We start from the raw sequence: 72,089 nt of genomic DNA on the forward strand, positions 1-72,089 counted from the left end.
GGATGCATCAATGAGTGTCTCAATGCAGATGGAAAAATTTGCTGCGAACTTGGAGTCCTTTTCTCAGAATGTTGCTTCCTTCATTACGGATGAGAAGCAAACGACCTTAATGGAGGATATGAAGACTTTCACGGGTGCTGTGAAGGTCCAGTTGCAGGCCATGGAAGAAGAATTTGCTGTGTTTCGTAGATCTGCACACAGCACACCTTCTTCTTCATCGGTTAAGACCATCCCCTCAAAGGTTAAAGTTCCTGATCTAAAGCCTTTTAATAGGGCTAGCGATGCGTAGGAACTAGAGAACTTTTTGTGGGACATGGAGCAATATTTCAATGCTGCCCATTGCCCAGACCACGAGAGAGTGATGGTGACTAGTATGTATTTGATAGAAGATGCTAAACTTTAGTGGAGGACACGTTTGCAAGATGATGACAATGCAAACAGACCAAAGATACAGACTTGGGAGGTCTTGAAGAAGGAATTGAAGGATCAATTTCTGCCTTACAACATGGCTTGGGTTGCTAGGGAATCCTTGAAGAAACTCAAACATACTGGCAGTATTCGGGACTATGTGAAGGAATTCAGTTCATTGATGTTGGACATCAGGAACATGTCGGAGGAAGACAAACTCTTTAATTTCTTCTCTGGCTTACAAGGATGGGCACAAGCGGAGTTGAGAAGGCAAGGGGTAAAAACTTTACCCGCTGCCTTTGCTGCCGTAGATGATTTGTTGGATTTCAAATACATGGGTTCATCATCATCTTCTAATGACAATAACAAAAAGAAGAATGGTCATGGTAAGAAATCCAAGGAAGGCAAAAATGGGAATCGGTGGAGGAAGCAGAAGGATGATGAGTTGTCCAAGCCCAAGAAAACGGATCAATTTGTGGGTAAATCAAAGAACAACACCAAGAATAATGGTGGTTGTTTCATATGCAATGGACCCCATAGAGCACATGATTGTCCGAAGAAGGAGAAGATCAATGCTTTGGTCACTGAGGATGGAAATGGCGATGCTAGTGAATCTGCTTCTTTGAGAGTTGCCCCTCTTCAATTAATGAACGTGGTGACCGTTGAGGAATCGAAGTTGTAACATGGACTTTTCTATGTTGTAGTAAATATTAATGGAAATGAGGTGATGGCGTTGTTGGATATGGGTGCTACACATAATTTTGTAGCACAGAGGAGATTCAAAGATCTAGTTTTGAGTGTTGCCCACCACTTAAGTCAGATCAAGGCCTTTAACTCGGCTGCACAACCTGTGTGTGGCATGACGGTAGCAAATTTGAAGATTGGTAGTTGGGGTAGCGAGTGTAGTTTCATGGTGGTTCCCCTGGATGATTTTGATGTGACATTGGGCATTGATTTCTTCATCAATGCAGAGGTGACCCTGATGCCTTATAAGAAAGGAATTGTTATTTCTGGTGGTATGTGTCCATGCTTTGTGGAATGCACTTTGGCTGGGAAAGTGCATGGGAAGAAGCAGCAGAAGATGATTTCTGCCCTACAGTTGAAGAATGGTTTGAAGAAAGGTGTGGATACCTTTGTGGCAGCGTTAGTGGAGGTCAAACTTGACCAGAATGTGGAAGTGCCAAATGCAGTGGCTGGCATATTGGAGGAATTTGCTGATGTGATGCCTCCTCAATTGCCAAAGACACTTCCACCACGCCGAGCATTTGATCATAATATCGATTTGGAACTTGGTATGAGACCCCCTGCTTGTGCTCCTTATCGAATGGCCCCATCGGAGTTGGTTGAGCTACGGAGTAATTGGATGAGTTGATTGATGCAGGTTGTATTCAACCATCCAAGGCCTCTTATGGTGCTCCTGTTTTATTCCAAAAGAAACAGGATGGTTTGTTGAGGATGTGTGTAGATTACAGGGTTTGGAATAAGATAACTGTGAAGAACAAGTACCTGGTACCTAATGTCCAAAGCTTTTGTTCAATCGGTTGTCCAAAGCTTTTGTTTTACAAAATTAGACTTGCGGTCGGGTTATTGGCAGGTGCGGATTGTGGAAGGTGATGAACAAAAGACAGCGTGTGTGAAAAGGTATGGCTTATATGAGTTCCTTGTGATGCCCTTTGGTCTCACCAATGCCCCTGCTACATTCTGTAACTTAATGAATGATGTGCTGTATGAGTTCCTGGATCAATTTGTGGTGGTTTATTTGAACGATATTGTCATATATAGTGAGAGCCTTGATGCTCACATTGAGCATTTGAGGATGGTGTTTGCTAGGCTGAGGCAACATCAACTATCTGTGAAGAAGGAGAAATGTGAGTTCTGTCACTTAGAAGTAATGTTCCTTGGTCACTGGATTGGCCAAGGATAGATTCGAATGGATAGCAGGAAGGTGCAAGCAATCATGGAGTGGGTTTCTCCAACAAAAGTTGCTGATTTGCGGTCTTTCTTGGGTCTAACCAACTATTACCGTCGGTTTATTGAAGGTTATTCCAAGAAAGTAAGCCCTCTTACAGATCTACTGAAGAAGGATGCTAAATGGGTGTGGGATGAGAGGTACTAGAAGTGCTTTGAGAAGATCAAACAGGCTATCTATACAGAACCTATTTTGAAGTTGCCTGATTTTAGCATACCGTTTGAAGTACATACAGATGCTTCTGAAAGGGCAATTGGTGGAGTGCTGGTGTACCGTGATCACCCAATTGCATTTGAGAGTCGAAAGCTTAAAGAGGCAGAGCAGCGGTATTCAGCACATGAGAAAGAAATGACAGCGGTGATTCATTGTCTTGATGTTTGGAGGCACTACCTACTGGGTACCAAGTTTACTGTGGTGACTGATAATGTGGCCAACACATATTTCAAAACATAGAAGAAGTTGACCCCAAAATAGGCACGATGGCAGGAATATCTTGGTGAATTTGATTTTGATTGGGTACATCGTCCCGGAAGGCAAAATCAGGTTGCAGATGCCCTGAGTAGGAAGGAAGTGCATGCATATGTTGCTGCATTTTCCCATGTCGAATCAGATTTTCTGGAACGGATTAAGGAGCAAAGCTTGAAGGATGCTGCATATATCAAGCTTGCTAAGGAAATCCAAAGGGGCTTGGTATGGAGATATTGGCTTGAGAGGGATCTTATTTATGCTAAGGGTGGTAGATTGTTTGTCCCTGCTGGTGGTAGTATAAGGCGAGAGTTGCTGCGTGAGACTCACGACTCTCTTTGGGTTGGCCATCCAGGTGTGGAACGCATGGTGGCGTTGCTGGCCAGGTCTTATTATTGGCCTAAGATGGAGCAGGATGTGGAAGCATATGTGCGAACTTGTCTTGTGTGTCAACAAGACAAGTTGGAGAAGAAGAAGGCGACTGGTTTGTTACAACCATTGCCCATTCCTGAGAAACCTTTTCAATCTATCTCTATGGACTTCATTGTGGGATTGCCAAAGGTTGATAACATGAGATTAATACTGGTGGTGGTGGACAGGTTCTCTAAATATGCCCTGTTCATTGCTGCACCACATGCATGCCCTGCGGATGTTGCTGCTGAATTGTTTCACAAGCATTTTGTGAAATACTTTGGTATACCGGAGGATATAATCAGTGATCGGGATGCCCGTTTTATTGGAAAGTTTTGGACTGTGTTGTTCAAGTTATTGGGGTCGGAATTGAAGTTCTCTACTGTAAACCATCCCTAAACCGATGGATAGACGGAACGTGTGAATGCTTTGCTAGAAGACTACTTGAGGCACTTTGTGACTGCAAGCTAGAAGAACTGGGTAGGTTTACTTGATGTTGCCTAATTCGGCTATAATGTACAAAGATCATCTTCTACAGGTTTAAGCCTTGCAGAGTTGATATTTGGAAGACAGCCAATGACGCCTCAAGAAGTGGTGAGGCAGAAGCGTAACAATGCATGTCTAGCAGCCTATCGGTTTATATATGAGAAGCAGGATTTGTTGGAACAAGCTCGGGATAGCTTGGCAAAGGCTTCTAGGTGGATGAAAAAGTATGCAGACTCCAAGAGAAGACCTGTTGACTTTCAGGTGGGGGAGAAAGTGTTGTTGAAATTGACCCCACAAATTCAAAAGCAACTTATTGGTACTAGGGTGCATCGGGCATTGGTGCACAAATATGAAGGGCCATTTAAGATAATGAAGAAGGTTGGGAATGTGGCTTATTAGTTGTTGCTGCTGGATAGGATGAAGATTCATCCAACTTTTCATGTGAGTTTTCTGAAGCCATTTCATGAGGATGTTGATCACCCAGATAGAGTGCAAGCAAACAAAGCTCCTCCTATGGTGAGGAAACAGTTTGATAAGGATGTGGAGAAGATCCTAGCTCATAGAATTATGGGGTATAACAAGAAAACACGGAGAACATATTTTCTTGTACATTGGAAGGGGGAGCCAGAGGCTGATGCTAGTTGGGAGAGAGATGCAACATTGTGGCAGTTTGAGAAGCAGATTGGGGAGTACCTGAAGCTAAACTCGACTAGGACGTCGTCTGTTTCAGGTGGGGCAAGTTTGTCAGGCCCTTAGCCCCTCGGCTTGGCTAAGGCATGGTTGGTTTTGCACCATGCCAAGGCGAGAATGGGTGTGTCTGTGATGGACACAACCTTGGCAACCAAGGCACGGTGATGTGTTGTGTTGGTGCACAGCAAGGCACGGTATGGGTTGATGCTCAGCTTGCCTTAATGGATGGCATGTTGGCGGTGCATGGCAGATGTGTGGGTTGGCTAAGTGCTGGCACGGAGTGGTGCCAGGGTACAACGTTGCCCACGCACACAATAAGGGCTAACATGCATGTGTGCATGTGCAAGGGATCGTGCAGCTGCGTGGCTTCCGGCAGGTGTGCGGAGCATGTCGGGCGCGCCCGCGAACGTGGGTTGCAGGCGCAAGGGTAGCGCCTGACACATGCGCAGGCTAGTGTTGGCGCGCCTGCACGGGGGCACGAAGTGTTGGCGCGAAGTGGTGGCGTGCAGCCTTGCTTGGGCGCGGGCTGGTGGCAGCGTGGCGTGCATGCAGGTAGGCTACGGGACGATTGTGTGTGTGTGTCTTGGCTGACTTGGATGAGCGATTTCCAGCAGTTATGGGCGGTTAGACTTGATGAGTGTCTTGGTGGCATACATCCAAAGGTGTTGGAGATCCTGTCCCTAGAGGTGGCACATGGTGGCATGTGACAGCATGCCATGGGCAGTTGAGGGAGGCAACTGCAAGGCCAGGTGGCTTAATTTGGCTGGTCTAGCATACCCAAGGCAGTTAGGGTTGTTAACTGCAAGTTTTGGTGTTTGTATTGCTGGAGCCATGCTTGAGACACCAGGAGAGGAATGTGATGATCCTTGCATGGTTCTTGGCCGGTTTCCTTGTTCTTATTGAGTAAAGAAAAAGGTTGGGGGTGACCTTGTAAATATTGTGTATGCATTGTATTGCTATTGCTTTGTGATTGCTTTGAGATTCTTATGCGTGTGTGTGAGAACCTCAATCGTGAGTGAGTGTTCGAGTAGGCTGACTAAGGAAGAGACCCTTAGGCCGCACAGTGGTTGAAAATTTAACATTGAATTTTAGCCCTGTGACACCATATCCGATATGGTACCTATCAAATAGACATCCGATGCTTAAGTCATATAATATTCACAAAGTTGATGTTCTATGTAAATTTAGTATCTCTATATCTTGATCAGGTTGTGTAATGAGTCATTTATAGAGTACTTTTGAATTAGATCTCCTAATCTAATGGGCTAAACCATAGAAATATATATTTTTTTTACTTAAGGAAAATATTATTAATTTCATATCGTTCTTTTTTCTTACCATTCTTCCTTGATTTGCAATATTTATTGTTATTAAGAAAGAAAAAATCTCTTTAATTTGATTACTTGACACAGATTTGTATCCTATCTCAAGATATAATAATGTTTACTTATGTTGATGGTTTAGTGTACAAAGAAATAATCTATTTTGCTTACCTTTATGGAGTGTAAGTTTGGATTAGATTTGTAGGTAAGATTAAGAATAGGTTGGACTAGATAGGATGGAATACTTTATTTAATAAGGTTTAATTAGCATAAAACTATTCATCCATTCATACATCTCTTCATAGGATTAATATAACATAAATTGGAATAGAATATGGGTTGGAATAAGATAAGATTGGAATAGGATGAAGGTTGAATTACGATATATTTACATTTGTCACTTTCCATATCAAAAGTTATCTCATGGAATTAATATGCTCTCGTAAAAGTTAAAATGGTTATCTTTTTAGTTCTAAAGTAAAATGTAAAGTGGTTAATGTTATAGCTTTTCTCCTACCAGAAAACATATTAGTTCTTATAACTAATTAAAGCTTAACAATAATAGTACAATATAAAATATATAAACCATAAAACACAAAAGATAAGGAAATATGGGAAGAATCCTTTCTTATTATGTGTTTAATTCTTTTGATCTTATGTTTCTATATATAAGCTAATACAATGTTATAGATTATAAATTTTGCTATTTGTCACCTGATAACGATCACCATCTTATATGATAAATTTTAATTACATCATTTAATATATTAAAACTATAAAGTGAACATTTTAATACCAATTATTAACATATAACATGTATCCCATTGATGATAATTTACAAGTAATAATAAATAGCATTTTTATACAGTTATAAAATAATGATGAATACCGTTAATAGCAAAATATGGATTATATAGGTTACAAAGATTCATTTCATATGTAATACAGCAGCAGTAGGAAAAAAAAAAAAAAAATTAGTGGTTGCCCTATCCACTAGACAACTAACAACAGCCTGCGTACAGTGTTGACCCGTAATCTGGCCCATGGAAGAAAAACCAATTGTCCAGCAAAGCCTGTGGGCTTCGTTAAAACTAAAAGCCCACAAAAGCGAGATTTTAAAGAAAAGCTCGTCAATAATATTTTATCCCTTTACTCATAAGGGTCACAAAAAATAAACTAATACAACAAAATCCTTTAAAAAAATTTCTATAAAAAAAGTCTCTCATTTTCCTTTTTCACTGTTATTTATAATTGTTACTTTCTTTACGTGCTATATGTCTTTTTTCCCATGATTTAGTAACAGGAAGTTTCTCTAATTCTAAAGTATGAAAAAAGAAATTTTATTTTATTTTATTTTTTTAAAAAAGAGAGGAGATTAAAGCTCTATTTGATTTGACTGTCGTTTAATTCAATTAAATGATGAAAGAGCGTGGATAATATCGGTAAACGGCAACTTGACTTGAACAATTCAAAGTCGTACGTCAATTGAGTGCTTGCTCTGCCTAACTTGGACCACAAAAAATAGAAAAAATCCAAACCAATTAACAACGATTAAAATAAAGATAACATGTGCTGGCGATGGGAAAATAATTGGATTCAAAAGATATTGCACATGAACTATTTTCCCACTGAACCATGTGTGTCAGGGTCCAGCTGACCATCAAAAAAATGCTCGGATTAATTAATTGTATCATGGTTTTATTCAAAGTTCATTATCACTGTAATTTCCTATTAAATTATAAGTTTGTTATTAAAAAAAAATTATGAGCTTTATATTGTCTCTAATGGACATTGTTTAGTTCTTGTTATCCTTCTTTCCTTGGTTAATTAATCACTTAAAATTGTCTTATAGTAATTCATATGCAACATTTAAATTTTTTTTTTTTACTATAAATACGTCTTTTCGTATTTTATTTTTATTTCTTTTTCTCTTGTTCACCAATCAAGAATTTATGTAATCTAGCCCAACCTACTAGTATTGTGGTCAAGTAGTGTTTCTTGTTACTTCAATAAAAATAAAAATAAAAATGGTGATTATAATCATTTGGCTTGTGACTGATAATACACATTATTAATAATAAGCAATCAAAGCAAAAACAATAATAATAATAATAATAATAAGCAAATTTTATTATTAATAATATTTAGCTTTATATTCACACACACACACACACAAAAAATAATAATAAATAATAATAATAATAATAATACACCAGCTGCTCCTCAATTTACACTGCTAATTTTGGTTTTCCAAGAAAATACAGCACTATATATATAAAATTGCTACAATCACAACAAATACGCAACTAAGATCAACAACGAAATTATTTTCTCAACTATTTTGCTTTCTTTGTATGTATAGACTAGTTAATTGGGAAAAGTAGTTGAAGTTAAATTTCATTTACCGGGACATGCCTTCTTCCACCACTGGGGCCATGGCCACCTCTCGATTTTTTTCCTCCACATTTCCATGCCATCCTGCACGGCAATTTTATAAGTCAACATCTATTATAAGTCAAACTACGGTGGGCGCAATATCCACGTTAAAGCGAGAGTCCGGCAATTTATAATTGCTAATAAGTGTCTACTAGCATTTGTATATGGCCATTATTTATCATATAAAAAAATTATGTATATAATTTTATCGTAATCAATATATATAGATACAGAATTATAATTGATAATGGTTTGAGCGCTCTAAATAACATCTCAATTAATAATTCAAATTTAAAAATTAAAGTGATATACATATGTGTGTGTGTGTCTATAGATATACATATATTATGAACATAAGGTGAGAAATATGTTAATAAGGAAATTTGAAAGGGAATGAATTACCAATAGACATGTTGTAGCCGCGGTTTTGGAGCTCACGATGCTCTTGGCAAAGAGCGCAGGACTCGCAGAAGCAGTGAACCAAACAATCACCACAGGGGCTTTCAGCGAGCGAATATTGTTGCCTCATCTTTGTTCTGTAGAAGCATGAATAGCAACACGGGAAACCAGTCACACAAGCAATCAATGTGTACAGCGCTCCATTTGCTCCACAAGCTGCCCAAAAAAAAAAAAAAAAAAAAATCCCAAATCTCACAAAATCATTCGTACAAAAAAGAAAATAGAAAGAAAAAGAAACTTACTAAAATGTCTAAGTATGGCAGATTACTTTTCAAAATGTTTTCATAAACAGTTTCTGACAATGTTTGGATAGTTTTTTAACTTGAAAAAAAAAAAAAAGGCTTTAGTTTTTCATAAAAATTTATAACCAAAGTAAAGTAATAAAGTGTAGCTCTTTTTATTCTTATTTTTATTTATTCTGAAATATTATCCATGAAAAGAGAAGTTATCGATAAAACATAATTTGATTACTACTTACATGATGATCCTTTGTCAACAATCTCAGCAATCCGGCCAAAAGTTACACAGGGACACCAACATGTTATGCAACCTGCAGTTCAATTTCACCAAAAAATAAAAATAAAAAAAGCATGAGTTTCAATCATTTTAACACTATTGGATAAAAAACAAAAAAAAGGAAAAGTACCAAAGCATCAGAAAAATTAGAACATATATATATATATATATAAATATAAATTAACTAACAGGTCTTGACATCGGAGAAGCAGTCAAAGAGGCCGGTGGACCAAGGACCACGAGTTTTGGGGCGGAGATGAAACTGTGGTGGGGGTTGAGAACTGTGATCTGAGACATAAGGGTCGGAGGACATAACGGGTATTCCAGTTGTTGGGGTTTGAGAATCTGAGTACTTCTCATATGAATTTGGTTTTGAGGAATACATTGTTAACTAAGTAATTATTATTCAGCTGAAGAAGAAGAAGACGAAGAAGAAGAGGTGTGTTGAAGTTGAAGCTAAAGCTATATGCGGAGGAAGAAGAAGACCAAGATAGAAAGTAAGGACTAAGGAGAATATAATAGGGGAAGGGAAGGCCTAAGTTTTTTAGATATAATGGAGTAAAGAATGGGTTGGGTTTACAATTTGCAAATGAAATAAGCGAAAAATTCTACGCTCCTTAATTTGATTAATTAGTCGCCCTCCATGACTCTCCCTCTCTCACATACATTACCCCTGCAAATTACGCGTCCATGAAACTTCAGACCAGTCTTTGTAGGTTTGTATACGTGTTGCTTTTTTATTGGATTTTGAATTGTCAATGCCAGAGTGTACACTCCGGGTTCAGATCTTATCCACATGGGAAGTAATTGACAAGTGTGAGAGCGCAAACCAGGCAGAATATATGTTATACCTGGATGTTAATTTGTATTAATTTATGTTTAATTTATTTAGAACTACTAAAAAATCACATTATTTAACAAATATATTATTGGGAATAAACCATGTATCTATTTTTTTTATTTTATTTTTAAAAGTTAGTTGACAAATAGGTTTCTTGCGAATGTGAGTTTTACGTTCAGTGATTGTTTTGATCATTAATTTCTTTCTTTGCAAAATATAATAATAAAGAGGTCATTGTAATTATTATTATTACTTTGTCAAATGCCTTGCGTCCCAAATTAAGTTTCCCACGTTTAATTTTGTTTTATTTATTTATTTATTTTTTCCTTTAACGAAACGAACATAAAATTTGAGAAAGGACGATAACGGCACGCGATCCTCATCCTAATTTCTTTATAAAAAGACAAAGAAAAAAGAAAAGGTCCAAATTGTCCAAATTCTAATAGTAACGTGGAGCCCTCTTACTCATAGGTTTGGTCCAACAATGGAATTTACCTCCCATTTATATTTTGGTCAACAACTTCAATATCTGTAATTTCTGTGACGTGTTTTATGGGACTATGCTAAACTAAAACTAAAAGATCTGCAATACAATTATTTATATATATTTTTTGGTTATAGAATGATTAGTGTGGGATAAATAAATTCAAAACAATGTATCTAACATGCTAGAATATTATATATCAATATCATGTCATAAAGATGTCATTGGTTTATTATTTTGTGTAATTATCGTAATAACATTGTATATACAAAATTTTCAAATTAATGACAAATGAATTAATTTTAAAGTTGCTTTCAATGTGAGGTTGAGTTGAATGGGCTTCCTACAAATTTTGATACGACACATAAGCATATATGTATTTTGGATGGGCTTTCTTAAGGCTAGATGGGCTTCCTTAAGGCTCCAAAACACTTCTAAAACGTGAAAAGCTCTACTTCTATTAATCGCTTTCACCGAGTCATATATCGCTTTCACTGAGTCATATATCCTCAGGGAATCAAAGGATATCAACCCCCCCCCCCCCCCCAAAAAAAAAAAAAAAAAAAAATGTTTTTGTGGCTTGTGAAGTACCAAAATTATAATTAGCATGCCCAATAGTTGGGTGGCCACATTGCCACGCTGCAATTGTGCACCACCCTAAAGCTGAAACCTTTTCACTTTCTTCCCATTTTACTCTCATTTAAAATTTGGAAAAAGAATAATTTACTGCTTTTATGGCCTTCTTTGAGTTCCACACACAATAGAAGGTTCTTGAATAAAAACCAACCAATTTTGGAAACTCTTTGCTAAATCAGGAGATGAACATGCTACAAATCTGGAATTCTGATTCTTCATTCAACAAGTAGGTTCAAGATCAAGCAGTATTCTAAGATAAGGAACAAAGATGAGCATTCAAATTTTGGTTGGAGAACAATTTACCAATGAATTTATAATTTCATAACGTTCACATTCTAAAGTGGAAGAAACATATTCACCAAAAATATATATATATATATATATATATGGAAGAAATCTGACATACAGTACAAAATAGAATGATTTGACATGAGTATATGTAGTCTCTTTTTTTTAGAAATTCAGGGAACACAATTACATAAAGGTCAAATATTTCGCAATGGGTGTGGAGAAATTTACTATCTTGGCAAATCTCAGAGTTTCTATAACAAAAATTTTATGAGTTTCTAGGTGTATGAGCTTGCTTCTCCAATGACACGAAAATATGAGGGTTTTGAAAAATTCGTATTTGATGTGCAATGAAAGTGAAGGAAGGGAATATGGAAGAGAAGAAAAATAACCGTGATGAGCCAAAATGCCCCGTGGTAATGCATTTTATTTTTTAAAACGTGACTTATTCTGGTAGGTAGACTTTTACTAGCTTTAATTGTTTGAACTTTTTGGTAATTTACATATATATATATATATATATATATATAAAATATTAATTTGTGCTTTCAAGATATATTAATCTTAAATATATTGTTTTTCTATTATTATTATTTATAATAATTTTTCCACAATTTTGGTGTGAGTGGGTTGCTTAACATCACTTGACATATTAAATATATATATATATATATATAGTTTACGTTTTTTATTTTTATTTTTTTATTACAAATGGAGGAGGAGAGGTTTTCACCTAAGCAAAATTTGAACCTTGAATTTAGAGGTATACTCTCAATGGATTTACCATCAAATCAAACTTACAATATATTGTTTACCGATTAGTTTTTGGTGTTTTACTCATTAGTTAAATATAATATATTGTGTACTAATTAGTTTTTTTGTTTTTTTAATAAAGAATGGAATATGCTTAAATTAAGAAATATTTAGTATACATTATAATTAACTGTCGAGTATAAACTTGATATTAGCACTTAATAAAGAAAAGAGGGGTATTTGGCCACCCCTATACTTTAACAATTTTTTATTTTCTGACATCTACTATATTAACACAAATTAAATTGCAATATTTGATTATAATAAACAAGCTGAGATTGTTTTGTAATTTGATACTTAACAATACCATTAATCAATATTAAGAATAGAATTCGATAAGATTTGTCATTTAAAGGAAAAACATTGTATTTTTGATAAGCTTGGCTTAGTCATTTTGGTGTGTAATTTAAAGTAACTTGTATCATTTGTATAATAACATTTCTTAAAACAATTTATTAGTCAATATAGAAAATCCTAATAATTCTTTTACGTAATATAAGCATAGTTGTACATATAATTATATACCGTATGATCAATTATACAAGATAACTTATATAATATATATGTAAATTTTGGGGAAATAGAATTTCAAAGATAATTTATACAATATATATCGGTTCTATATGGTATAACTTTTGATAAATTGCTTTTAATTTTTAACATTTAAAAGCTATTTTTGAATATGTTTAAATAACTTTTTAAAACTACTTACAATTTTAAAAAAACTTATAACAAAAGTAAATAAAAAATAATTTTTTATAAAATTCTTTTGAATAAACAAAAACCGAACTAAAAGTTATGTCAAATAGAATTTTAGAACATATTTTTTTTTCTTTTTGTGCAAATCAAGAAAAAACATTTGCTATATTTATATCCAAATGGAAAAAAATATCTTATTAACCTGTTGAAGAATTTAATATTGTTAAAAAAACATAAATTGTTGTGGGATGGAAATCTGTTTAGATTTTTTTGGTGAGAAATAAGGGTTTTATAAACCGAAAAAGGCAAGCCTAACAAGCGAAAAAAAGTTTGCCAGCAGATCAGGAACTAGCAAAGTTGTCTCTCCCCCAATGACCGACCGAAAATAATTTCAACGATAGTACTGTTATAAAGTAATGTAAATCATTTTCGGTTTTTGTTTTTGAACACTGGTAACATATAATAAAATGAGACATTGTAATATCATAATAAATCTAATTAGAATTTACTAAACACAGTAGGTTAAAAATATCTTTTTATTCTTTTTATGCAAAAAAAGAAAAAAAAAAGAAAAAAATAATTTAAATGCTTTGGCAATCATAAATTGATTAAATTTTCGATTAGAAAAATTAGGCATACTCCTTCAAGCAAAGGAAGGAGAAAAAATTTATTAAAAATAAATTTCCCAAAGTAATTTGAAACTTGGAAAAGAATTGATAAAAACATAAAAATATAATAATAAGCATTTTTTTTTAAATTAAGCTAAAAAGTATTATATTACAAAATACTAATAGACAAATATTTTGATTATACTAAACAATTAATATTGAAGAAAAGTAAGGGATAAAAAAGTAGATATTGGAACAAAATATTTTAAGAAAAAATAAAAAATCTGGTTAGGAGATAAAATGAAGAGGGGGGCACATAGGGCATTTTAGAAGAAGAATAGGATAAAATAGTAAAAAGATAAAGAAAATTAAAAAAGAAAAAGGAAAAGATTGAGACCCTATATGGGTCCGTCCCTCCTCTCTTGATCCATGGTGTTTACAAAATCAATACAAATTATGATGCAGCCTTACAATTACACCCTCAAAAGATGAACTGACCGCCCACTTACAGGACTAGTGAACTGATCTATTAAAACATATCACATCCAAACAACAAAATTCCAACCTTTGAAAACGACCAGGCTCCACCACTTCTGGCATCCACCACTTCTGGCATGTGTGAGCACTCCCGTTGATTGTGAACATAAATGACATTCCCTTGAGCCTCACGTTGAGTGCTGAGAACCCCTTTTCCACAGCCTAGAACAATCTTTCTTCTTCCTGCATCATTTCATTAAGGAAGAGAAAGGCAAATTTTGTCTTTCCTAGTCTTTAACCCGCAAATTCTCTTCTTCCGAAACTAAGGACCAGCCAACTTTTCCGAGCAGTTCATTTTTCATTGCCTCAAAACTTCTCATGACTACTGTTTAAATTTTACCATAAAAAAACTAAATTTCACATGGGGTATAACAGATTAAAATCTAATCGCGTATGTATATAAAATAATTTATCTTTTTATGATCTCATATTAAAACAATAATGTGGTGGTCCACTTGTTAGTGATGTTCCACCATGTCCATTGTCTTATTATTCGACTTAAAAAGTTCATGACGAACTACTTTAATTTGGATTCAGAAATTAAGAAGATATTTCCACTCCATTTGCATATATTGTCTTGCTATTTATTTATTTTAGGATCCAGTAGTTGTACTTTTCTTTAATAAAAAACAAAATAACAATGGTGATCATAATCATTTGGGCTTTGACTGTTATTACACATTAATAATAAAAAGCAAATTGAATTATTCATAATATTTAGCTTTATATTCACCAAAATGCATACATATATATATATATATATATAGATATATAGCTACTCCTCATTTTACAATATGAATTTTTGTTTTCCAAGAAAATACAACACTGCATATAAATTGGTACAAGCACAACAAACACATAAGTAAGACCAAAAACAAAATTATTTTCTTAATATTTTGCTTTCTTTATTCATATATATATATATATATATATAGATATATATGCAAAGGCTAGTTAATTTGTAAAACTAGCTGAAGTAGAAATTTCATTTACGGGACATGCCTCCTTCCACCAGTGGAGCCACGGCCACTTCTTGATTTTTTTCCTGCACATTTCCGTGCCATCCTGCACCGCAATTCAAGTTAGCCAACATATATTACCAATAATGCTACGATGGGCGTAACCCTTCCATCATGGTGGAAGTTTACACGTCTATTAGTGTTTGCAATTGGTCACACTATATATATGCTATTTTATCGTATCCAATATATATAGATATAATCAGTGGAGAACCATTTGAATGCTATAAATATATATTATCTCAATCAACTATTCAAATTAAAAATCGAATTATGTTAGTAACGAAATTTGGAAAGAAATGAATTACCAAGAATCATGTTATAGCCGCGGTTTTGGAGCTCACGATGCTCTTGGCAAAGAGCACATCGCCCACAGAGGCGATGAACCAAACAATCACAACAAGGGCTTTCCTTCAGTGCATATTGTTGCCTCATCTTGGTTCGGTAAAACCATGAATAGATACATTGGCCACCACTCCCAAAGTAAACCAATGCGTAAAGTGCTCCATTTACTTCACAAGCTGCCGAGAAAAAAAAAAACAAAAAAACCAATCCCACAAAATCGTTATTCATACGGGAAAATAAAAAAAAAAAAAACCACCAAAATCTAATATAATTAGGCCTAATTTGCCATGCTTTTGATAATGCTTTCAGAAGCAGTTTCTGGTAGTGTGTTAAAATAGTTTGTTTTGGAGGAGCTTTAGTCTTCCACTAAAACTTCTTATCAAAGCTAGTGAAAATGTAGCTTTTTTGGGAAAAATTATTCATTTACAAAGAAATTATTGACAAATCCTAATCTAATTAGTACTTACATGATGACCCTTTATCAACAATCTCAGAAATTTGGCCAAAAGTAATATGCAACCTGCAGTTCAATAAATAAATAAATAAATAAGACAGAGAATGAGTTTCAACCATTTTCACACTAATGGATAAAAACAAAAAATTACATAGTAGAAGAAAAATTAGGAAATATAAAAAGAAAAATAATAATTAACTAACAGGTTTTGACATCGGAGAAGCAGTCACAGAGGCCAGTGGACGAGTTTTCGGGCGAGGATGATGTGGAAGCTGTGGTGGGGTTTGAGAACTGTGAGCTGAGACATAAGGGTCCGAGGACATAACGGGCATTCCAGTTGTTGGGGCTTGGGAAGCTGGGAATTTCTCGTTGGAATGTGGGTTTCAGGAATACAATGTTGATTAATCATCGTTCAGCAGAAGAAGAAGAAGAAGAAGAAGAAGAAGAGCTGTCAGCTGTGATAATGTGGAAGCTATGTGAGGTCAGATGTGATCCACATCGAAAGTGAGCAAACCAAGTAGAATGTAATAGTCCATATTAGACATTGGAAGTTAGTTTGGATTAATTTAAGACACATAATCTAAGAAATATATATCTACGACTGGGAACAAGTCATGTTTTTAGTTTTTATTATTTGATTTTTCAAGGTTAGTTGAAAAAAATAGTTATTTTTGCGAATGGGAGTTTTTCATTTAGAGATTGTTTTGATCATTAATATTTTTCTTTGCAATAATAACAATAAAAGGTGACAATTATTATTATTTTGGAAAAATGCCTTGCAGTCCAGGTCGAGTCTGACAAGGTTTAATTTTTAATTTTTAATTTTTTAATTTTTTAATTTTTTTTTTTGGGGAACAAATGTGAAAGGCTAATAGCATACACGATCCTTATCCGAATTTCTAAAATAAGACAAATAATGCAGTATGGACTTTTATGATTGTTGTCCAAATGCTAATGGCAATGTGGATTCTCATGTGTACATATCTTATCCTCGTACTAAACGACATATGAAACATTTGGTGTTATGGGGGATGGTAATTGAATAGAAAAAAAAATTATTCCACTATCGTATGTAAGTTTGGAAATTGTGGTTTAAATCTTAAAATTGAACTATAATGTTTATGATATTATCATAAAACATCTTGTTTCGTTTACCCCCAAAAATGAAATATTTGGTCAACAATTTCAATATCTATAATTTCTAAAAGCTGTTTTGTGTTATAAATGAATATACTAAATTAAAATTTAAAGATTTGCATTCAAATTATTTATAATCTTTTGGTTATAAAATGATTAATTTGAGATAAATAAATTCTAAACAATATATCTAACAGGCTAGCCGACCATATAAATTTGTGCAAGAATATTATATATGATAGCATATAGATTTCATTGGTAATAATATTTTATACAATTATCGTAAACTGAAAACCCTTTTTATTTTCTTCCCTTTTTCACTCTCGTTTAAAATTCGGAAAAACAAGGAATAATTTGCTGCTTTTATGGTGACTTGTACGATAACAAGGTTCTTGAACTGAAACCAATTTTGGAAACTCAGGAGATGGACATGCTATATATATCTAGAATTTTGATTCGTCATTCAACTTGTAGGTTCAAGAACCAAGATCAAGCAGTATTCTCAGATGAAAACAAAGATGGACATTCAAATTTTGGATGTAGAACTTATACAATAAATCTATAATTTCATAACGTTCTCATTCTAAAGTGGAATAAATCTTACCCACCCAAAAAAAAAAAAAAAAAGTAGAAGAAATCTGGCATACAGTACAAAATATAATGATTTTAGAGGACATAGAAATTTACTATTTTGGCAAATCTGAGAGCTTTGTTTTTATCTTATGACAAAAATTTGATGAGTTTCTCAACCTATCAGTCTGCCTTTCTGGATGCATTACGCTATGACACCAAAATCTTTGGGTTTTGAAAATTCGTATTTGATGTGCAATCAAAGTGAAGGAAGGTAATATGGAAAAGAGAAAAAAATAACCGAGATGAGCTAAAAAGCCCAGTGATAATACATTTTATTTACATGACTTCTTCTAATATGTAGGCTTTTACTAGCTTTAATTTTTTGAACTTTTGGTTGTATATATGTATATATATAGAGCAAGATTACGGGCATAAATATTAATAATAATTTTTTAAAAATTACCGTCAATATTTATATATATATAAAAAAATAATGATGATGGTTTTTTAAAAAATCTTTGTCAATACTCACAGTCCGTATATGGACCGTTCGTGTAACACCCCGTCCCAAACCGCATCGAAATTCGTGCACGTTGACCGAGGTTGACCGTTGACCGAGTGGGTCAAAAGTTGACTTTTTGTTCCAGTTGAAATTTCTAGTTGACCGTGGTATCGTGGTGAAATGCATGATGTCCTGAGTTCGTAGACTGGTAGCACGTCAGAAACGGAGCTACGGTTTGAAAGTTATGGGTAAAACAAATCGAGGTGCAAACTGTCCAAAAGGTGCCGGGAGTTGACTTTTTATAGGTGTATAATTTTGTTTTGATTTTGTATGGTTGTAAAGTACTCATCGATACGAGTTCATAGACTAGCGAACCGTTTAAATTGGACATCTGGTTAAAAAGTTATGGACGTGTGAAGTTTTCCGGATACCGTAATATTTTATTATATCTGGCTTAAATGCACAGTGACGCCATGTGTCGACATCTGATTGGTCCACGTGGGTGAACAGTGTCACCCACGGTGGCTTTTATTTGGCAAAAACGTCGGGGGAGGAGAGAGAAAGAGAGAGAGGAGAAAGAGAGAGAGAGAGAGAGAATCGCCGGCCACCGGAGTTGTCAAATTTTCCGGCCGATTCTTGCTACACACGCCGGCCAGACGGGATTAACTCCCCATTCCCGGCCGAACCCCAAAATCACAAGGCCAACCGACCGACGACGCGCCCGGATCGGGGCATTTTCCGAAGGCGGCGCCGAATTCTTCAACCGCCGAGATCTCCACATTCCAGCTTCCGTTCTTGTCACCGCGGGTACCGTTGGAACCCTCTCCCTTCAAGCTACAAAACCTCCAAAAATCTCGGCCATCAACCACCGCACGCACCGGTGGCGGCAACGGTTGACGGTGACCGCAACGGCTCGCCGGAGAAATCCCTGTTTCGGCGAGTACCCAGTCCCGTCTCAGGTCCCTCTCCACTAATTCCGACCCTCTGAATCCAAATCCGACGTCCTTTTCCTCCAATTCGGGACGGTTTGAGAGAATCGAAGAGTTGAATCCTGAAAGCTTTCCGGCGAGATTCCGGCCACCTCAGGTCCGATCTCCGGGAAGTAAGACCAGATCCGTGATCCTCGTCACTCAAGCTTCGATTTGGTATATTACTCGTCAATTTTGGTTGTCGTTTGTATTCGCTCACCGAGTACCCATTTGGGAGTTATCCGATTAAAATATTAATATATTTGGTTTGGTGTATTGTGGATGTTTTAGGTGCACATGTGTGTTGTGGAGTTGATCCTGCGGAGGATCTTAGCTGATATACGTGCTTAAGGTGAGTGACCCACCTTTAAAAAATATTTTGGGGTAATTAATTATATTTATGTGGTGTTAAATTGATATCTGGAATTTGTGCTCATGTGGTGGAATTTGAATATAATTGGGAAAAAATATTATTTTATATATATATTTACCCATTGATGCTAAACGGAATTTTGGGTTACTAAGAATTTCCCGATTATTATTTTATTGTGATTTAATTGTATTTATTACACATGAGCAAAGCATTTTCATTAATTAATTGTATTTGGATTTTGATATTATTTTTGGGCATAATTGGTTTAAATATTTTAAGGAAATTATTTGTTTAAATTGGTGGTTTAAATTTTATAATTATGCCCGTGGAATATTATTTGTTGAACCTCGCGTTACGAGAAAAATTATTTTTTATATCGTTATCGATGGTTTCGTATCGGAAATGTTAAAGGAAAATGTGGGATGGTAAATTTGAAAATTGGTATACTTTCCACGGTGATTTTTGGAAAATTGGTATGGTAATAATTAATTTAATAATTATTTTAGACGCACTCATACAGTATTGGTGTTCTGGTGTATATGTGGTTAGCACGCAAGTTATTATGTCTCCCGTGAGTTGCCATTAGATCGAGGGCAGGCAAGTTTTATATAGTGCACATAGCCACCCCCCTCCGTGGCCGGGATGACGGTTTCAGCAGTGGTACTGTCGGGACGCCGAAGTGCCGTATGCAAGTTTCTCTCTTTAATCTCCCCGCTAGTCGGTGCTTGGGACGCTGGGTATCGGAGGGCATCACTGGTATATGGTGTGATGCGTCAAGTATAAATTTTTAGATGAAAATTTCAAACCCCAAAGTGTTCAAAAATTATTTATTATATTTTATTACATTTTATTTATATTTGGGGTATTTATCTATTGTTTACTAAATTAATTGATCCCTTGGTTTTCAGGAATTACGAATATCGGGTTTTGTAAAAATGTTTTAAAAAGGAAACATTTCCAACGGAGTGAATAGTGAGGGTTTTGAGAGAAAATATTACTTTCAAATGGTTATTATTTATTTATTTATTTAATTGTTGGTATTAATTAAATTCCTTTATTTGCTATATTATTAATATTAAAGGTGTACAGTAGATATGGTCACTCACTGAGATGATAAGTATCTCACATTTTTTAAATTCCGTTCCCTTAGGTACAAGGGATGGTAGACGTTCTTTCGGAGCGAACCAAATCTCCGTTGCTGTCGTAGTTCGAGAAGTACCTTTGTCTTCATTTATTTCCATTGTAATATTTCTTTCATCCTTGTTGTATTCTATGCTTCATAGTACTTCATGAAGCTCTGTATACTGTTCTGGACACTTATGTATTATTTATGCACTGGATTACTGTTATTCATGTGAAGTGCTGTAAAATTGTGGAATCAATTTGTAGTATTGTGGAAGGAATAAGGGGATGAATATAGAAGTGTGTTTTCAGTGCAGGAAATTTGTGGTAAGTCCAACCCATAGGGGAGGTTCTGCCAGATTTTCCGTTGGAGGGTCCGGTAGGGTTTCCCTACGATCAGGACTTGTCTAGGGTTCCGGTGAGGAATTTTGGACGGGTCCTGACAGTTCGGATCGTAACACACCTTTATTTATATATATATATATATATATTAGTGTTTTAAAAGTCAAAAGTGTAAGTAAAAAAAAAATAGTAATAATAAAAAAAACTCACTCATGCGGACTACGTGTCAGGACCTGTCCAAAATTCCTCACCGGAACCCTAGACAAGCCCTGATCCCAGGGAAACCCTACCGGATCTTCCAATGGAAAATCCGACAGAACCTCCCCTAAGAGTTGGACTTACCACAAAGTTTCTGCACTGAAAACACACTTCTATATATATCCCCTTATTCCTCCCACATTACTACAATATAATTCCACAAATTTGTAGCACTCCAAATGAATAAAAGTAAATCAGTGCATAATTAATAACTAAATGTCCAATACAGTATACAGAGCATTACACAAATAAATATGACTTTAATACAATGTCAGATAAAAAAGCAATACAAAATGAAGAGGAAAAAGGGAAGAAATGCTTCTTGGACTTTCGGCAATGAACTGAGACGTCGAGTTCACCCCGGACGATCAATGTCTCCCAACCTGGACCTAGGGGAACGGAATTTAAAAATATGAGATGCTAATCATCTCAGTCAGTGACCCTATCTACCGTACAATTATAGAGCAACGATAATTATAATACATTTGATTAATTAATAATAAATAAATAAATAAATAAATAAATAATTGAAAATAATATTTCCTCTCAAAACCCTCACCATCCATTCTGTTGGAAAGGTTCCCCTTTTAAAACATTTTCGCAAAATCCAATATTTTATGCCCCATAATTCAAGTAATAATTAATTTAATAAATAATTAAACAATCCAAATACCAATAAAATGTAATGAAATATAATAAAATAAATTTGGAATACTTGCATGAAAGAAATATAACATAAAAGAAGAATTCAATATATAATTCATATAATTTGATTAAATAAATTAAGATAAACAGTATCAAAAATATAATTTAAATAATTATAAATAGATGATAAAATAAATTAAATACACTTAATTTAAATACGATTTTAAAACCTTTAGGGTTTGAAATTTCTATCTGAAAATTTATACTTGACGCACCACACTATATACCAGTGATGCCCTCCGATACCCAACATACCGAGCACCGTCCGGTAGGAGGTTAAAGAGAGAAACTTGCATAAGGTCGTTTCGGCGTCCCGACAGTGCCGCTGCTTAAACCGTCATCCCGGCCATGGAGGGGGGCGGCTTATGTGCACCATATAAAACTTGTCTGCCCTTGGTCCGATGACAACTCACAGAAGACATTATAACTTGCACGCTCATTAACATATACAGTACAGAACACCAGTACTGTATGAATGCGTCTAAAATAAATAACCAAATTTTATTATAAAAAGGTACGTAATTTTTTCAAAATTTACCGTGGGAATTATACCATTTTTCGAACTCAACCTTCCACATTTTTCTTTAACATTTCCAGCATGAATACTTCGATAATATATATAATTTTTCTCATATTACAAAACCCATCGATACAATTATAAAATTTTCAAATCCATCAACTTTCATTTCCATCAACTCAAATATACAATTTTCCAATGGCATAAATATTTTTGAAACATAATTCTTTATAACAAAAATTTTTCTCCAATCCTCAAAATCCATTTAAATCAACAAATCCTTAAAACCACATAAATTTCATATATAATTAATTCATATAATTGAATAATAACCATAGCAACAATTAAAATAGATCAAACCACAATTTCTTTAAATTCCTAAATATATTCTTTTGTCACCAAAAAATATATTAAAAACATTATAATTTAGCAATACAATTTATATGGAGATTCTCTTAATATCAAATACATAAAACATATTTATCAAATATTTAATTATGAAATATTCCAACAATGAAACTTCATAATAATTACCAAAATCTCAAATTCCTTAAAACCAAAATATTTAATTCCATTCAATTTTGGCACCAAAATTCCAAATATAAATTTACTAAATATTCAACACATCAAACATATTTTTCAAACAACCAATTTACACAAAATATATATATCTTAACATCCCAAAATAATTTTGAAGGTGGGTCACTCACCTGGAGCACGTAATTAATCCAAGATCCTCCATGGGATAAATTCCACGACGTACACGTGCTCCTAGAACAACAATATTACACAATTCAAATAAATTAATATTTTACTAGGGTAAATAATACCCGGTACCCGGGGGACTAACACAAACGTTAACCAAAATTGACGAGTACTATACCAAATCGAAGCTTGAGTGACGAGGATTAGGAATCCGGTCTTACTTCCCGGAGATCGGACTTGAGGTGGCCGGAATCTCGCTGGAAAGCTTTTGGGATTCAACTCCTCGATTCTCTCAATCCGTTGAGATTTGAGGAATGGGGACACCGAATTTGGGTTCAGAGGGTCAGAATTAGTGGGAAAGAAGGGTCGGAAAGTCAATTTCCCGGCGAGCCGCCGTGGTTACCGGAATCCACCACAGCCGCCCTGGCCATGATATTTGGTGGAAAGGTAGATCTGGTGATGGGTAACTCAATGGAACTGGCAGTGAGGCAAACGGTGGCCGGAATAGGGAGAAATCGGGGTTTGAAGAATCGGAACCGCCGCCGGAAAAAACCTTGATCCGGGCTTGTCGGCCATCGGTTGGTCGTGATTTTTGGCTGGCTGGCCGGTTTTCAGGTGGGCTTCAAGGTGGGGTGGCGCGTGTACTGTTTTGGTGGTCGGAAATGGGTGAACGGCGGTGGCCGATTGGTTTCTCTCTCTAGCTCTCTCTCTCTCCTCCTCTTTTTCTCTCTCCTTTCCCGCCGGCTCACGCTTTTTGCCAAAATAAAAGCCACCTGTGGGTGACACTGTTCACTCATGGGATTGGCTGAAATTGCGACACATGGCGTATACTGTTCACTCAAGCCAAATATATTAAAATATTACAGTATTCGGAAAATTTCGCGTGTCCATAACTTTCAAACCATGTCCAAATCGGACGTGTCACTAGTTTACGGACTCGTATCGACGAGTACTTCACAACCATGCATGAGTCAAAGCTCAGCTTTGCATGAATAAAAAGTCAACTCCGGCACTCCTTGGACAATTTGGACATCAACTTGTTTTGCTCCTAACTTTCAAACCATAGCTCCGTTTTCGACGTGCTACTAGTCTATGGACTCGTGACAATGCGTACTTTGTAATGGTACCTTGGTCAACCTAGAATTCCATCCGAGTCAAAAAGTCAACTTTTGACCCTTTCGATCAACAGTCAACGGTCAAAGTTGGAAAACTTCCGTTCTACTTTGGGACGGGGTGTTACACTACGATACCTTTATATATATATATATATATATCTCAATATATCAGTGTTTTAAAAATCAAAAGTACAAGGAAAAAAAAAAAAAAAAAAAAGGTCGGCAATGTTTTACTTGTCTTGAGAGGAGGCATGAGCTTCTAATACATTAAGACGTAGATTTTTGGGGATTTAAAATATAATATTTTAAAAAATATAATATATGGACAAATAGAAGATTTAAAGAAATATATATTTAATTAAAAAATAAATATTTAATAATTAAAAAGTAAAAATATCTAAAATAGATAACAAACAAACTTAATAAATAAAAAATATAAAAATAAATATCAAGCTACCCATCTTAATAGGATAAGCGTCATCAGTGATCCCTATCATGATATTATCATGTGTGAAGTAAAAACTCCAATCTCAAGGTAAAGGTTTAAAAAGCCTCGCATATCAAGGAGAAAATCCAAAAGACCTTGTCAGCTAGACTTGGCAATTTGGATCATAACACGGCGACACGACTCGAAAACGATACGGAATAAATGGGTTTGAGTTTATTATAAATGGGTTCGGGTCATAATCGGGTCAACCCGTTTAACACGATTATTAATCGTGTCATTTTCGGGTTGACCTGTTTAACTCGAAATTGACCCGTTACGACCCATTTATTAAACGTGTCAGTTTCAACCCGACACGATTATATACCTATTACAACCCTTTTAAATTAATATTTTATCACTAATATAATATTTAATAACTAAAAAATATTATAAATTAAAAATTTTATAAAAATAATTTTCTATTACTAATTTTTTAAAAACAAAAAATACATTTTTAATAAAACAAAAACATAAAAATAAAAATAAAATAAAAAAAATTTTCGGGTTAATAGGTTAATTTTCTGGTTAACGGGTTAATAGGTTAGTTTTCGGGTTAATAGGTCAATTTCAGGTTAACGGGTTAATAGGTCAACACGACCCGTTAAAATAATCGTGTTAAACGGGTCGTGTCGTGTTGACCTGTTTATAAACAGGTCGGGTTAGTGTTTTAGGTACCTGACACGATTAATAAATGGGTCGTGTTCGGGTTAGACATTTTTGACACGATTATTAAACGGGTTGACACGAACACGACCCACCAACCCGAATTGCCAGGTATATTGTCAGCTATGTGCAGAGATAGGATGTTGCAGTCGTTTGGGCAATGCCATGACAAAGGAAACAATCAAGTCTATCAATTTGTTGGAGTCAGAGAACACCGTTGGCTTGCCATTAAAGAGGAGGCTGTTGGAGTGGGTGAACGATGCCATAGAGGCTGGTGATAGAATGGGTCATGGCTAAGACAGAACAGTGCAAAGCTTAAGATGCATGGGGAGTGCGCATTTCATGCTTTCGCCTTAAAATATATATGTATATATATACATATAATTTTATTATAAAAAAAAAGATTGTATTTATAAAATAAAAATTTAATGTTAAATATCATTTTGAAAGGGTTAATTTCATATTAAAATGAATAGATTTATTTTGTAAACATGTTTTAAGAAAAAATGTTCATTTCGAAATGAAACTAACTTTTCTATCTTAAATTTTTACTTTATAAAAAAAAAATGATACTTTTTATAATAAAATCCTTTATATATATATATATATATATAAAGAATCGCATTTATATTATGTTGATTTGATAATTTAGTTTAATAGCTTTTTTTACATCAGCTTTTACATAATTTGGATTTAAAAATTAATTAATTATCTAATATTGATTTTAATGATATATTAAATTTTTATTTAAAAAATATATTATATAGAAATTTTAAAATATTTTCAATAATTTTGTTCATTAAAATCATATTAAAAGTTAGAAAATATTAGTGTTAATATGGCATAATGCCTGTTTAACGACGGTGAGATTTACAAAATAATTTCCGATGGTTTTTGTTCAAAATGTTCAAAATAAAATTAGGTTTTTGTGTAATTTTTTACAAAATTATATTTAATTAAAATTAAACATAATTTATAAAAAAAAATAAATAAATAAAAAACACGAAAGGAGACAAGAGGAACAACAAACTATACTTCAGAAGAAGAACCCTGTCTCAAAGAAAAAGCAAGCAATTTTAGCAACGAATAATTCTGCTTCTACTAAATTTTTTAAACTTATTTTCTATTTATTTATCAACTTTTTTTTTTTTTAATCTTTTGTCTCCTTCTTTCCCCTTTATATATACTTTGAAACAGTTGGGAGAAAAAAAATATTTATAGTTTAGTTATCTATTTCTCTTTCAAACTCTTTCATGAAATTCGATTCTTTTTCTGCCATTTGTACATTTTGGTTAGGCAGTTTTCAATTCCTTTGCCTTAGATTTTATTTACCAATTATCTGTTCCGGAAAAAGAAAAAATATAGTATCAACTCATTATGAATTGTCTTTGTTTATATGAATATATGTTCTAAGAATTGGGTTTTTGATCTGAAATCATGTTATGCAAGCATTGAGATTTATTGAAGCATTTGAAATCAAGGATTTGTTGGGTTTATAATTTCTATGATAATGATTATCAAGATTCAAGCGAAATTTGTTTGTCTTCTGCAGGATGGGAGCAAGAAATTTGGCATGGGGCACATATTTAATTGCAAGTTAGGAAGAAGAAGAAATTGCAAGGAAGCAATTAAAAAAAAAAAAAAGTCAATGGACGAAGAAGAAATTAGTAAAGGCCAAAATAAGATAAAGAAAAACAAAAAAAAAAAACAAAAAAACCAAATTGTTGGCTCACTCTACGAAGAAATTAAAATGTTGTCTTAACTGTTTCCTTTTTTTTTTTTCTTTTTCTTTTTTAATGCTATATCAGCTTACCAAAGCTTTTATACAAGACGTTGGAGTGATATTTTTTAAAATCATATCTATTTATTTGTTGTGATTAGATTTTTTTAATAATTGATAGAACTATTGAAAATATTTTAATAAATTATAAATGTATTTTAAAATTTTAAATTTTTATGATTTTTGATCTAATATAGATCTGATTGTATATATAATTACATATAATATGATCAATTACAAAAGATAACTTATAAAATAGTGATAACTTATACAATATATATATATATTTTAGAATCATTATTTGAGAAAATAGTGACAAAACGATTAAATTGTCTAATCCTTAGGGTATACCTTGTTCACAGGATTTCCCAGTTCTTAAACAGGGTTTTTTGCGTTAACATGATGCAAATTTTGCCAAACTAATAAAAAAAAAAAAGAAGAGGGAAATTGAGAAAATACCGTATATCCACTTTGGAGGTGTACAGAGTTATCTTTCAATTCTAATAAACAGTTTTTGTTGGGCCTGGATTACTGGGCTCCTATGGCTACCTTATTGAGAAAAAAAAAAAATATATATATATATATATATATTTCTCCACAAACGAGAGAAATTCTTTTTGCAATGCAAATGAAACGTATACACTCTCATAAAAACTTCAGCTCTAGATCTTGACCGTCCGCGAAGCTTTCGAGTGGGTTTTTGTGGGAGTGAAATAGCCTAAAGAAAATGAGAGGAGAGCACTAAAAGAAGACAGCAAGAGTAAGAGTTGGGAAGAGAGAGAGAGAGAGAGAGAGAGAGAGAGAGAGGCCTACTGGAATGGAGGAGCACATAAAAGAACACAAGCGGAAGCTAGGGTTTTTTCTTTTTGTATTTTAAATTTACCACCAAAACAATGAATTTACTACCAAACCAAGCCTAAAATATATTATTTATCCATTAGTTTTTAGTTTTTAACTCATTAGTTAAATATAACATATTGTTTACTCATTAGTTTTTTCAAATAAAGAATGGTATATGCTTAAGTTAAGAAATATTTAGGATACATTATAATTAACTCTGGATATTGATACTGATAAATATTTAGGATACATTATAATTAAGTATCAAACTTGATATTGATACTTAATAAAGAAAAAAGGGGTACTTGGCCACCCCAACACGTTTAACAATTGTTTCTTCTTTTTTTCTTTTTTCTTTTTTTCTCCCCCCTTTTCTGACATCTACTATATTAACACAAATTAAATTGCAATATTTGATTATATATAAACAAGTTGAGATTAATTGGTAATTTGATACTTAATGATACCATTAATCAATAATAACAATAGAATTCGATAAGATTTATCTTTTAAAGGAAAACATTTTACTTTTGATAAGCTTGACTTAGTCCTTTTGGTGTGTAACTTAAAGTAACTTGTATCATTTGTATAATAACATTTCTTAAAACAATTTATTTGTCAATAAAGAAAATCCTAATAACTTTTTTACCTAATATAAGCATAGTTGTATATATAATTATATACCGTATGATCACTTATAAAAGATAACTTATACTATATATATATATTGATATTTAGGAAATAGAGTTTCAAAAATAACTTATACAATATATATTTATATATAGGTTTTATACGGTGTAACTTTTGATAAATTGCTTTTAACTTTTAAGGCTTTAAAACTGTTTTTGAACATGTTTGAATAATTTTTTAAAAGCACTTAAAATTTCAAAAAAATTTCTAAAAGATGCGATAAAAAAGTAGCTTTTTATGGAATACTTTTAGATAAACAAAAACCGAACCAAAAACTATGTCAAATAGAAGTTTAGAGAACATTCCTCTTTTTTTCTTTTTGTGCTAATCAGGAAAATTTTGTTATATTTACATCCAAATGGAATACAATATCTTATTAATCTGTTGACGAATTAAATATAGTTGAGAAAATATAAATTGATATAGGATAGAGAAAATCTATTTAAATATTTTTAGTTAGAAATAGAGGTTTTATAAACCAAAAAAGACAAGCCAGAAAAAATTTCAGAAGTGATACTGTTCTAGAGTAGTGTAAATACTTTTCAATCTTTGTTCTTGAATGATGCTAACATAAAATAAAATCATACAATAAATCTAATTAGATATATCCTAAATACTGTTAGGACCCGTCCAAGATTCCTCACCGGAACCCTAGACAAGCCCTGATCCCAGGGAAATACCACCGAACCTTCCAACGGAAAATCCGGCAGCACCTCCCCTAAGGGTAGGACTTACCACAAATTTCCTGCACTGAAAATGCACTTCTATATTCATCCCCTTATTCCTCCCACATTACTACAAGTTGATTCCATAAATTTACAGCGCTTCAAAGAATAACAGCAATCCAGTGCATAAATAATAACTACACGTCCAATACACTATACAGAGCATTATACAAATGAATGTGGAATTTATACAATGACAGATAAAGAAGCAATACAAGATGGAGAGGAAAAAGGGAAGAAATACTTCTTGGACTTTCGGCAACGAACTGAGACGTCGAGCCCCGGACGATCAACGTCTCCCAATCTGGACCTAGGGGAACGTGAGATGCTAATCATCTCAGTGAGTGACCTTATCTACTGTACACTTTTAATATTAATAATATAACAAATAAAAGAATTTAATTAATCAATACCGAAAAATTAAATAAATAAATAAATAAACATTTGAAGGTAATATTTCCTCTCAAAGCCGTCACTAATCACTCCGTTGGAAATGTTCCCCTTTTAAAACATTTTCATAAAACCCGATATTCGTACTTCCCGAAAACCAAGGGATCAATTAATTTAATAAACAATAGATAAATACCCCAAATATAAATAAAATGTAATAATTTATAATAAATAGTTTTTGAACACTTTGGGGTTTGAAATTTCTTTATCCGAAAAATTATACTTGACGCACCACACCATATACCAGTGATGCCCTCCGATACCCAGCGTCCCGAGCACCGACTGGCGGGGAGATTAAAGAGAGAAACTTGCAAACGACACTTTGGCGTCCCGACAGTACCGCTACTGAAACCGTCATCCCGGCCAAGGAGGGGGGCGGCTGTGTGCACTATATCAAACTTGCCTGCCCACGGTCCAATGGCAACTCACGGGAGACATAATAACTTGCGCGCTAACCACATATACACCAGAACACCAATACTATATGAGTGCGTCTAAAGTAATTATTAAATTAATTATAACCGTACCGTTTTTTCCAAAACCACCGTGGGAAATATACCAATTCTCAAATTTACCATCCCACATTTCCTTTTAACATACCCGGTACGAAAACATCGATAACGATAAAATAATAATTTTTCTCGTAACACGAGATTTAACAAATAATATACCACGGGCAAAATTAAAAAAATTAAACCACCAATTTAAACAAATATTTTCACAAAATATTTAAACCAATTATGCCCAAAAATAATATAAAAATCCAAACACAATTAATTAATGAAAATACTTGCTCATGTATAATAAATACAATTAAATCACAATAAAATAATAAATGGAAATTTCTTAATGACCCAAAATTCCGTTTAGCATCAATGGGTAAATATATATATATATATATATAAAATAATATTTTTTTCGATTATAATTAAATTCCACCACATGAGCATAATTTCCAGATATCAATTTAACACCACATAAATATAATTAATTACCCCAAAACATTTTTAAAGGTGGGTCACTCACCTGGAGCATGCAATTAACCTAAGATCCTCTATGGGATCAATTCCACAACTCACCCGTGCTCATAGAACACAATTCACACACAGTCAAATAAATTAATATTTTATTCGGGTAAATAATACCCGGTACCTAGGGGGTCTAACACAAATGTTAACCAAAATTGACAAAATAATATGTCTATGGAAATCTTGTGAGATGAGGATCACATTACCAACCTCCATTGGGCTCAATTCAACCGGCGGTGGCCGGAATTTGGTCAGAAATATTCGACCGAGATTAAACTTGAGGGATCTCTCAAACGGTGGGGATTTTGGGCAATCTAACCCTGGAAATGGACTCAGAGGGGTCGAAAATGATGGAATAGAGATATGGGTCGAGCTGGGTTGGCCGGAAAACACAAGAAAAGAGGAGAGAGAGAATTTTCGGCCGGCGGCTTCTCTGGCCCGATCTGGGCGCGTCCGGCGGCCGGTGACCGTGAAATTTTGCGGCCGAGCTCGCCTCCTCCCTCCGCTCATCTTTGGCCAGCGTGTGTAGCAAGGTGGTGGCCGGAAACGAAGAAACGGGAACGGCCCGAGAGGAAGAAGGAAAGGAAAGGAAGAAGGAGAAGAAGAAGAAGAAGAACAGGCCCCGTGGCCTTTTTTCCCACGTGGGGGAAAAGAAGAAAAAAAAGAAAAAAGAAAAGAAAAAGAAATAAAAAAAAATAAAAAAAATAAAATAATTTAATTAAATAATATTATTATAACAAATAACAATAATAAAATAATATGGTATTAAGCATGGTTGACATGTGGCATCTCAACATGGTGACACATGGTCACATTTATTAAGTCACACGTGGTACATCGTTACACATTTAAAAAATAATATTAAAATAATACAGTATTTGAAAAACTCTACAGGTCCATAACTTTCAAACCACATGTCCAAATCAGACGTGCAGCTAGTCTACGGACTCGTATTGACGAACACTTTTCAACCATGCATGAGTCAAAGCTCAACTTTGCATGAATAAAAAGTCAACTCCGGCATCCCTTGGACAGTTTGGACCTCAATTTGTTTTGCTCATAACTTTTAAACCGTAGCTCCGTTTTCGACGTGCTACTAGTCTACGAACTCGTGACAATGTGTACATCGTAACGGTACCTCAGTCAACCTAGAATTCCAACTGGAACAAAAAATCAACTTTTAACCCCTTCTGTCAACGGTCAACCGTAAAAGTCAACGGTCAATGGTCACCCTTGGTCAAAGTTGGAAAACTTCCGTTGTACTTTGGGACGGGGTATTACAAATACAGTAGGTTAAAAATATTTGTTTATTCTTTTTATACAAAAAATAATTTAAATGCTTTGGCAATCATAAATTGATTAAATTTTTAATTAAAAAAATTAAACATACTTCTTCAAGCAAAAGAAGGGAAAAAAAAAATTTGATAAAAACATAAATAAATATAATAATAGGCATTTTTTTTTAGTTACGTATAATTGTATTTAAATACAAAATTTAAGTATTATGTTACTAAAAGTAATAGATTAATATTTTGACTATATTAAACAATTAATATTGAAGAAAAGTAAGGGATAAAAAAAGTAGATATTTCGAGCAAATTTTTATTTTTTTTTTAATAAAAAAAAAGGTTAGGAGATCAAATGAAGGGGGCACATAGGGCATTTTAGAAGAATAATAGGATAAAATAGTAAAACAAAAAAAGATAAAAAGAAAAAATTGAGACCCTATATGGGTCGGTCCCTCCTCTCTCTATACATGGTGTTTACAAAATCAATACAAATATGCTCCGGGCTTATGATTAACCTCAAAAGATGAATTGACTGCCCACTTACAGCACTTGTGAATTAATCTATTGAAACATATCACATCTAATAAAATTCCAATCTTTGACAATGACCATCATGTTACAGGTTCGAGAAGAGGCATGCGCAAAACAACCAGACAATGACGATCAGGCTCCACCACTTCTGGTCTGTCTGAGCACTCCCGTTGAATGTGAACGTAAATGACATTCCCTTGAGACTCACGTTGATTGCTGAGAAACCCTTTTCCACAACCTAGAACATTCTTTCTTCTTATTCCATCATTTCATGAAGGACGAGAAAGGCAAATACTTTGCATTTACTAGTCTTTTTAACCCACAAATTCTCTTCTTCCGAAACTAAGGACCAGCCAACTTTTCCGAGCAGTGCATTGTTCATTGCCTCAAAACTTCTCATGACTACTGTTTAAATTTTACCATAAAAACACTAAATTTCACATGGGGTATAACAAATTAAAATCTAATCGTATATATATATATATAATAAGTTATATATTTATGATCTCAATATTTATGATCTCATATTAATACAACGATGTGGTGGTCCACTTAGTGATGATCCACAATGTCCGTTGTCTTATTATTTGACTTGAAAAGTTAACTATAATTAGGATTCAGAAATTAGAAGATATTTTCACTCCATTTGTATAGATTGTCTTCCACTCCATTTGTATATATTGTCTTCCTATTTTTTTTATTTTAGGAACCAGTAGCTTTAATTTTCTTTAATAAAAAACAAAATAACAATGGTAATCATAATAAATTTGGGCTTTGACTGTTATTACACATTAATAATAAAAAGCAAATTGAATTATTCATAATATTTAGCTTTATATTCACGAATATATATATATATATATATATATTACTCCTCATTTTACATTATGAATTTTTGTTTTCCAAGAAAATACAACACTACATATAAATTAGTACAAGATCATAATCATTTGGGCTTTGACTGTTATCACACATTAATAATAAAAAAGCAAATTGAATTATTCATAATATTTAGCTTTATATTCACAAAAATACATACTTATATACATATATATATATATATATATTTATAGGTACTCATTTTACATTATGAATTTTTGTTTTCGAAGAAAATACAACACTACATATAAATTGGTACAAGCTCAACAACCACATAAGACCAACAACAACATTATTTTCTTAACTATTTTGCTTTATTTATTCACCTATATATATATATATATATATATGCAAAGGCTAGTTAATTTGTAAAACTAGCTGAAGTAGAAATTTCATTTACGGGACATGCCTCCTTCCACCACTGGAGCCATGGCCACTTCTCGATTTTTTGCCTCCACGTTTCCTTGCCATCCTGCACGGCAATTCAATTAAGTCAACATATATTACCAATAATGCTACGATGGGCGTCAACGCTTTACATCACGGTGGAAGTTCACACGTTTATTAGTGTTTGCAATTGGTCACACATCCATCATATAAAAACTTATGTATAAGCTATTTTGTCGTATCCAATATATAGACATATATAGATATAATCAGTGGAGAACCAATTGAGTGCTATAAATAACATCTCAACTAATATTCAAATCTAAAATTGAATTATGTTAGTAACGAAAATTGGAAAGAAATGAATTACCGATAGTCATGTTGTAGCCGCGGTTTTGGAGCTCACGATGCTCTTGGCAAAGAGCGCATTGCTCACAGAAGCAATGAAGCAAGCAATCCCGAAATTGGCCTCCTTCTAGTGCATATTGTTCCCTCATCTTTATTCGGTAAAAGCATGAATAGATACATGCACAACCAGTCAAAAAGCAATCAATGTATATAGTGCTCCATTTAGTCCACAAGCTGCCGAGGAAAAAAAAAAAAAAAAAAACAATCCCACAAAATCATTATTCATACAAATAAAAACCCACCAAAATCTAATATAATTAGGTCTGATTTCCCATGCTTTTGAAAATGCTTTCAAAAGCAGTCTCTGGTAGTGTGTTTGAATAGCTTTTTGGGAAGAGCTTCAGTCTTCCATCAAAATTTCTATCAAAGCTAGTGAAAATATAGCTTTTTTGGGAAACATTATTCATTTACAAAGAAATTATTGAAAAAATTTAATCTAAGTACTTACATGTTGACCCTTGATCAACAATCTCAGAAATTTGGCCAAAAGTAACACAGGGACACCAACATGTTATGCAACCTGCATTTCAATTTCACCCCCAAAATAATAATAATAAATAAATAAGACAGAGAATGAGTTTCAACCATTTTCACACTAAAGGATAAAAATAAAAAATTACCATAATAGAAGAACATATATATATAAAGAAACCAATTAACTAACTAGTTTTGACATCGGAGAAGCGGAATATATATATATATATATATATAGGAAAAAAAAAAAAAAACTAATAAACTAACAGGTTTTGACATCGGAGAAGCAGTCACAGAGGCCAGTGGACCAACGGACACGAGTTTTCGGGTGGGGATGATGAGGAAGCTGTGGTGGGGGTTGAGAACTGTGAGCTGAGACATAAGGGTCCGAGGACATAACGGGTATTCCAGTTGCTTGGCCTTGGGAATCTGAGAATTTCTCGTTGGAATTTGGGTTTGAGGAATACATTGTTAATTATTTATTATTCAGCTGAAGAAGAAGAATAAGAAGAAGAAGAAATAATGTTGAAGCAATGTGGAATCAGATGTGATCCACATGGCAAGTGCCCAAACCAAGTAGAATGCAATATATAGTCCAAATTGGACACTATTAGACATTGAAAGTTGGTTTGGATTAGACACATATGTTGTTCAATAGAAAAAATATCTAATAAATATGAGGCCATGTTTTTAGTTTTGATTTTTTGATTTTTCAAGGTTAATAGCTATTTTTGCGAATGGGAGTTTTTCATTAGAGATTGTTTTTATCATTAATATTTTTCTTCCCAATAATAATAATAATAATAATAATAAAAGGTGATAATTATTATTATTTTGGAAAATGCCCTGCAGTCCAGATTAAGTCCAACAAGGTTTAATTTTAATTTTTTTCGGGGACCAAGTCAAGCGAACAGAAAACTTGTGAAATGATAATAGTATACACGATCCTTATCCGAATTTCTAAAAATAGACAAATAATGTAGTATGGACTTTTATGCTTGCTGTCCAAATGCTAATGGTAATGTGCATCTCTCATGGGTACATCTATTATCAGAGGATTTAAGAAATATATATTTAATTTAAAAAAAAGAAATAAATATTTAATAATTTAAAAAAAAAGAGAGTAAAAATTGATTAAAAAAAACTTAATAAATAAAAATATAAAAATAATTATGAAGCTAGCCATGTTATCATCGGATGAGCATCAGTGATCCCTATCATGATATCATCGATTGTACATGTGTCGAGTAACACTCGAATCTCAAGGTAAAGATTAAAGGTAAAAGGTTGTAAATATTAAAGACGGTGACGTTTTGCTGCCAAGATAAAACCCTCCCACAACCGTACATCAAAGGGAAAGTCCAGAAGGAATTGAGAATGGCATTTTTGGTCTAATTGCAGAGATGCCATTTTGAGAGCCAAGAAGAAAACCTCGCATAACAAGGAGAAAATCCAAAAGACCTTGTCAGCTATGTGCAGCGATCGGGTGTTGCAGTTGTCTGGGCAATGCCATGGTAAAGGAAACAAACAGGTCTATGAATTTCCAAGCCATGTATTATTAATTTGTTAAAGAGTCAGAGAATACTGTTGGTTTTCCATTAAACAGGAGGCTGTTGGAGTGGGTGAGCGATGTGTTACGGAATTGGGAGAAAAAAACAAATAGCAACGGAAACAAAGAAAGCGAAGAACAAACACACAATTAACGTGGAAACCCTTGACGGGAAAAACCACGGGCAGGGAGAAGCTAATCCAATATCGAAAGATTGGTACAAAAGGTGAGCCTGACTGCGCGATACCTTCTAAACCCTAATTTCAGCCGAAAACCAAAAATATATAGTACATAAGAAACCCTAAAATTGAACAGGTCCATACCGCGGGGGCGCTGCCCCCGCGACGGGGCCCGAGACCGTAGCCCACCACTGAGCCCCAAATTTTTTTCCAAAATTTAGTTTTACCAAATGGGTCGCACCGCGAGCTTTTCGGGTCGGGTCAACAAGAATTCGGGTCACAAACTCTAACAATCTCCACCTTGACACGAATTCCATATAAGGAATGAAAAACATACAAAACTCCAATCTACGATAAAAGTTGCCATCCTCTTCCACAAAAACCCCTAAAGGCAAAGCTCAACAACAAACACCAACCAAGTCCAAGCAATGCTCAAACTTGGCTACTGGAAGTGCCTTGGTCATCATGTCAGCAGGATTATCATGAGTACTCACCTTGCTGACAACAATATCTCCACGAGCAATAACATCACGTACAAAATGATACCGAACATCTATATGTTTTGTCCTCTCGTGAAACATCTGATCCTTAGTGAGATAGATAGCACTCTGACTATCACAATTGATGACCGTACTCTCCTGCTCAGAGCTCAACTCACCTATCAACGCCCTTAACCAAATAGCTTCTTTCACCGCTTCAGCTATAGCCATATATTCAGCTTCTGTAGTTGATAGTGCAACTGTTGCTTGCAAAACAGACTTCCAACTGATAGAAGTATCTCCAAGAGTAAATACATAACCAGTAGTGGACCTCCTTCTATCAAGGTCCCCAGCAAAATCTGCATCAACATATCCACGTACACCCTCCTTACTTCCACCAAACTCTAAACAAGTGTTAGTAGTGCCTCTCAAGTACCTTAGAATCCACTTGACAGCTTGCCAGTGTTGTTTGCCAGGATTAGCCATATACCGGCTCACAACACTAACAGCATGTGCAATGTCAGGACGGGTACACACCATAGCATACATCAAACTACCAACAGCACTAGAATAAGGAACATGTGACATATACTCAATATCTCTATCCGACTGTGGTGACATATCAGCAGACAATCTAAAATGAGTAGCTAATGGAGTACTTACAGGTTTAGCGTTCTTCATTCCAAAATGCTCCAGAACTTTCTCAACAAAAGATCTTGGAGTCAAGAAAAGTTTACCTGCAGATCTATCTCTCTCAATCTCCATACCAAGAATCTTCTTTGCCGCTCCCAAATCTTTCATCTCAAATTCACCACTCAATTCTGCTTTCAATCTGTTGATATCGGATTTCTTCTTGGCCACTATCAGCATATCATCAACATAAAGCAACAAATAGATAAATGAGCCATCTTCCAACTTCCTAAAATACACACAGCTATCATATTGGCTTCTAGAATAGCCATGGCTAAACATAAACCCATCAAACCGCTTGTACCACTGACTAGGGGATTGCTTCAAACCATACAAGGACCTTTTCAACAAACACACATGATCCTCTTTTCCTTCAACCTCGAAACCTTCGGGTTGCTGCATATAAATTGTCTCCTCAAGCTCACCATGCAAGAAAGCGGTCTTCACATTTAGTTGCTCCAACTCTAAATCATGCATAGCAACTAGCGCTAACAAAGCACGAATAGAAGTATGTTTAACGACAGGGGAAAATATATCATTAAAATCAACTCCCTGTACCTGTGAATACCCCTTCGCTACTAAACGTGCTTTGTACCTCGCATCTTCAACACCAGGAATGCCTTCTTTCTTTTTGTAGACCCACTTGAATCCCACAATCTTCTTACCCTCTGGAGGTAATGCTAACTCCCAAGTGTGGTTCTTATGAAGCGACTCCACCTCTTCCTGCATAGCAATTAACCACTTTGCAGAATCCTCACATGAGATGGCTTCATAATAGTTGCAAGGATCACTGGGACTCTCGATCTCTTGTGCTGCAACACAAGCAAAAGTGACATAGTCTGCTAAACTAGAAGGCTTCTTGATCTCCCTGCGAGGTCTATCCTTGGCAATCGAATGCTCCTGCACCTCCTCAATTCTCTCTTCTTCCACATGAGTGGGTGTCTCAAATGGGCCTGAAACTGAACCATTCTGTGAAGTACTTACTTCCTCCACCCTAAACTCCACCTGCTTTGGCATACTGTCTGAAACAACGAGCTCCTTTTTCGGATGCAGCATTGCCATCTCATCAAACACAACATCCCTGCTAATCACAACCTTAGATGACTTTGGATCAGGAAGCCAAACTCTGTATCCTTTTACACCCTGCGGGTAACCAAGAAATATGCCCTTCTTCGATCTAGGCTCAAGCTTACCATCATTAACATGAACATAGGCAGGGCATCCAAACACCTTCAAATCTAAATAATTAGCAGGTTTTCCAGACCATACCTCTTCAGGACTCTTCCAATCGATTGCTGCCGATGGAGAACGATTCACCAAGTAGCAAGCTGTAGCAGCTGCTTCTGCCCAAAATTCCTGTGCTAACCCAGAATTCGACAACATGCATCGCACTTTCTCCATAAGAGTTCTGTTCATCCGCTCAGCCACACCATTTTGCTGCGGAGTTCCTCTAACTGTGAGATGTCTAACAATCCCTTCGTTTCTACAAAACTCATTGAAAACACCATCACAGAACTCCAATCCATTATCTGTACGAAGGCGCTTCACCCTTCTTTCCGTCTGCTTCTCTACCAAAGCTTTCCATTGCTTGAAGATAGCAAATATGTCATTCTTGTGCTTCAAGAAATATACCCAGACCTTCCTGGAGAAATCATCAATGAAGGTCAACATATATCTGCCACCACCCTTAGAAGCAGTACGTGCAGGTCCCCAAAGATCTGAATGAATGTAGTCTAGAGTACCTTTGGTTTTGTGAATTCTAGTACTGAAGCTAACTCTCTTCTGCTTCCCAAACACACAATGTTCACAAAACTCCAACTTCGAGATACTCCGATCACCAAGTAAACTCTGTTTGCTCAACATCGCCAAACCTTTCTCACTCATATGGCCCAATCTCATATGCCACAAACGAGTAACATCCGAATCTGACATGGATACTGAAACAGCAGCCGACCCCATTACCACAGAACCCTGTAGCCTGTATAATGTACCAACCAGGCTAGCTTTCATCACCACCAAAGCACCCTTCAGAACCCTCAAAACTCCACCTCCACCAGCAAAAGAACAACCAGACTTGTCCAAAGCAGATAAAGAAATTAAATTTTTAGACATATCTGGAACGTGACGTACCTCAGATAGTGTTCTGATAATTCCATCATGCATCTTCACCCTTACAGTTCCAATGCCGATGACACAGCAAGGATGATCATCTCCCATCAGCACAACACCTTTATCCACCGGAACATAAGAAGAGAACCAATCCCTATGGAGACAGATGTGAAACGAACAGGCTGAATCCAAAATCCATCCCTGCTTGCCCGAACTATCCTCAGTCACTGAATAAACATCTCCATCTTCAATTTCCTCATGTGCGACACTGGCTTCGGCATGTTCCTTACTCTTTTCATTATTTTTATTCTGAAGCTTACGACATTCAGTTTTGATGTGCCCCTTTTTCTTACAGTAGTAACAAATAAGGTTTCTGAACCTTGACTTCAATCTTGGCCGACTACCACCATTGTTATTTTGATCTCTAGATGATGTTCTACCTCTAACAATCAAACCCTCTCCTCCGGAACTCCCAAAATTATTGTTATCCGAACTGCTGGTCAACTCCTTATCAAACAACTCCTTAGAATATAAAGAAGCTTTCACGTCCTCCAATTTTAGGGTTTTATTACTGTAAATCAAAGTCTCCTTAAAATTTTTATACGATGGAGGTAAGGAACGCAGTAGCATTAGGGCATGATCTTCATCATCATATTTAATGTCCATGTTCGCCAGATCCAACAAAATAGTAGAAAAGTCATCTATGTGTGTTTTAATAGATGTACCTTCAACCATAGAAAGGGTGTATAGACGGTGCTTCGCAATCAGTTTCGTTGTGAGATTCTTTGTGATGTACAAAGATTCCAACTTGTCCCATAAGTCCTTTGTTGTCTTCTGATCAAGGACCTCTCTCAAAACTTCATTGGACAAGCATAGCTGAATGGTGGATAGGGCACGCTCATCAACCTCGGCTTTCTTTTCGGCATCCCACGAAGACGGCATCTGCTCCTTGCCAACCAACGTCTTGTGTAAACCGTTCTGTGTCAAAATCACCTTCATCTTGACTTGGCACATGGAGAAACTCATGTTGCGCTCAAATTTCTCAATGTCGAACTTTGTTGCCATGATCGAAAAAGAAAAAAAAATTCCCAAATAGATCGACGCGGCTCTGATACCACTTGTTACGGAATTGGGAGAAAAAAACAAATAGCAACGGAAACAAAGAAAGCGAAGAACAAACACACAATTAACGTGGAAACCCTTGACGGGAAAACCACAGGCAGGGAGAAGCTAATCCAATATCGAAAGATTGGTACAAAAGGTGAGCCCCAAATTTTTCTCCAAAATTTAGTTTTACCAAATGGGTCGCACCGCGAGCTTTTCGGGTCGGGTCAACAAGAATTCGGGTCACAAACTCTAACACGATGCCATAGAGGCTGGTTGCTAGGCTGGGTCGTGGCTAAGACAGAACTGTATAAATATGAGAGTTCAACTAGTGTAGGTTCTGTCTTTTTTTTCAATATTTTTTTTCAATTCTTCACACGGGGCAAACGTTCCACTAATACTAATATTAAGCACATAAGGGCGCGTCTTTATGCCTTGAACGTACGACTTAGGCGTATGGGGCCTGTCCATTTCGTGGCTCTCGCCTTAAAAAGCGCCATGAGGCAATTTTTCAGCGCTTCGCTCTAAGGCTCGTCCTGAGTTATGCCTCAAAAACGCCTTTTAAAACACTTATACGTAGAGATGATCTGGTGCTGACGTCTGTTGCAGATATGAATATTTTTGAAAAAATCGAAAACGATGTTAATATTATCGCATAGAAAAAATATTGAAATAAAAATTATCAATATTATCACATAAAAAAATATACTAAAATGATCTTTTAAAAAAGTTATTATTAATATTGAAATACATATTTTTCCTAACATGTTTATATACAGAGAAATGACTATTATTATTACCGATAAAAATCATATATGTATGAAGATTGTTATTATTATCGAAACTACACACACACACATACACACGTAGATCAAAAAGGGCTAGGTACTTTTGATCTTCATTTAGCTTTCACTGAGAATCCGTTTGGAAAGTGTCAAATTTAAGAGGAAAAATAATTATCGGAAAATTTAGTTTTCTGTGATTCAGTTCGCTGAAAATTAATTTTTCTCTTAATTTGTTTGGTAAGTAATAGAAAAGTTATGATTTATAAGTAATTAAATTTAAGATTGTATAATAAATTAAGGATAAATATGTATTTTAAAAAAATTTCAAAACTAATTTCTCTTGAATTCTCAAAATGACACATATATATATGAGAATAATTTTTCCACATATTTTCCTACATTGGTGAGAATTTAATTTCCTGCATTCACACTTTTCCATTTTATAATAAACATTCAAACAAAAGAAAGTTATCACTGTCTTAGAAGAATTAGATTTCCATTAAGAGATTATACAATTTTTTTTTTATAAATAATATTCCTATTTTCAAAAAGTTATATATCCGTCTAATGTTATTGATTTTTAACAAATTCTATCAAATATTGATCACCTCACTCGTATCACATGAATAAGAAATTGATTTTTTGGATTTTTCATAAAATTTTCATAATTAATTTGAGTGAAAAATAATTGTGAAAAAAAAAATAATAATAAGCATCGTTTTAACCTTTTAACCCAAACGAGAAGACCAAAAACAAGAAGAATTCCGGCAGCAACTCCAATTCCTCTGCTCCTCCTCCTTCTTTAGCTACTCCATCATCTCAGTTATCAAACACTCAATTTTTATGTATTATAATTGGTTAGCTTAGCTTTAGCCTTTAGCCAAATTAGCCATGATAGCCATGGTTATGGAGCTGTTCTTCTCTATCAAAATCCGATCTCTCCTCTTTCTTCTACTTTTCTATCTATCTATCTATCTATCTCTACCTTTACTTAATTTGCTGCCACATTAATATTTTAAGTCACCAACCCACAAAAGCAAAGCCTTATATTTCTTATCGTCTTCATCATCCTCATCCCCTGCAGAAAATTCTAGTACAACCACCATTGCTTCCTACAGTGGACCACCCAAGTCCTTTGCAGATGCCCCACCAATACCTCGGTCTTTTGTCGCCCTGGCACGGTCTATGATATAATCACAACCTATTCTCAGGATGTGAAGATCAACTTCCACGACTAGAAGGACCAATCAAATCAAGTTGCCGACGCACTAAGTCGAAAGGCCGAGTTGGCATCCTTAAAGTCAGAAGAGATAGAAGCCATGAGCCAACTCAAAGGGACCATCCCCTAACGCACTAACTTTCATACAGGTGCTGCATGGCTGTCGTCAGCACGTGTCGTGAACTGTTTGTTCAAGTCCTATGCCCTGGCACTGTCTATGATATCATCACAACCTATTCTCAGGATGTGAAGACCAACTTCCACCACTACCTAAAAGGCAAGCTAGATGAAGGCGACTCCACAGCCGAGGCTCATGTTGCAGTGCTTAAGGATGGTGATGCGTATGATCTCGCTGAAGGTGCATAAGAGGGTGTGAAGGTCGGAGTTGGTGGGGGAGTAATCGAGGTTGGAGATGTGGATGGTTGATTTGGATGGGGCTAAGGAGGAAGAGCTTGAGCGACCATTGATGGAGGTTGTTCTGAGGGATGAGACGATGGAGTAGCTGAAGAAGAAGATAGAGGAAAGGGAGGAGCATAGGAATGGGTGGTAGGGCAATACGCCTTTTTGGTTTCTATGTTTCATATTTACTTTTCTCTCAAAATAATTACACAAAGTGGAAACAAAAAAAGAAAAAGAAATTAATTTCTTAGTCAAGTAAGTAGCATGTGACCAATATTTGACCAAATTTGTTAAAACTCAACAACATTCGACCGATGTATAGCTTTTTGAAAATATAAAGTATCATTTGTCAAAAAAATTTTCACAGCCTCATAAATAAAAATTTGGTGAAAATAAATGATACGAAAGTGCATTTTGACCAAATATATATATATATATATATATAGGATAAGTGGTTGAAATAAATGGATGACAGCGATCTGCAATAATCAGATCTACACCATCTATATGTAATAGCTATAAATTATTATTTTCCATTAAATGGTGGATAATTTTTTCCATAATAGCAATTTCGTGTATATATATATATATATATATAATTTCTTAATTCATATTTTCAAGGTGGATATTAATATTAAATATATTGTATATACTCATTATTTTTTTAAAATAAAGAATGGGATATGCCTAAATTAAAAAATGTTTAGCATACACTATAATGAATTCTCGAGTATAAACATGAGATCTGTACTTAATAAAGAAAAGAGGATTACTTGGCCACCCCTATTCGTTCAACATTTTTCTTTTTCTCACATCTACTATATTAACACAAAGTAAATTGCAATATTTGATTATATATAAGCAAGCTGAGATTATTTGGTACATTGATACTTAAAAATACCATTAATCAAAATTAAGAATAAATTCGATTTGTCATCTAAAGGAAAAATAATTTGCTTTTCATAAGCTTTGGCTTAGTCATTTTGGTGTGTAATTTAAAGTAACTTGTATCATTTGTACAATACCAGTTAGCCAACTACGGAGATCCATATTCCTTGGGATAATTTTTTTTCTTCTCTTTTTTCTATAAATTAACAAAGAGATTCCTAATTCGAAAAAGTCAAGTTCTATCAATGTGACAAAATTGAAGTATACACTGTATATTCCATGGTGCTAGAAATGGTTGATCGATTCCGTTGCAAAAGATTGGAGTCATATATAAGCAAACGCATAACCACAAGACTTATATATACATACATATAATGAATCATATTCACATTTGGTTGATTTGATAGTTTAGTTTAATGGGTTTTCCTTTATCCTCTTTTACATAGTTAGAATTTTGAAATGAATTTGTAATATACGGGTATATATATATATGTATATATATATATATTTTTAAAAAAAAGGTTTTATAACTTTTATTTAAAAAAAAAATAGAGTTTTCATCCTAATAGGTTTGGTTATAAGTACATTTCAATTTTATTAGGAAATTGAAAAATAAATATTTAAGGGTATTTATTCTATTTTGTTTTTTCAAAAGGAAGGAAAAAATACATTTGTTTTACTTTTTAGGTTGTTTTCAACTTTACGCCGCTAGGGTTTCGGATAAGTCTTCTTCTTCTTCTAGCCTTAAAAGCTATTAGGGTTAATATTAAAGGCTTTCGATCTTAATTTAGGGTTTTGATATTCATTTAAGGTTGTTAGTGATCTAGTATTTTTGAAAATTTTGAAATTTCTGAACAAATTTTGGAGCATAGGAAGGAAGATCCTAAATCTTTCAAGTGATCAAGGTTGGTTTTTTGATCTTTTTCTTTTTCTGTTATATGATATTATTTGAGAAGTTTTTGGATTATAGACGTATTTGATTAAGGTTGAATTGAAGAAGTTGTTGTTGAAACTCTAATCTGAAATTGATTTGTGATCTATGCAGAGTGACTATTCGAATTTATTTAAAATATTTGAAGGTTTCTTTTGAAACTAAAATTTTTATGGATGAAATAGAAATGTTTATGAATCAGTGTAACTTTATTTGGGCCGATTTGGATCTATTCTCAATTTATTACAAAATTTTGAATTTATGCATTCTGTCTGGTTTCTCTGTGCGACTGCAATATGGTTTGTATGTAAAAATTTCAAAGCAGATCTAAACAAAATTATTTTTATCTGAAAATTGGCATACTTTATTCTCGGTATGTGTAATATTATTATAAAATAATTTAGCTTCAAATTATTTATATTTTTTGCCGCAGTGATTTTCTAAATTATCTATATTCAGCTATCTGAATTTATTTTCTGGTCCGTTTAGTAAAGAATAAAATTCAATTTAAAATAGTTTTCAATCTTTATTTGACCTAATAATTTTTAAATAGCATTAATACTATATATAGTTAAATTATGTAAAATATTACTGCTTTTGGAAAGGTATTTTATTTTTAATAAATTTTTCAGGTTTCCCTGTGAAGTGCTGATTTACAATTTCTATCAATTAGTTACTAAATTCAATTTGACCATGTTTTCAACCTTTGTTTGGCTTTTAAATTTTATATGAGTATATATAAGTGTCTAGTTTTAATTCGTAAAATTTCAAATGGATACAAAATTTCATGAAAGAGAAACAAATTGAACATTAAATGAAGGTTTTTTAAAATCTAATAGTTTCAGTATTTTCTTTATTAACTTTTCAATGAGTTTTGAATGGTTTTTCATTATTATTTTATGAAATTGTTTTAATCATAGTTACTTATGCATGTGTACAGTATCCTCATAGCTTTTTAAACTCAGATGATATCATTTGAATAAGGAATTGAATTATTATTTAGAGACTATTCATGGATTAATAGGTTTTTATTCGGTTTATGGTAATTTGATCTTGTTCTAAACTTATGATTTTAAGATTTAAGGGTTAGGCTATGATAATCTTATGGTATCAACTCTTATTTATGGTATATGATGGTTCTATTTTATACTGATGAGAGACTATTGATATTATTCATAAGTTGTTAATCTTTTGTGGACTTTGCTGATCAAGGTAAGTTACTGGACTTTCTACTGAAATTATAGCAAATATGTACTTGTGTTATTGATTTATTATGTTTTTCTACAAGCTTATGTTTTATGAAATATATATGTATTGTACAAATAAATTGTTAGATAATTGATATATGTATTTTTGCTCTGGTTGTTGGTATTTAGTAGGCATTTATGGATATGCTATGATATGTTTTCGGATGTTGAGATGAATCATGTAAGGGTATTTCCTAGTGATTTATGGTTCTTTAACTTCGGGTTTAGACGTATTGTTTTATGTGGGAGGACCTATTGATGATCACAGTAGGGGTATGACTCATATCTTTGGGTGTGAGTCTTTGTTTTTAAAATTTATGTTTCCCCACTTGTTACATGCCTCACACACGATTTGATTTGGATTTCGAATTACCAACAGGTAATATTATGTTATGGAAAGTCCTACTAAGTACTTAACAATTGCAGTTTATATGAAAATTATGTTTATGTTGTTAAAGATTATTTTCGGATATTTATTTGTTATGATTTTAAGTATTTTCTTATTTTATATTTATGAGAAACTCAATAGCTTGTTGTAACATCCTGTCTCGAAGTACATCGGAAATTTCAAAAATTTGACCAAGGTTGACCGGATTTGACCGTCGTTGATCGAAAAGGGGTCAAATGTTGACTTTTTGCTTTCGGTGGAATTTCACATTGACCGAGGTCACGTTAAAAAGTACACATTGGCATGAGTTCATAGACTAGTAGCACGTCGAAAACGGAGCTACGGTTTGAAAGTTATGAGTCCAAATTGTTCCAGGAGTGTTGGAGTTGACTTTTTGTTCATGCAAAGTTAAGCTTTGACTTATGTATGGTTGTGAAGTACTCATCGATACAAGTTCATAGACTAGCCGCACGTCCAATTTGGACATGTAATTTGAAAATTATGGACCTATAAAATTTTTCAAATACAGTATTATTTTAATATTATTTTTAAATATGTGAACAGTGTGCCATGTGTGACTTAATAAAGGATGCCATGTGTCACAACGATGAGATACCACATGTCAACCATGATTAAATACCATATTATTTTATTATCATGCTATACAATAATATTATTTAATTATTTTCTTTTATTTTCTTTCTTTTTCTTTATTTTTTCTTTTCTTTTTTTTTCCTTCCTTTTTCTCACGTGGGAAAACACTTTCTTTTCTTTTCTTTCCCTTCTCGTTCTTCCTCGAGCCCGTAAAGCACCAGCAAAACACACATAGGGATTTCTCTCTCTCTCTCTCTCTCTCTCTCTCTCTCTCTCTCTCTCTCTCTATCCTTTGACTCTCTCCCCTTCTCTCTTTGACCGATTATTTTGGCCAGATTTCAGTGGTCGGATGGCAACACACAAAAACCTCCAATTTTCCCAGCCAAACCCACCCAGACGCGCCCAGATCGGGCCGGTGAAGTCGGCAGCGGCAGGTTTGAGTTTTCCAGCGATTTTCACCGTTTCTAGCCAACCCAGTCCAATTTTCCACCTGTTTCCCCCTATTTTGGGTCTTCTGAGTTCAAATATGGTCTCTAATTGTTTAAATTCGAAGTGGTTCGTGAGTTATGAGGAGGTGAAGTTCGGCCAGTACTTCCCGGGCAAATTCCGACCACCACCGGCGGAATTGGGGTCAATGGAGGCTGGTAATGCGATCCTCATTCCATAAACTTCGTTTCGGTATATTACTCACAAATTTTGGTTAACGTTTGTGTTAAACCCCCCGAATACCGGGTATTATTTACCCGAATAAAATATTAATTTATTTTAGTTGTGTAATATTGTTGTTCTAGAAGCACGTGTGAGTCATGGAATGGATTCTATAGAGGATCTTGGGTTAATTGCGTGCTCGAGGTGAGTGATCCACTTTCAAATTAATTTCAAGAATTAAATTCGTGAATATTTTGTGTGAATTGAATATTTGAAATTTATATTTTATGTGTCAAATATTTAGTGGATTTATATGTAGAAATTTGATGCCCAATTGAGTGAATCAAAATATTTATATATTAAAAAATATTTTTATCTAAAAAATTTTATGAAATTGAAATTGAAATTATTAATTATTAAACTAATTTGTTGGAATATTTCATAATTGAATATTTCAAAAATATGTTTATGTGTTCGATATTATGAGAATTTCTATCTAGAATTGTATTGCCAATTTATAAAGTTTTTAATATATGTTTTGGTGCCAAAAGAATATATTTTGGAATTTAAAGAAATTATGATTTTGATTTATTTTAATTATTGCTATGGTTATTATTCAATTATTGTGCACAATTATATAAATTAATTATATATGGAATTTATATGGTTTTCATATTATTGATTTAAATTGATTTTTGAGAATTTGAGAAAAATATGGATTTAAATTATTATGTTTCAAAAATATTTATGCCATTGGAAATTTTGGATATTTAAATTGATGGAATTGAGAGTTGATGGATTTGAAATTGATGGTATTTATACGATGAATTTATGACGATGATTTATAAAGAAATTATAAAAAATTTACGGGTTTAATTGAATGGAATAAATCCGATAATATTTATGAAATTTTGAGATTTTGAAAAAATATTGATTTATATTTTACGAGTTTTTAGATGCACCATACATGTACTGGTGTTCTGTGTATATAGATGTGATTAGTGCGCACATGGATATAATTAGCGCGCAGGTGGGTGTGAGTAGCGTGCAGGTGATTTATGAGGTTGTCCTGTGGTTACCATCAGATGAGGGTAGACCGCCCCTCCATGGCCGGGACGCCTGTTAGCAGCGGCACGGTGGGACACCATGCAACCATATACCGGTTTCTCTCTTTAACCTCCTGTCTGGCGATGCTCGGGATGCTGGATACCGTTGGCGCCACTGGTAAATAGTGGGTGCATCAAATGGTTTTTGGAATATGATTTTCAAAATAAATATTTTGAAATTATATTTAAACTAGAATATATTTAATGTTGTTTTTATTATTTATTTCAATTGGAGATTTTAATACAAAATTTATGGAATTTTATTATGTTTTTAATTACCTATTTATATTAATGTTTTAACAATGCTTTTTATCTTAATTTTACTATTTACATTGATTTGATGATTTTAAAGAGATCTTACTATGTTCTTACCATTTATTTTAAATGAAGGTTTTAATTTGGTTTAATTATTCCTTTATTTAATTGTTCAATTAATTAATTCATTGTAATTATTTTAATTATTTCCTGAATTGTCTTAATATAAGTTTCATTAATATTTTTGTATTATTTGTTTATGGCATTTATCAATCATTTAGAAATTGTCACAAAATTATTTTTATTTTTATTTCTATTTTATTTTCATTATAAATTTTGGATCCTTGATTTATTATACTTTATTTGATATTTAGTTGACTAATTGTTTCCTTGGTTTTCGAGGCATACAAATATCGGATTTTGTAAAACGTTTTAAAAAGAGAAACATTTCTAACAGAATGAATTGTGAGAGTTTTGAGAGAAAACATTATTTAAAATATTTATTATAATTATTTATTTAATTGTTTGGTATTGATTAATTAAGTTTCTTTTATCGTTATATTATTAATATTATAATTGTGTATATAGATTGGGTCACTCACTGAGATAATTAGCATCTCATGTTTTTAAATTCCGTTTCCCTAGGTCCAGGTTGGGAGACGTTGATCGTTCGGGACGAGCCCGATGTCTCAGTTCATTGCCGAAAGTCCAAGGAGCATTTCCTCCCTTTTTCCTCTCCATCTTGTATTGCTTCATCTGTTATTGTATTAATTTCATATTTATTTAGAAAATACTCTGTATACTGATTGGACACATATTTATTGAATCATATATTGATTTCCTGTTGTTATTTTGGAGTACTGTAAATCTGTGGAAATATATTGTAGTAAGGTGGGAGGAATAAGGAGATGTATCTAGAAGTATTTTTCGTGCCGGATAATTTTGTGGTAAGTCCTACCCTTAGGGGAGATATTGTCGGATTTTCCGTTGGAAGGTTCGGTAGTGCTTCCCTGGGATCAGGGCTTGTCTAGGGTTCCGATGAGGAATCTTGGACAGGTCCTGACACTTGCTGAGTTTTATACTCGTTATTTATTATTATGGTTTTAGATACACTATGGTTTCAAGATAGCTGGATTTAGCATCGGATAATGGTGTTTAGTTGTTTTATTTTTTATATCAGTTGGCTTGAAAGACCTTTTGGGTGTTAGAGTTTATTTGTGTTCATTTTCTTTGGAGATATTTTTTTTTAAAATATTATTTATTAATGATGTTTGGAGACTTTTTATGTTTCGCATTATAAGTTTTATTAAGTATTATAAGTATAATTTTTGTCACATTCTAAGTATATAGACTTGGGCTGTGACAGAATTAATTATACGAAGGAGCTGCTAAGGTTAGGATGGTCCTGATCGTGTTTCATCTGGACCAAAAAAGTAAAAGTACTGCTGGCCATTTGATTAAAATCAACGGTCTAAATTAGAATGCCAATTTTCCTCCCAAAAACATGCTCCCACATGCTTCCCTGCTCCCACAAGCTTCCTTTCCTTCTTATCATGATATTTCTTCATCGGTGCTCGCCGACATAGTCCTGCCAAAAGCTTGTATATTGCCAGTACCAATAGGTTCATAAGCTCGCATAGAAAACAACAGCACAACACCGTGCACGATGCGGTGCTTCCACTTGCAACCTCCACGAATCAAGAGTTACGGGAGGAGCCTCAACTGTTTTTGTTCAATAGGAGTTGTTGATATTTCAACAATTGTGGCCGGAGAATTATTGGCTTTGACATGGTTTTTATTTTTTTAAAGAAGAGAAAATTGGGTGCTCGTGGGGTTTTATTGTTTGGTTTGATGGACAATTATGATCTTAAATTTTCTCAGGAAAATAGATGATGATTTTCTTATCTGGGGTTTTCAGACTCAGTCAAAGAAAGAACTTCCTTATCTAGTAAATGGCTTAAGAAATTTATTAAAAAATCCTGCAATTTTAAAAAATTCGGAGATTGAAACCTCAATTTTAAAAAATTTGGAGACTGAAACCCAAAAAAAAAAAAAAAAAAAAAAAAAAAAAAAAAAAAAAAAGAGGAAGAAGAAGAAGAAGAAAAAGAAAAGGCGACACTTTTTTTTTAAAAAGTGTCCCTAAAAAGGAGAAAAACTAAGATTTTTTCTTTTTTTTGAAAAACATCAGCCATTGTATAAGTTTTTAACAACGCTTTTCTGAAACATATCGCCAAAAATGAAAGATCACAATGAGCTTTTCAAAAGAAAAAAAATACAATGAGATATATAGGGTTTGTATTGTGGTTTCGGCAATGCCGTGCAAATTATCAGCTATTGTTTTTTATGTAGTGAGTTTTTCAAAGCTAAAACCCTTGGTATCGGTGAGTTGGTTATCTGGCCAAAGGTTATAATTTGAAGAATTGGAGTTGCTCTGGCTGAAAGATGAGATACATATTAATATTCTAATTTTCAAACAGTAATTAGGCTAATATCCAATGTCCATTTGCACGAGAAGAGTGTACAGAGATAAAAGAGACGGTGACAAAGCATGGCTGAAACAAAAATTCTACTCTCTGAATTTATTCTACAATTCCAATTTTTTTCCCACTTAATATGTAAGGAATTCATGAATGTGCTGAATAATAATCTTCTCATGTGTTTTTCCTTAAATTTTGATACACCTACCTATAATTGCTGCAGGAACAGATCACCATGCGACATATAATCAAAGTAATTAATATTGATCCAAAATAATAATAAAGAGAAATAGAAAATTATATTTATAAGAAACTCTCTTGGTCGCCCGCTAACTAGCCTCGATTCATGCTTCCTTCCACAGCTGGTGGTATCTCCATAACAATATTATGTCTGCTAATATTCTCGTGATATCCTAATAAAGTACCACATAGATTCATGTTGTTAATTTAACAAATAACCATATGATATGTAAGTTTAATATTTTGGAAACCATCTTCCAATTTATAATGAAGGATATGGTGATATAAAAAATGCTTAGAAATGATTATTACATTCCAAACTATTTTTTGTTTAAATTATTAATTGGGATGTCATATATCATTTATCAAATCATCATCTTGCCTATTATGAACTGGAATTGAAAGATATTCTTAAAAAGACAGTTCTAAGACATATGCAATAAAACAAAGTAGTATTAATTGTGGATCTTTATAATAAATATTGAGATGAAAGTATATGTAAATTACGTACCAATGGACATGTCAAAGCCAAGGCTTTTGAGATGGCGGTATTCTTGGCACAAAGCGCAATACTCACAGAAAAAATGAACCAAGCAATCTCCACAAGGGCTTTTTCTTAATCTGTATTGTTTCCTCATTTTCGAACGATAGAAGCATGAGAATATGCATGCACAGCAAGTGCAGTATGATAAGAGTGCATAAAGCGCCCCATTTATACCACAAGCTGCATCCATTATATGTACACACATTAATTAACATTTATCATGCATAATTTTATTATAATTATATATATATATATATATATGCAATCAGAATCATTTTAAACATTCCAAATTACTTAATTACAGGATGATCCTCTATCCACAATCTCAGAAATTTGCCCAAAAGTAATGCATGGACACCAGAATGTTACGCAACCTGCATAATATACAAAACGACAGATTATATACGCATTAATCTCTATGAAATAATGAAACGGAGAAAAAGGATAACTAATAAAGATATGGATCAAAGTTGAACTAGGTTAGCATAACCTAGACAAATTGGTTTATCCAAGATCATCCTATTATGAGCATATTACAGGTAATAAAAAAATCTTGGATTAAAAAGTAAAGTGAAATTGTCCATAGACACCTTGCTAAGTTAATTAATTGAAAATGTAAAATATGTATTTATACTTACAGTTTGGGAAATCGGAGAAGCAGGCGCAAAGGCCGGAGGACCATGAAACTAGATCCTTGATTTGGTAGTGGGCTGCATTTGGTTTGGGAATGTCAAGGGATGAGGGCTGGTTTATTGAGGTGGCCACCGGAAGAGAACCGGTGGCTATGCCTTGATCGTAATCGGCCTGTGGTGGACTACTTAATGGAGGCGAAGATGTTGTTGATGGTGAAGACTTCTTGTGTTCAAGATCTGTATCAATATTATTGATCATGTTTCAATTAAATTAGTAAAAAAAAAAAATGAATTAATTTGGTGAATATATCAGCTGATTAATTCTAGTAACGGGAAAGCTTCTCTTGGCTATTAATCTTTCTGAAATCATGGAACATGGAAGATCTAGTTGATGAAGACAAAGCAAAACAATTTAGGATAAATTGAGATGTATGTTAATCAGTCAAATTACCGCCTTTAACTCCCAATGCATACAAGTGTAGGTAAGATTAAATAAAAATGTTTACAACTAATTAATTAATTAAGATGCTAGCTGAGCTTATTAATTAGTAATTAGGGTCTCATATTTGGTAAATAATTTTTTTTAGCCAAATTAATCCTCTCCTTAACTAATTTTATTCTTTGAACCTGAACAGAGAAGAGGAGAACGAGACAGAGATTTTAAATTAAAGGCAAAACAACACTTTTTTATTTTTATTATTACAAAAAAGAAAAAAGTGTACAAAGAGGGGGAAAAAAAATGCTATCAAACTTGAGCAGTAACTTGATCCTAAAATTCTTCTTTGCGGGTAGTGGGGAAAAAAAACAGAAAAAAGAAGAAACAAAAAACTTTACTTTAAACCTAGTAATTAGAAGCCCTTATGATCTGAAGTGAATTTATATTTTCCAAGTTTAAAGATGCTACTGATGTAGAAAGCCAAGATGATAAATAGATGATAAAAAGAATAGGGCGAAAATGATTGGGAAATGACATATATTTGGCAGAGGATAAGAAAATGTTGAGAGAGCAAAAGCAGTAGGTGCTGTTTTTAAATTAGTCAATATATTTCTCTTTCTTAGAATGCGACTAAAAATAGAACAAGACAAAAATGCTTTAATTGCTTTCAAGGACAAAACCATGTTTTTAGTCTTCTCTTCTTGGCCCTTATATGATTTTCATCAAGGTTATAGATTTTGGCTTCCACTTAATCAGACAGAAAAATGATTTTATTGTATTTTGAATTTTGGTATCCACGACTGTTCTTTAACTATTTAACTCGGCCACTTAGTTTTTTTATTTCAATTTGAATATTTTTTTACTTTTCATTATAAGATTTAATTGTCATTTCATGTAAAATTTTGAAATTAAAAAATAGTAAATTGTGAAATATTAATTTTGGTACCTTTATTATAAAAAATTATATATTAGAAATTTGTTCTCACATAATGTTATTATTATTATTTTTCATAGGTGGGCAACTTTACTTCATCCATTAAGATATCCCCAAGTATATCCATCATATTGTCATGAGCACCACAAATTCACATTCAACGTTTGGATAGATATCTGATGTAAATCTCAAATATCCAACATTGCCAACTTTTATGCTTGAAAGGACTATTAATACAGTGGTAAAAAAAAAAAAAAAACAAACCATTGACATATGGTAGCTTATGCATGTATTTTATATATATATATATACATATATATGTACAGACGTCCATACATTTTTATTATACGGATATCAATATTAATATTATTATATAAAAATGAGTATTTATATTGGTTTTTTAAAAAATTATCGTTAATACTGTAATCTAATATTTATTTTTTTTAAGAGAATATCATAGTTTATATATTTTATTTTGTAATTATATGTAATTTAATCATATTTGGTTATAGTAAGGAAAAGGCATTTGAAACCAAATGTTTATATAGCATCGACATGGGATAAAGTAAAATAATAACCTATGCTTTGCATGACATAGCATAAAGCATCACATGTTCCTCACATTCCTCACATTCAAGCATACGTATGTGGTCCAATCAAAATATCAAAATAAAAGTAAAATAAATATTTATTTAATAAAAAATGTAAAATAAATATAAGATTATTATAGCCAATTGACCATTCGTGAAATTATGAATCTTCACTTCGGACTTCCATGACCCGATTTTAGGTCCGAGTACTAAGTCCAAATGTAGCTCAGGGTTACTACGGTCTAAAGAGCTTGCCAGTCAATTACAATCTAGGTGAAAGTGAAAGGCCCAACAAATTATTTAAATACTTACAAGCGGTTTGCGATCAAAATTTTCCTTGCATAAAAAAAAAAAAAATATATATATATATATATATATTTCACTTACTTGGATCTTCAATAAAAAGAAAGGAAAATCGACATCTCAAACAAACAAAATCCTCAGCATTCTTTGAATATTGATGTGGCTTTAGCTTCAAATAATATAATTTTGAAGGCTGTGCTGTGTTTATGCTAGAATTGTTAATAAGTACTGTTTCTCATTTTAAGCGTCTTTTCTGTCTGGGGCTAATCATAAAAAAGTAGTGAACTTCATCGAACCCAAAAGAAAGTGGCTTATATAAAAACGTAGCCGTGCAACAGAAATCCAAAAGTAACCTAAGTACAGCAGCAAGGGGTTAAAAAAATTGAGTACAAAAATATGTCCGCAAAGTCGATCCTCATAATAAAGAATAAATTTTATCATTTTTCCGTTCGCTACAAATATTGGTTATCCCATGAAATTTCCATTTAATTAACTGAGCAAGTGGGAAGCAAATGGAATTATTGTTCAGTCACTAAAATTAATAAACAGAATTATTGTTCCAAAAAATATTATTGTAGTTGAAATTATAAGGGTGGCATTAAAAGTCAAAACATATGATAATTGTTTGAGAAATAAATTCCTTTTCTTGCAATCCCATCGCAATTTATCTCCCATGTCGATTTATACAAAAAAATCAGAGTCCATTAAAAAAAAAAAAAAAAAGAAGAAGTATTATTTCTATGAATGGTAAATGATAATGAATGTTGAAAAATGAGCTCCGGATAAGGTTACCAAAGTAAGTGGATCGTACAAAGCAATTGTCCTATCTCGGACATGCAGGGCCTTGGAGTCAAAAAAATCTGAATATTTAAGTGTTATTGACGAAGCCAAATAAAATGAATAATATTAGTGACAAAAGTGGGTTTAGCCATGTAAGCTAATGTGTTTTTTTATACTGTTCACCACCAAAAAAATTATATATGTATATGTATATATATTGTTTGATTTGAAACAGGTACCCCTCATTGAGGCCCCATTTCACGTCTAACCCACTTCATATTTTTCGTTGGGATATGCATCTTCTATCTCTCTCTCTCTTCTTCTTCTTTCTTTCCCCATTTTTTTTTTTAATTTTAAATTAGTGATTGAATTGCACTTCATATTAATTTTTTGTTCATTTGATTTATTTTATTTTATTTTTAATTTGTTAAAATTTTTAAACAAGGTAAAAAAATAATAAGAAGAAGAAGAAAAACCAACTTCATATTTAATGCTACCATTCAATTTGTCTTTGGCTAAGTAAAAATGCAACAATTTTTTTTTTTTTTTTTTTTTTAGCTGCCTTCATTGATTGATTTGATTGGGAACAATTAGAATCTTTCATAATAATTGGCAGGGTGACCCATTTAGCGCACCACTACTACAATTCATCACCTTTCCTTTCCTTTACATTTTTGTGGAAATCAAGGGTGGGCTGAAAAATATGCTAGAAGCCCCACCAACGGTGCATTAATGTATGTTGTGGGCTCCGATTCTTGAAAGAAAGGCCTCGAGTCTGGGAAAGCATCTGAGCTATTGGGCCCACCCACTACAGCTCCAACCAACACATTGGGATTCGGATTTGGGCTCAGATAAAACCGAGACCCGGCTTTGCACCCAATATGGGCCGGGTGGACCTGAACCGATGGTAGCGAGCTTCCTCTATGATGAATCCTCCTTGGGTAGCGTGCACCATATCCCACCATGTACGACATCTGCAGTGGGTTATCTCCCAGAATATAGTCCACCTTCAGCCAAAAAAATGAAAAGTCAATAATTTTTCCATAATTCCAAAAGAAACCCTGATCACGTGGGTCTACTGTTGATCAAAAACCATTCAAATCTGTGGACCACCACCAGTTCTTGTACGTATTAAGCATTGAGTTAAAACTAAGACCAGACAAAAATCGAGCCGTTAACTTTGTCTAATGTAGCAAAATGGTCCCCTAATCCAACGGAGAGAGTGCGTAATTTACCTGACGATGAGCCAAGTGTTTGAGAAGGGCAGGGGAGGCGGATGTTTCGCCACATGGCACAATCTTTTCGGCGTGGCTCAGATAACTAGAATAGGCCAAAAGTAGGAAAGACAGAGATGTTACATGTTGCATGTTACTCCCTCCTGCCTTGAATATTAAGCCACCTTCAAAAATACAAAACACACACCCAAAAAAATAAATAAATAAAAATAATTATAGTTTTTTTTTTTTTAAATAATCCATAAATGTGAAAACAAGTAAAAAGCTAGTTTTTATTATTATTATTGTCTTGGATAAAAATAATGTTAAATTTTTTTGGGAAATAAAAATTAATACCTGGAGAATATTGAACTTGAGGGTGAGAAATTCCAGGCAATACAGAGCAGATAAACCCATCGGCATTTTGCCTGAATGATTCAAAATATTCTGCTTTTCCCATCAACACTTCCTGTCATAATTAAAAATTAAAAAAAAATGAATTCGAAGCAATTTGACTGACAAATTACAATTGTTTTTTATTTTGTTAAGCCCAATGTTCATGAATAAAAGATAATCTTGGCCCCCCCCCCCCCCCCCCCCCCTCTCCTCTCTTCAACTTTCATTTTCTCTAATATATTGTGAAGAAAGCATTATGTATGTTCATGAACATAATAATATTAAATATATTCGAATAGGAGATGATGAATTTTATTGCCAAATTCTAAAAAACTGATAGTGAAAAGCGCTAGACAAGGGGTCGCAATCGCTTTTGAGTAGAGAAGTTGGTTGCAGTGAAATAATGGCCTCTGCATGGGAAGCACCATCGCCCGAAGCCTTTTTGCACATGCAATGCAGCAGCGACTCACTGATTCCGGGTCCCACCTGACCTAGATTTTATACATCAAAAAATATATAATACACTGGTTTTCATTGAAGCGACAGCACACGGCCATAAGCAAAATACTAAAACCACCCCCCCTCTCCGGGGGCCAAATATGTCCATTTTACGCATCACCCACCTCTTATCTTCTACATTTCATTTATGTCCCTGTTGGATGGGCCTTTTTGACATTCGGGTTGATGTCCTTAATTTTTGCATGAATTTGCAGGTTGTACTGTGAAATGATCAAAAATAGGTGTCCCACATGGAGAAAAGAAAACCTAATTCCAAGCCAAAATCATACGCAAGTATAAAAGTTCCAATAAATTATATGACGCCCCTTTTCACCTACGAATATTTTATCCACAATTTTTTATTTAAAAAACCACCTCATCTTAAACTGTACGGATTACTAACAATTATATTCATGTCCACATTGGTGAATGGGTGACCCCAGAAAGAACTAAAGAAACTCTTTAATCTAATCTAATCCAATTCTATCCGTCTGATACCAACTCAAAAAAACTATTCATAAAGTCCATTCCTTTCCTTTTACAGTGCACCATTTTCCTTGGATGTCGATAACGTGATCATGTGGGTCCAACACATAAGAACCCACCCGCGACGACCCCACTTTAGCCAAATACGATTCCACTATTCCAACTCAGACTACCAAATTCTCAGCGACACGTGATTTGCAGATCAGGGTCGCTTTCTATTTCCAAATAAAAAAAATATTTAATGAATAAATAAATATATAAAATATAAACAGTTCAGTTCTCCCACATTCCAAACAACGACTCCGGACAGAAAGAATAACCAACAAATCATTCAAAGACAAAAGAACACAAGCACCACCTAAAATATTACATTGTAAATAATAATAATAATAATAATAATAATAATCATTATACAGGAATTAATTAAATCCGGATTAGAGGGAGATTAGATTTTAAGATTTTACCTTGGAAATGAGGACGTTAATCCCCGCATGCTTGTTATCCCAACCAAACTCGTTAATGGTATCTCCAGCCCTCAGTACGACCTCGTTTCTCACTATGTATTCTCTGTACTGGCGTCTTCTCGAGGCTTTGTGCAACCACGCTGCTCCCCACAGCAACTCATCCTTTTTTTTTTTTTAATTTTTAATTTTTTTGGTTACAAAAAACAATGTGGGTCCCAGTTTTCAACATCAAGACTGATAATGTTCGTACATATTCATCCAACGGCTAAAACTTTAAAAAAAAAAAAAAAAAAAGGAACACAGAGTACCTGATAACCATTCACGTCGCAGTAAAAAGGGCAAACTGCAGACCTTAGGCTGGTGCTATACGCACCCCGGTGTCTGTCAGCAAACTCGAATACCTAAAACCACCCCAAGACAGTTTTCACACAACGGTCAATTTCTCGCGATACATAGAAAAAAAAAATTTAAAAATCGCGTGCAACGTGGTACAGGATCTAAATGCTGTACCTACATTCTTAATAAAAAAAGAAAAAAAAAAGAATGTTAGAGGTAGGAGAGAGATGATCCAGTGTGAAAGCGACGTACCCTAACGGCACGATTGAGAAGCAATCTGGAGTAGGCAGGGTCACGTGATCTGAATACAATGGAAGCAGCGGCCAAAGCAGCTGCTGTCTCGCCTGCCACGTCAGAGCCCGGATGGTTCTTATCAATCTTGTACACCGTACGAAGCGTATCCATATCTTCCGGTCTCTCCCAACAGTTATGGTCCGAGTAAGCGTCGCCGACCTGAACGAATACGACGTCGGGTATAGTCGTAGCTTTAAGCAGATAGTCCGTACCCCATTTCACGGCCTTGACGGCGTTCTTGAGCTCCGGTCCCATATTCCTCCCGAAGTCAATAATGCTCCACGAAAGCAATGTCGTCGTAAAAGCCATCGGGAATCCAAACTTTATATTGTCCCCGGCATCGTAGTAACCGCCCGTCAAGTCCACCTGTAAAAGAAAAACACATAAGTAAACGGCGTCAGTTCAGTTAGTTTCGGAGCAAAACAGAATGTTGATGAAGAATGCAGGTGGTGGTGGTGGTGAATTACTCCGGCGGTGGCACCGTCGTGCAATGCGGAGTCGTGGCGCCATCGGAGACGCTGGTCGGGAGGAAGCTTGCCGGAGCGTTGGCCTTCGAAGAAGAGTATGCTTTTGCGAAGAGCGTCGTGATAGTCGTGTCCGGCGCTGATTGGTGAGAGAAGCACGAGGAAGATGAGGGCGTGAAATGCGGGAACATTCCCCGGGAAAGAGAGTGTGCTTCGCGCCATTTTCTTTTGTTTTTTCAGAGTTTTTTGTTTTTTTTTTTTTTCTCTGCAAGCTAAAACCGTCTCTTGGGAAGTTCATCTTTATACAGAGAAAAAGCGTCCTCGGATTCCAGAGTCTGAACCAATGGGGATAATCCACGTGGTTGAACGTGACTGGATTAATTCCGGATTCCGATGCAGAAACATCTTTGACTGTTCATTTCCTGGGCTTTGACTCTTTCTTTTTCTAAATCTTTTTGGGCCTCTTTTGGGCCGCACCGATTGACGGTGGGTGAAATGAATATGATGATTTAGACTCACATCATCAACAACAAAAATAAATAAATAAATAATTAAAATCTACGGTGGAATGCATGTTTTTCCACCAGCCTATTGAATAAGGACATGTGGAATCGGTGAGGGAGTTGGGCCCCACAACAGGTGAAGAGAACATCCATACCGTTTCGGTGAAATGGAATAATGGAGAAGCGTCAGCTTAGTTGACTACAAATTTTATTATTATTATTATTATTTTTTTTTTAGGTGGTGATGAGTGAAGCATGTGATTTGGGGGTGTGTTTGGTAATAGAAAGTATGGAAAATCCGGATAGAATTTTGGAGGTTTAACGTGGAATCTAATAATTCACAAGGTGAGATATGGAGAAGGGGTTTAGATTGTGTGGTCCTAAGTCGATAGGGAAGCAAACGATAGAATGGAACAAAAACATACTGTATTTGTGGTATGGTGGTGATACAATGGGGATAGGATTGTATCTCAAATTCATTCTTATCCCATTTCCAATTTATTACTCAACCCAAGAAAAATAAATAAATAAATTGTCTTTGTTTTTGAATTTCAAGATTTTGGCAATTTTTTTCTTTTATAAATTTGTTTGCCTTAGATTTAAAAATTCACAAATTCAATAAGCTGAAGGAGTTTTGTATAATATTAATTATTGGATTGTACTTTCGACTTGTTGATTAATGAAAGAGAGATTTTGTATGTGTGTTTTCTTTATCATGAATTCGAAAATAAGTGATTTAAAGTGAAATGACCCGATCCTACAAGTAAGGCTTTATTGGTTGCTTTTAGGAGAGGAAAAAGAATATTTTGTTCTTATCCTAATATTCGGCTCTATATGATTGTGGAATCCAAATTTCATGTGCAATTAATAATAGAATTTTATTTCATTTAAAAAATTAATGACAAGGATGAAAAATAACCTAAGCAGGAAGAATTAAATTACTGGTAAAGTAAAAATAAATACAATATGACATAAAATCTTTATCCATTGTTATCCAAACAAGTATCCACTTACTACTCTTTTATGATTTCCCTCTCTTGTTTAATTATATTCCTTTTTAGCCCTCAAAAAATAAAAAATAAAAATCCAGTAAATCAATCAAAAAAATAGATTCAGTTGCTTAACAAAATAAGAAACTAAAACAGAGTAACTAGACGGAGTTATAGCATGAGGAGGAAAAACATGGCGTTTTCACATATGGTTTAAAAATACTATTGTTGTAAATTGCGCAACATATAAAACACTAATCTAATAATGTACACGTAAAGATATATATATGTCGATCATTTTTAGTCTTTTTATTATATATATATATATATATATATAGAGAGAGAGAGAGAGAGAGAGAGAGAGAGAGACACTAACTTTGAGCATGTGTTTTTCAGTTTATGGGACCGTGGAAGTCGATATCAACAAACATTTACTTTAGGACTTTTGGTCACCAAGCTTAGGAATTAGTGTCTACCAACTGTATGATTTTGGATCTTTTCGTTTTGTAACGAATGAGGAGCATGAAATAGAGAATTTTCTTAAATACTTGTCTGAAATAAATAATAAATAATAAGAGCTTTTATTGTGATTCTCCAAATAGTCCAAGAACAACTTAGGAATACAAAATTGTTTCCAGTTTGCAAATGGAAATAATAGAATATTTACAGCTATATAAGCATTGAAAAATTGGGCATTGTCCCTAAGTTCGAGGGCAAGCAAACTTGTGGGAACGTACAAGTGATTAATCATTCAATAATTACTTTTTTTCCTTTAATTCATACATCATGTTTTGAATGGTTTAATTGCTATATATTAGGGATATGATAACTGAAACATTACAGACCATAGTGAATATATTTGATCCATATATTACATAACAAAACAAAACAAAAAAAATCTACAAATTAATCTAATTTGTGAACCAAAAAAAAAAAAATGCAGTTCATATATAGTCATCATTTTTATTCCCAAAACAGTTAAAAAAAATGTTATCTGGGAATGATGATCAAGGGTAATATATATATGTGTATATTTTTTGGTATTTGATCTCATACTCTTAATTGTCTGGAAAACAATTAATTTTGCCACCGAAATAATATATTTTACCAATAAAAAATACAATATTTATTATTCTTCCAATGAAAAGTAGAGGAAAAAACACCCTATTAGATCCGTGAAATAGATATAGACCATATAGAGAGGAAGCAACAAAGGGGGGGGGGGCTCACTAGACTGAATTTCGAAATTATGAAGGCGGATGATGAACATGAGCTACGACCAAATACCAAAATGTTAGCCTTTATCATTTGAAATCAATTATTGTACATGTGAAAGGTATCATAATAAAGTCTTTTAGATTGATGGGCAAGTGAATTTGGGTAGCTATCAATTATTGGACATGTGGTTCATCATTATTTTGTTTTTACTCATAGATTTTATTTCCTAAATTATGATTAATCAATGGCTAAGGGTTCTGTCCCCCTAAAACAACATGCACCTCTTCCATATCACGACATTTTTAAGAAACAATAATCATCACTCGCAACTCCCTATGTTTTCTTGAAAACGCTAAGTAGTTTGACAAATATTACAACTTAGTTTGATCGTTGGGGAAAAAAAAAAAAAAAATTGTCCTCCTCTTGAATTTTGCAATTAACAACATTTTTAACAATTTAGTGTTTTTAAAAAACAAAACATAGTTTTAAGGTTTATAGCCAAGACCATTAAGAGCAGCTGTAATCACTCATGAATAGAGTTTTTCAAAGGTCAATTTGATTTAAACCCTTTAGGATTGCCTTAATTATATTTAGATTTTATATTTTTAAAAAATTATCATTAACATTATATTTTAATTTTCAATATTTATCAAAATAAATCTAACTCTTTAGTGGCAAGGAATTTTTTTTTTTTTTCTGTTTCTTTTAGAAAAAAAAAAAGTAATGCTTTTGATTGAATAATCTTATGAAAATACCATTTTAGCTAATAATTGATAAAATTAAATGGTAAAAAATGAAAGATGAATCTATTTTAGTAGATATATAAAACTAAAGAAAAATCAGTGATGAGATTTTAAAATTTTAAAATCCAAATATAATAAAGATAAAATTGAAAGGGTTTAAATTTTTTTTTCCCTTTTTCTCTAATATATTAATATTGATATGCCATTATGTTATTTGGCGAATTAGTATAACTTAATACTTGTATATATAAGTAATTTTTTGGGTAAAGTATTTGGTTATACTAGAATAGATTCATTGGCTAAATTTAGGTCCTAACCCTTTGAAAACAAAAAAAAGTAAAAAACTTTTGCAAAATTAAGTAATAACAAATACAGATAGTTGATTTTTATTTTAAAGAAAAATAATTTTAATATCTTTCATAATACTTTTTTCTGAAAACTCCTTTTGGGATGGATGTCTAGCGTCAATAATGGTAATCCTGTCTACCTTTTATTCTTATCTTTCCTCCACCAATCCTTATTGATCATCAGCAAATATATCTCTGATTTTAAAGGTTCTCAAAACTTTTTTCTTTTGCAATTTAACAAAAACTAATTAATCATTTTTAAGTTGTAAATTTATCTAATATCTCTTCCCTCTCCTCTTTTTTTATTTTTCATTTTGGGAGAGGAATAAATATGTGTAATTTTGATTTTCTCACTCAAAAACTTCCAAATGCTACGAGTTCAGGATTTAATAAGATCTGGGCCTTCCAACTGAAGCCTACATGTAATTGGACCATAGAAATGGATCAACATCTTTTATATATATATATATATATATATGTATATATAATCATGATTCTTTTAATCACAACGACAAAAAGCCTGTATACTATTACCCAAAAAAAAAAAAAAAAATCTGTAGAAATTACACCCTTATATAAGCAAACCACAATTATTATGTGAAAGTACTTTCTTTCTTTTTTTTTTCTTCCAAATATGTGATATTACTTAAAGGCCTAAAATCTGCCCTCTTTTTTTGAGTGAAATGGGCTTAGACTAGAATCACTTTTGGACGCCAAGATCTTTAATATAAGATCCAAGCAAACCAACGAAAGTAGACGCTGTACTTCGTGTGGAAAGAAAAAAAAAATTATGAATGAATTATAGGTTGTCATGTCATTAGGAAAAAACTTCAATGAAAACTGAAACCAAAAAAAAGAAAAAAAAGAAAAAAAAGAGAGAGAATCTCTAGTACTTTCCACAACCAAACTCTAGAAAATACTTTTTAAAACATTCTTATCTTCTCTAATAATAGTTGGTTTGATAACGGTTATGCTTTTAATTAGTTTTTCATTTTTCTTTTTGTTTAAGAGATCAAACACATGTAGATGAACGATAAATCACTATTATAATGATAATATATAATAACAAAAGAATTTATCAAAATGAATTTCATTTTATATATAATTTAAAATTGTTTTTAGTTTGGTGTTTCTGTTTTGTTTTCTTTTAGCAATTTCTTTCAACTAAAGCAATTATACACAATCAAGATAAATTTTTAGAAAAAAATTTTAAATACAAAACCAAAAACATAAAATGCTATGAAATGAGATAAAATTAATTAATCATATCCATACATCATACAGTTATTTTTGCTCAGGGTTATCTTCCAAAGTTATAAACCCATAAATTGAGGCCCACGAATATAAAGTTGGTCAATTGTCCAAAAAAGTGAGAGGCTAAAGATGAGGCCTAAGAAATATTAATAGCTATAGTTGATACTACACGATTAGGATACTTATTGTTAATATTATTATTATTATGTTTTTGAAAATCAGACACTTAATTTATTTGATGCATCATTTCCAACTTTGGAAGACACTCAGAAGACACTGAAAGCGACACCAAAACTAGAGTGTCACTTCGTGATTCAGCTTTGAAACAACGCCAACATAAATTAAATCTATCATATATAGCTTCATAGTATCTTCTGGATACTTAAGAATCCAATTGAAAGCACTAAAGTTAAAGCTTCTTTATTAAATTGTACAGTTGATGTAAATTAATTAGGTATCTACTACTTTACTTTAGAATTAGAACTCTTTTTATAATGTTTATGTAATTTTTTTCATTTTTATTAATTTGTTTGAGAGATTATGCTTAAATAAATGACAACCTACTATGATAACAAGTAACAAAATGTCATTATAAGTATAATATGTGTATGACAAAATTTTAAATTCTAGAAAAAGTTATTGTCCGAAGAGAAAAACAATAATTTTATTATTGAAATTTCTTTTGCAGAAACATCCTATAATATATATCATGCATGAAAACATATTTTACTGCCGATTACTATCAAATTAAATTCACAAAATGTCGAATTTGGCCAAAATTTTGGTAACTTTCTTTGTTTCCATGCTATGTATTCCTAGAAGTAGAATCACATGCACGCATTATAATTTTCGCATGCGAAGTCAATTCCAATCCACAAATTTAAAACCTAATCCCCATGCTGATAAACCTAGACAAAGACACGTATACTATACACAAAAAGACTACCTAGATATTGATGAACAAGATTTGTGGAGGAAAACGAACCGAAACATATCCAATTTCTTTATGTCTGAAAAGGGTTTGAAAAAAAGAATGTATGAGGGCAGCACTCGTTATGCATTTGCAGTCTTCCTACATTTTCGTTTGAAATTTTAGAAATTTTCTCATTCTATTACATTAATTTTTATAGGATCAAGATATTTCTTTTTCCTCTTCTAAATGATGTATTTTTTTCTAAATTTAAAAGTCTGTCACATCTAAATGGTACATATCTTTCTTACGTGTATATTAGAACCTATGATATTTTACTTTTTTCAGTTTTCTATGAAAATATTGAATGGTATTGGAAATTAACCATCTAAGACCGTTATAAGGTGAAAATCAAGAAGGTATATATACTCTACTTTTTCTTCTAAGAAAAAAAACTAGCCAAAGACTATTGAAGCAAAAGAAAAAAAAAAAATGTACACGAAGGAAAATCAGTCTAAAAACTTTGATAAAGTGAAAATTCAGAAGTATATAGTGTTTGAATATATAGAACTTTGTAAGAACTCAAAATTAAAATTAAAAAAAAATTGTCAAATCACGATGGGACATTTTGCCCTTGTTTAAAGGAGTTGAATACGGCAAATTTTTTTAACCTGACAATGATGGAGTGGGGCATAGTTACTTGGTTGAAGGCCCTGAAGTGGGAACAGCTTTTAAGGTTCAAAATTATTAACAATTTGATCTTCTACTACTACTACTTTATTGCATAAAACCGCTATTTTATTGCATGTAACCTGTATTTGATGATCTTCATTAATGGCGAGCATGTTCCCACCTTTAAAAACTCTCATACTTTAGACTAAGAAATCTGGTTGGCCCCCCATCCGACATAAATTATCACAATCTTATACATGAAGATGATGTTTTTTTTCCTCACCCTCTCCCACCTATCACTTTTCAATTTAATCATTTGATTAGTTTCAATTTGAGTCAATTACGCCGATTTAACATGCTTAATTTTCTGCTCGGAAAATTTTGCTTAAATAACAATACATGCATATATATGTATATATATACGGTGTTTCTTAATTATATTAATCAACTGCCGTGGAGCTCAAGTGGCAGAGTCTCCACATCCCCGCCTTGTGTGTGCTCGGGATCGAGTCTTAGGGGGGGAAGGGGTGCCTGGGGGCCCAGCCACACTAGGCCCAAAAAAAAAAAAAAAAAAAAAAAAAACATTCAATATAAACATTGTTGGTACAACGGCATGTTTCGCTTTTATCAGTATATTAATAAATAAAGATCATCAGATATAATTAAAACTCTTTTAGTTTTTTTTTGTTACAAAGAAAACATAATTAAGACTTATTTAACTGATACATAAAAGCTGATTAAAAATAGCATTTTTGTTTTTTTTTGAACGACTTAATTATATGGATAAGTTTTTCTAATGCTCATGACTGGTTTGTTTTCCACAGAAAACTATATAAAGATACAAGTACAACCAGTTGTCATATCTTATTGATAATCACTATTAGTGCTCATCATTAATAAATTTATACATGTTGATATGAGAAATAGTTGCATTTAATTTTCTTAATTTTGAGTTTAAATAAAAACATAATTTAGGAAAGTGAATCTTTTAGAATAGCAATTAAAATGTCATGTGGGTAGTGTCTCAGGTGATGGTCAGCAATTGTGAAAAATTTGCAATCTTATTTGGTCTACACAAATGATGGAGCTCTCCATGCAATTGAAATTCAACTTAAAACTTGGTAGTAGCTAGACAGCTAGTGTAAATGCTCTATTCTTTTCTAATTGTAGCAACCAATGTCACAGTTTATCAACTGTTTTGTAATTATAGCACTCGTATATGCTCCAAAAAATTAAAGTTTAGAGGTGGAAATAGAGTCCTTAATTAGATAAAAATTACTATATCTTTCCCGGTCCCTAACATTGTTTTGTATTTGAATTTCATTAAGTAGGCAAAATTCTCAACTTAAAAGAGAAATTAATTGAACAAAATTAATTAGTAATAAAACGAAACTTTAAGTAGTAATTAGTAACTAATCATATAATCATGATAATTGATAAGGATGACACATCCGCTTGATTGATAAGCAAGCATAATCGTTCAAATTATCTGTCATCACAATCTACATATCAATCAAATCCGTCTAGGTTGTTTCCAAAAAAAATAGAGCTTGGTAAGTTTTTGGAAAATTCCAAGCCAAAGAAAGAACTGAAAAAGGTAATAATAAATGAAAGGACTGACGTTTGAAAAGAACTGATATAGTTTGTTCACATTTACTTTTATTTATAAATTACTTTTAACACTTGCTAGCTTTCTCCATAAAGAAATCAGCATCTATGTATAAATCGTACTCTAATTAGTTTGATCACACAAGCATCGTCCCTATAACTCTATCTCTCTGTTCTTCTTTCTCATCTTATATATATATATATATATATATATGTCAAACTGTGTGACAACTTTTGGAGGAAGAGTGGACATATATAGCTTCTTCCGTAATCAATATTAATATGAACATCAATGAAGTTGCTTATAGCAAAAAGAAAGAATCAAAGCGATAATTAACTACGAAACATATGCATACAAGGATAAGAGTAAATATATTTTAGTTCCATGTTACAACTTTCCAATGAGAGAATCTTTGTACGAGTCATATTGTTATAGACATGATGTGACTAGCTAGTGCTATGTATTGCTATTTCACTGTATATATTTTGGTTTTTAGTTTTCGTTAAACCCCCATCTCTATTATCACAAACCTATTCGTTTGTCAGACAAACATCCAAAATTTGAATTCTTCCACTTCATTATCAAAGGAAGAAAACAAAATTTTATATGCCCTAACCATTTAAGGACTAAAATTTCTTAGAATATGTATAGTTTTAATTTTCTATATTTTGATTTGCGTTAGATATTCGCAAAGTCAGTACATTTTGGATTATAATCTAGAAAATAGTTCATTAAAAAAGAAAATAATATATATAAAAACTAAAATAGTAAAAATCATAATTATACAAGAAAAGGATAAGATTTAATTTCTTCGGTGTGGAAAGGATCAATAAGCATTGCTTATCTTTATGAGCGTCTAATAGTATACATGTAAATTCCATGAGGCTCATAATCAAAGGCTTGGCACCATCTTTGAATGCTGCGTAAAGGCTACGAAATTTGGATTAACTATGGAAACAATTAAAACCATTTCATAATTAATATAATATAATTTCTCTTTTGATACCAAAAGTAGCGTACATACACAATTATTGTAAGTGTGGTTGATATTAGTCTACCTGGTGTCTAAGTGTTGTTTGGTACAAAACCAAAAACAACACCGTAATTTTTCAACAATACTCCAACCAGGGAAAAACAAACTACACTAATCAATGTCAAGTGTGACAAATTGACTACCACTATTCATTATGAAGATTGCCGAATCATAATTCATGAAGATATTGCTTTTAAAAACTTTGCTACAATATCTAACATTTAAGATTTTCAATCGAATCCAAACATTTCACACATTCCCCTTTACTTGGTGATATCCCTTAATAAAAATTGACGTTCTCCACTAAAGACTTTATTGCTACATGCATAGAGATTAAAAGGGGGACTAGAGGTCTCTAACTAGAAAAAAACACTACTAAACACAATAGCTATACCCTTTTTTTCTGTACAACAATTAGTAATTCATTTGCAATATAAATTGAACTATCTATAATCATATTCAATATCAAAACAAAACATATAAATTGAGCCTACAAAATAATTGTTTGAATATCAAATTATGAATAGTTTGTTGAATCATATAACTCATACAATAATTGTATATATATATATATATATAAATTTTCACCCTCCAACTATAAGTTGGAGACGATAGAGAAGCTCTCAAACCAATTGAGTTTGTATGATGATGTCCAACTCCATCAACGAGACAAAAACATATTTATTAAAGCAGGTAACAAAGTATAAATTGAACATAACAAGTTAATTATATTATAGGTCATATGCTATAATGCAAAACCATATATAAAGTTAATTTATACTTTTAATGGTGAAACAAGGTTTTAAAAAATTTTTGTATAATTGAAAATTAATTATAAGAAAAAAACAATAATCAATTCCAGTACAATTAATTAGACAAATAAATGAAATATCATAGGAGGACAATAAGATTCTTGAAGAAGATGTTCGAACTAACCCAAAAAAAAAAAAGAAAGAAGGGAAATTGCAATAAGTGAGTTCATGAGGGTCCCGATCTCTCTGCCAGAAACAAAAAAGCTTTTAAAAGGTGCACGCTTAGAGGACACAGTGAGCAAAAACAAAAGTAAAAAGGAGTTTCAACCATCCCAACTAACTAATCAAACTGCTTTGGAGAAAAAAAATTATTTATATAAAAAAAAAAAAAAAGCAACAGGTCGGTTTACCCAAATTCATCCCTAGTGCTATGTACAGTGTCCCACTAATATTGAACTGCCACGTCATCCACAGGAATACCTCGCCGCCTTGTTCCAAATACCGTCCAATAATATTTTATTAGCTCTAGCCCTACGGCCTTACCTTATAATTGCTTCCCAAATTTGTATAATTTGAGCCGTTGATCTTGTAATTGGCTAATCACAACCGTTGATCTCTTTTTGGCACGCATTTCCAGCCGCAATTTTATAAAGCCAATTGCGTAATGAGAGCTCCGGCTTTCATGTGCTTTCCCACTTCATCCTCTTGCCCACCACCTATAATTCGTGGGAAAAAAATAATTATTATTTTAGTTTTTAATATATTGCCTTAGAGTTAATTACGAGGGTTGTCTTTTTTCTTTCTTGTGAATTTGACTATAAAATCCTTTTCATGTTAGGCTAGCCTGGAACCTCAAGTACTACGACAGTAGAGACGAAGAATTATTATTATTATTTTTTAAAATACAAATAAAAATAAAGGGAAAAAAAGAAGAAGAAAAGCTAGGAAAACAAGGCCAATTGTTCTTTAATCAATCAATCTCAACCAAAAGGAATAGATGGATATTGGAAAGGGATTTTTGTTACTTCCATAGGAAACCAAGTAAAATTGACTTCAAAATGGTTTTCACTTTTTTTTTTTTTTTAATAACTTGAATCATGTACTATCTAGCAAATAAGTTGAATGTAATTATTCTTTTATAAAAAAAAAAAAAGTACAAAAGAGTAAACATTTTTCAAACTTGATACACGTTAAGATATTATGGTATTTTAACTTCCAATTTTCCTATTCTCTTATATGTTTTTCTTTAAAGTTAAAAAAAAAAAAAATGATTTGGTCAAGGATAAGCTTCTATTGGTCGTAGCAAATTTATTTTATGCCTAACCAATAAAACAAAAAAAGAAAAGAGATTAAAAAAGAAAAGACACCAAAAATAAAGGTGCATAAAATGGACAATTATAATGCTGTTCCAATGGTGGTCAATAAAAGTGTAAGAAGAAAGGATACCCATGGGTTCTGTCGGAAGTACTTTAGCTTACATTTGCAGAGCAAAAAACTAATTAAATAAAAAAATTGGTTTTTTTTGCTTATTAAAATGAAAAAAAAATCCATTTAAATTCCTAAACCC

General features: G+C 33.2%; 5 protein-coding genes across 5 annotated transcripts; all 5 read right to left on the reverse strand.

Moving 5' to 3' along the window:
• Positions 1–7,854: 7,854 nt before the first annotated feature.
• LOC107429265 (protein PLANT CADMIUM RESISTANCE 2) lies at positions 7,855–9,826 on the reverse strand. Its single transcript, XM_016039919.4, has 4 exons — positions 9,352–9,826; positions 9,125–9,196; positions 8,590–8,802; positions 7,855–8,229 (listed from the first exon to the last, which is right to left on the reverse strand). Exons 1-4 carry the CDS (start codon positions 9,545–9,547, stop codon positions 8,153–8,155), a joined length of 558 nt encoding a protein of 185 aa, XP_015895405.3. The 5' UTR covers positions 9,548–9,826; the 3' UTR covers positions 7,855–8,152.
• A 5,155-nt stretch (positions 9,827–14,981) lies between these two features.
• Positions 14,982–16,209, reverse strand: LOC107429262 (cell number regulator 2-like). The gene is made up of 4 exons (XM_060813172.1): positions 16,100–16,209; positions 15,900–15,952; positions 15,396–15,608; positions 14,982–15,133 (listed from the first exon to the last, which is right to left on the reverse strand). The coding sequence occupies exons 1-4, from the start codon at positions 16,207–16,209 to the stop codon at positions 15,054–15,056; spliced, it is 456 nt and encodes a 151-aa protein (XP_060669155.1). The 3' UTR covers positions 14,982–15,053.
• Positions 16,210–33,892: 17,683 nt separating this feature from the next.
• On the reverse strand, positions 33,893–35,410 carry LOC107429287 (protein PLANT CADMIUM RESISTANCE 2). Its single transcript, XM_048462173.2, is given in 5 exon segments — positions 33,893–34,037; positions 34,323–34,496; positions 34,499–34,534; positions 34,809–34,880; positions 35,102–35,410. Coding segments are annotated over 5 exon segments (564 nt in total). The 5' UTR covers positions 35,304–35,410; the 3' UTR covers positions 33,893–33,957.
• A 16,530-nt stretch (positions 35,411–51,940) lies between these two features.
• On the reverse strand, positions 51,941–53,654 carry LOC107429282 (protein PLANT CADMIUM RESISTANCE 2). The gene is made up of 4 exons (XM_016039941.4): positions 53,304–53,654; positions 52,968–53,039; positions 52,633–52,845; positions 51,941–52,294 (listed from the first exon to the last, which is right to left on the reverse strand). The coding sequence occupies exons 1-4, from the start codon at positions 53,554–53,556 to the stop codon at positions 52,215–52,217; spliced, it is 618 nt and encodes a 205-aa protein (XP_015895427.4). The 5' UTR covers positions 53,557–53,654; the 3' UTR covers positions 51,941–52,214.
• Positions 53,655–56,794: 3,140 nt separating this feature from the next.
• Positions 56,795–60,772, reverse strand: LOC107429284 (endoglucanase 8). Its single transcript, XM_048462186.2, has 7 exons — positions 60,496–60,772; positions 59,987–60,394; positions 59,707–59,799; positions 59,399–59,560; positions 57,912–58,023; positions 57,576–57,739; positions 56,795–57,347 (listed from the first exon to the last, which is right to left on the reverse strand). The coding sequence occupies exons 1-7, from the start codon at positions 60,712–60,714 to the stop codon at positions 57,024–57,026; spliced, it is 1,482 nt and encodes a 493-aa protein (XP_048318143.2). The 5' UTR covers positions 60,715–60,772; the 3' UTR covers positions 56,795–57,023.
• Positions 60,773–72,089: the final 11,317 nt, after the last annotated feature.

This window comes from Ziziphus jujuba, chromosome 12, assembly GCF_031755915.1.
Source record: "Ziziphus jujuba cultivar Dongzao chromosome 12, ASM3175591v1".
Lineage (NCBI taxonomy): Eukaryota > Viridiplantae > Streptophyta > Magnoliopsida > Rosales > Rhamnaceae > Ziziphus > Ziziphus jujuba.

Bases quoted from the DNA above. Each gene is read 5' to 3' on its own strand.
- LOC107429265 (XM_016039919.4), bottom strand. From the start codon at position 9,547: ATGTATTCCTCAAAACCAAATTCATATGAGAAGTACTCAGATTCTCAA. The intron at 8,803-9,124 runs GTAAGTAGTAAT...TTTTTTGGGCAG, and splicing joins TGTTGACAAAGGATCATCAT to CTTGTGGAGCAAATGGAGCG. The intron at 8,230-8,589 runs GTAATTCATTCC...ATTGCCGTGCAG, and splicing joins CGGCTACAACATGTCTATTG to GATGGCATGGAAATGTGGAG.
- LOC107429282 (XM_016039941.4), bottom strand. From the start codon at position 53,556: ATGATCAATAATATTGATACAGATCTTGAACACAAGAAGTCTTCACCA. The intron at 53,040-53,303 runs GTAAGTATAAAT...TATATTATGCAG, and splicing joins CTTCTCCGATTTCCCAAACT to GTTGCGTAACATTCTGGTGT. The intron at 52,295-52,632 runs GTACGTAATTTA...GTACTTTATTAG, and splicing joins TGGCTTTGACATGTCCATTG to GATATCACGAGAATATTAGC.
- LOC107429262 (XM_060813172.1), bottom strand. From the start codon at position 16,209: ATGTCCTCGGACCCTTATGTCTCAGCTCACAGTTCTCAAACCCCACCA. The intron at 15,953-16,099 runs GTCAAAACCTGT...ATTGAACTGCAG, and splicing joins TCTGTGACTGCTTCTCCGAT to GTTGCATATTACTTTTGGCC. The intron at 15,134-15,395 runs GTAATTCATTTC...ATTGCGGTGCAG, and splicing joins CGGCTATAACATGATTCTTG to GATGGCACGGAAATGTGCAG.
- LOC107429284 (XM_048462186.2), bottom strand. From the start codon at position 60,714: ATGGCGCGAAGCACACTCTCTTTCCCGGGGAATGTTCCCGCATTTCAC. The intron at 59,561-59,706 runs GTACTCTGTGTT...AAAAAAAAAAAG, and splicing joins GCGACGTGAATGGTTATCAG to GATGAGTTGCTGTGGGGAGC. The intron at 58,024-59,398 runs GTAAAATCTTAA...TAATTATGACAG, and splicing joins TTAACGTCCTCATTTCCAAG to GAAGTGTTGATGGGAAAAGC.